Below are 72,089 nucleotides of genomic sequence, written 5' to 3'. Positions count from 1 at the left end.
CCTGCGGAAGGGTCTCGGCCGGAAACATCGACTGTACTTTTTTTTGTAGATGCCACCTGGCCTGCTGAGTTCTCCCAGCATTTTGTGTGTGTTGCTTGGATTTCCAGCAGACTTTCTCTTGTTTGAGTTCCTTCGAAATGACTTTGTGGATCATTGTTTGCAACAAAGAACTCCAACACAACGTGGCAGTGTTGAAAGGAATGAACACTGAAAATTCTTTATGAAGAATCAAGGGCAACCACGGGATACTGAGTTAGTAAGTTCTTTTATTCCCCAGGATCTAATCAAAATATTTCTGGTGTTCTTTGTCTGATTATTTCACACTTACCCACGTGAACCTAAACATGTATATGCACACACATTCACAACTGCACACACGCAGTCAGTTGGATTGTGGTGACAAGCATGTGGAAGAACTTAGTGCAATGCATGGTTTGTGTGCATGTGCGTGGTCACGTATATGTTTGTGTGTTATATGCATGCACATGTATGCCAGGTATTTATTAGTAGGAGTAGGGCAGCAGTGCAGCAGTGAATGACTTTAATATAGGCTGAACTGCCTCACCACATCCCAAACACCATGATTGCTGCCTCCCCTCCAACAGCCATGATAAATCACGTCCAGGCTGCAAGAAAGAGATCAGAAATCACTTTTAACTTTCATTAAGACCATATTGGCATCCGTTAGTCTTGTGAGACCGTGGACTTGCGCCTTGGAAGGTTTCCAGGGTGCAGGCCTGGGCAAGGTTGTATGGAAGACTGGCAGTTGCCCATGCTGCAAGTCTCCCCTCTCCACGCTACTGATGTTGTCCAAGGGAAGGGCATTAAGACCCATACAGCTTGGCACTGGTGTCGTCGCAGAGCAATGTGTGGTTAAGTGCCTTGCTCAAGGACACAACACGTTGCTTCAGCCAAGGCTCGAACTAGCGACCTTCAGATCACTAGACAAACGCCTTAACTACTTGGCCGCGCGCCAACACGATTAAGACCATAAGATATAGGAGCAAAAATAGGCCATTTGGCCCATTGAGTCTGCTCCACCATTCAATCATGGGCTGATCCAACTCCTCCAGTCATTCCCACTCCCCTGCTTTTTCCCCATACCCTTTGATGCCTTGGCTAATCAAGAACCTGTCTATCTCTGCCTTAAATCCACTCAGTGGCGTGGCCTCCACAGCCGTACGTGGCAACAAATTCCACAGGTTTACCACCCTCTGACGAAAGTAGTTCCTCCACATCTCAGTTCTAAAAGGACGTCCTTCAATTCTGAAGTGGTGCCCTCTTGCCCTGGAATCCCTTACCATGGGAAATAACTTTGCCATATCTAATCTGTTCAGGCCTTTTAACATTTGGAATGTTTCTATGAGATCCCCCCTCATTATCGTGAACTCCAGGGAATACAGCCCAAGAGCTGCCAGACATTCCTCATATGGTAACCCTTTCATTCCTGAAATCATTCTCATGTATCTTCTCTGAACCCTCTCCAATGTCAGTATATCCTTTCTAAAATAAGGAGCCCAAAACTGCACACAATACTCCAAGTGTGGTCTCACGAGTGCCTTGTAGAGCCTCAACATCACATCCATGCTCTTATATTCTATACCTCTAGAAATAAATGCCAACTTTGCATTTGCCTTCTTCACAACCGACTCAACTTGGTGGTTAACCTTTAGGGTATCTTGCACAAGGACTCCCAAGTCTCTTCGCATCTTTGCATTTTGAATCTAACTAACAGCCTACCCGTTTATTTTTTCCACCAAAGTGCATGACCATACACTTTCTAACATTGTGTTCCATTTACCATTTCTTTGCCCATTCCCCTAAACTATCTAAGTCTTTCTGCAGGCTCTTTGTTTCCTCAACACTACCCACTCCTCCACCTATCTTTGTATCATCGGCAAATTTTGCCACAAATTCATTAATACCTAGTCCAAATCATTGACATACATCGTAAAAGCAGCGGTCCCAACACCAACCCCTGTGGAACTCTACTGGTAACTGGCATCCAGCCAGAATAGGATCCCTTTGTCACGGTCCGGTCCATTGACTCCTCATTTCAGTTAATTTCCTTTTCCCTGTGTTCCACTGGGCTCCTTGATGAGGGCACCTGATCCTCATTCGAACTGGCAGCATAAAGACTCTGGCTTACAGCTACTTGCTGCTGGTTCGTCAGCTCAGCAGTGTGGTTATGCTCGTTCCAGGCCGCCGAGAACGAGTGGGTGGAGTCGAGTGCCTGCTGTCCGCAGTTCCTGGGTCGGGTCGAGTCGAGGGCCTGACGTCCGCAGTTCCTGGGCGAAGTCGAGAGCCTGCCGTCCGCAGTTCCTGGGCCAAGTCGAGAGCCTGCCGTCCGCAGTTCCTGGGCCAAGTCGAGAGCCTGCCGTCCGCAGTTCCTGGGCCAAGTCGAGAGCCTGCCGTCCGCAGTTCCTGGGCCAAGTCGAGAGCCTGCCGTCCGCAGTTCCTGGGCCAAGTCGAGAGCCTGCCGTCCGCAGTTCCTGGGCCAAGTCGAGAGCCTGCCGTCCACAGTTCCTGGGTCAGGTCGAGTCGAGGGCCTGCCGTCCGCAGTTCCTGGGCCAAGTCGAGAGCCTGCCGTCCGCAGTTCCTGGGTCAGGTCGAGTCGAGAGCCTGCCGTCCACAGTTCCTGGGTCGGGTTGAGTCGAGGGCCTGCCGTCCGCAGTTCCTGGGCCAAGTCGAGAGCCTGCCGTCCGCAGTTCCTGGGCCAAGTCGAGAGCCTGCCGTCCGCAGTTCCTGGGTCAGGTCGAGTCGAGGGCCTGCCGTCCGCAGTTCCTGGGCCAAGTCGAGAGCCTGCCGTCCGCAGTTCCTGGGTCGGGTCGAGTCGAGGGCCTGCCGTCCGCAGTTCCTGGGCCAAGTCGAGAGCCTGCCGTCCGCAGTTCCTGAGTCGAGTCAGGAACCTGCCGTCCAGTTGAGTTTTACTGGCTGTTTGCTGCTTCATGAGCTACTCCATGTCAAAATTCATATTGTCAGTCATTGGTTGGGTTAGTCGTCTCATTTCCAGCTGAGTAGGTCTGGCCGTTTGCTGCTACACTGAGTTAGGAATTCTGTCTCTTCGTGTCCAGCTGAGTGATTGCTGGCCATTTGCCGCTTCATGAGCTACTCCGTGTCAAGATATGGATTGTATATTGTTGTTTAGTTTGGTGGCCTCATTTCCAGCTGAGTAGATCCAGTTGTTTGCTGCTACTCCGAGTTGGGTAATCTGTCTCTCCATGTCCAAGTCCAAATTCAAGTCCAGGCTGAAGTCCAAGTCCACGTTCAGGCTCCGGTTCCAAGTCCAGGCTCTGTGTCCGAGTCCGAGTCCAAGTCCAAGCTCCTGGGTTCAAGTCAGAATCCAAGTCCAGGCTCCTGGGTTCAAGTCCAAGTCCAGGCTCGATGTCCAGTTCTAGTCCAAGTCCCGGCTCCGAGTCCAGTTCACGTCCAAGTCCAGGTTCCGAGTCCAAGTCCAGGTCAAGTCCAAGACCAGACTCCTCTGGTTTGTTGTCCAATGTTAAGGTCCCCGTCAGCATCTAATCCTCGCTCCCCAGCCTTCCTGGCACCTGTTATAATCGCACCTGTTAATGCTACTTATGTGTCTGTGTCCTGCTCTTGGGTCCGCTTCCCAAACACCGCATTGTAACACCCTTTATTCTCACTCTGTTTTCTGCCGACCAGCCAATTTTCCACCCATGCTAGTAACTTCCCTGTAATTCCATGGGCTCTTACCTTGCTAAGCAGCCTCATGTGCGGCACCGTGTCAAGTGCCTTCTGAAAAATTCAAGTACACCATGTCCACTGCATCTCCTTTGTCTATCCTGCTTGTAATTTCTTCGAAGTCTTGCAGTAGGTTTGTCAGGCAGGATTTTCTTTTCAGGAAACCATGCTGGATGTGGCCTATCTTGTCATGTGCCTCCAAGTACTCCGTAATCTCATCCCTAACAATTGATTCCAACAACTTCCCAACCACTGATGTCAGGGTAACAGGCTAACAGCGGAATATGCAATTTTCCAGTCATCCGGTACAATGCCAGGATCGATCAATTCTTGAAAGATCATCCTTAATGCCTCCGTAATCTCTCCAGCTGCTTCCTTCAGAACCCGAGGGTGCACTCCTCAGGTCCAGGAGATTTATTCACCCTCAGATCATTAAGCTTCCTGAGCACCTTCTCAGTCGTAATTTTCACTGTACATACTTCACTTCCCTGACACTCTTGAATGTCGGGTATACTGCAGATGTCTTCCACAGTGAAGACTGATGCAAAATACGCATTTAGTACCTCTGCCATCTCTGCATCTCTCATTACAACATCTCCAACGTCATTTTCTATTGGTCCTATATCTACCCTTGACTCTCTTTTACCCCTTATATACTTAAAAAAGCTTTTAGTATCTTCTTTGATATTAGTCACCAGCCTCCTTTCATAATTCATCTTTTCCTTCTGAATGACCTTCTTAGTTTCCTTCTGCAAGTTTTTAAAAGCTCCCCAATCCTCTATCTTCCCACTAGCTCAGGGTTCTTGGTATGTCCTCTCTTTTGCTTTTACTTTGGCTCTGACTTCACTTGTCAGCCATGGTAGTGTCCTTCTTCACTTTGAAAATTTCATTCAGCAGATCGTTGTGGTAACAGAAAATCTACACTGGGAATACTGTTGTCTCTCTGTACTCTGTGAGTAAAGTGTACGGAACAGCAATTCTGTATTATCAATGTGTTGGATTTGAATAATATTCTGCTCATCTCATTGAGGGCACCTGCTGGAACAATTTACCAGTTTGTGTCGCGAGCTGGAGTAGGGTGAGTTTCCAATTGGGGAAGTTTTATTCAGATAGAGAAATTGCATTTCAACAGAATTAGGAGTGAAATCTGAATACCAAACAAAGGTTTACAGTTTTTATAGGACCATACAGATGGTTTATGTACTTAATATCAAGTTGAAGTATCATACAGTTGTATGCTATAACCTATAAAATTCTGATAGTAATGCCAGATATATTTCGTTGCATTAAATCTTGTGATTTCTGGGAGGAATGTTAATAAATATGGACTGCAACATTAATGCTCTGAATTTTGCTGTACACAGAACTTCATTTATGATCATTTTCCTTAATTGTCTCTGAAGTATTGTTACTGTGTTTACTGCGACGTGTAAAATTAGAGTCATAGAAAAGTACAGCAGAGTAACAGGCCCTTTGGCCTGTCTAGTCTGTGCTGAACCATTTAAACTGCCTACTTCCGTTAACCTGCACAGGACCATAGCCCTCCATGTATCTACCATCCAAACTTCTATCAAACATTGAAATCGAACTTGCATGCAACATTTGTGATGGCAGCTCCTTCCACACTCTCGCGACCCTCTGAATGAAAAAGTTTCCGCTCACGTTCCCCTTAACTTTTCACCATTCGCCCTTAACTGATAACCTCTAGTTGCCGTCCCACCCAACCCCTCAGTGGAAAAAGCGTGCTTGCATCGACCCTACCTATACCCCAGGAGTTCAAAATTGTGGAATTCAAATGCAGAACTGTGTATTCGCTGAATCTGGTATTTGCGGACACTGTTGATGTGTTGTCATGTCCCATTGCAGGGTGATGACTTTGTAACTGAGAAGCACTGGATTTTTGGAGATTTTCCATGTCACCTCAAGATATTTATGACTTTGTCAAACTTGATTGTCTGACAGCGTCATCGTTCTGACGAATTTAACGTTCGATCACCGTTTTAAGGTGGCCCAAGAACTCTGCAATGTAAGCAAGATGACAGGAAGGCCTCTGAGAATTGCAGAACCGGCATTTGTTCCTAGTCGTTGATAGAATTTGTTTGAGGTAGCATGGTAGGATAGCGGTTAGTGTAGCGCTATTACAGCACCTGCGACCTTGGGTTCAATTCCCACTGCTGTCTGTACCGAGTAAGTACATTCATTCTGTTACCGTGTGTTTCCTCCTGGTGCTCCGCTTTCCTGACACTTTCCAAAAACGATGGATTAGTAGGTTAATTGGCCACGTGGGTAGTAATTGGGCAGGAGCCCGGTGAGCCGGAAGGGCGTGTTACTGTGCTGAATCTCTAAATAAATAAAAATACAGAAACACACACGTCTACCAATGGCGCAATGTGAGCCCATCAAAAAGAGTTATAATTTGGACTGACATAATTTTATATTCCATATGGGTCTCAAAACAGTTTTGATCACTTTGTGCTCCATATCGTGCATCAACTTGAGGAAACAAAAGCATTTAATGATTTTGGGTTATGTTTGAAACTCTAAAATACTAAACTAAGTAAACGTGTGCTTGGTCAAGTATATGTTTGTGTCTTAAGTGCGTGGATGCATACGTATGCCAGGTATTTATTACTCTGAGTAGGGCAGCACTGCAGCAGTGAATAACTTTAATATAGACTGAACTGCCTCACCACATCACAAACACCCTGTTCAATCGTGGCCTGAGGAACTATTACTGCCTCCCTTCCGACAACCATGATAAAGCATGTCCAGTTGAATGACTTTGCGTTGTTTCGTAACTCCAAAACTTTAAACTAATTAAAAGCAAAATAACTGCCGAAAGCTGCGAATCATAAGTTTGTTCCTTTACATTAAGCGAGGCGCGCAGACGTCTGCAATTAACGTATTTTACATAAAAATTAAAATTTATTCAGCCAATATACATGCAAGATTACTCAACTATTACTGAAATATTAAATACACAACACGGTATATGTATTCCAATTTATAGCAAAAAAAAATCCAATTTTTAAAAATTCTCCCACATCCTCTTTGATTCCTCCCATATTCTACCACCAACATAACACTAGGAGCAACTTACAATAGGTCATATATCTACTGACCTGCATGCGTTTGGTGGTTGGGAAGGGTACAGGTGCAATTGTCCTGTTACGGTTAAAAAGAGCTGACAGTTCCTTTTATGGTAAAAGAGGCGAGACTCGCCACAGTCCGATGTGCGTGATAAGCTGCATGTTCATTGTGGTTTATGGCAGCTAACAACTTAAAATTGTTGGGTTTTCGATACACAAATTTTACATTTTTTCCGTAAGGCACGAAGTCACTGTGAGAAACGAGCGATTTGACCCATTATGTTTCTGGTGACCGTCAAGCACCGGTTACCCGAGTATGAAGTTAATGCTACTTTTAAAGAATTTTCCCCATAACCTCTTTGGTTTCTCCCACATTCTACCACCTACGAGGAGTGGATGCGGAGAGGATGTTTCCTATGGTGGGGGAATCTAAGACCAGAGGGCAAAGCCTCAGAATAGAGTGACACCTTTCAGAATGGAGACGAGGAAGAATTTCTTTAGCCAGAGAGAGGTGACTCTGTGCAATTCGTTGCCGCAGGTAGCTGTGGAGGCCAGCGTATTGGATATATTTTAGGCAAACGTTGACAGATTCTTGGTTAGCCGGGGCATGAAGGTATGTGGGGAGAAGGCAGGAGATTGGAGCTGAGAGAGAAAATGGATCAGCCTTGATGAGATGGGAGAGTAGCCTCAATGAGGCAAATAGAGTAATGGTGCACCTATATCTTCTGAAACACTTGGAGCGATTTACAGCAGGCTGGAGGATAGCCATGTAGTCACATGGAGAATGTGCAAACTCCACACCCAGAGGAACCCGGGGTCAGATGTTGAACCCAAGGTGCAGTGAGACAGAGGTTCTGCCATTTGCGCCAATGTGCAGCAAGTGTTGCGTTGAAGACCTGATTGGATCGTGGATGAAGTTCAGTGATCTCTATCGCCTGGTCAAGCATATATTTCTGAAAAACTGTTTGAGTCCATCCATAACCTCACATCAGAAGCAGATCTGAGCTTCTGAATTGGAAGAGCCTGTGTTGCTGCTGATCCTTCTCCCTCCACTCAGTTCATACAGTAACATCTCAGGATTCACGCCGCTGGAGATATATTCAGCAACGATCTGTCCCTAGCTCCTACTTTTTCCATGCGTGACTCGAGTGATGCTTGATTCCAGATCAATCCGAATGTATTTCATTGTCTGCTTCATAATTTAAATGCTGATGCTTCCAGTTTCCCCGGAACTTGCTGATTTGATCGCACAGCCTATTGGTGCTCTTCACTATTTCACTCCGCCTATGTACTCCACCGAGAGGGAAGCAAACTCATTCGAAGAAGATCAGATTGTAAGTTTGTTCGTCTTTGAATGAGTTTCCTCTCCTTTGAAACATCTTGACTGTGTGGCCGCTTTTTCGCACAATGGCGAACTTGAACCCGCAATGTGCTGCTGATGGAGATGTTGACTCGTCCTATAATCCGCCCATAATCATCGTCACATTCATCCTCGGGCTTGCTGGAAATGCGATTGCTTTGTGGATCTCTTGTGTTCACGTGAAGTCCTGGAAACCAAGTATTGTCTATTCACTGAATCTCATGACTGCGGACACTCTGCTGATGTGCTGTCTACCCCTTCGAGCTGATTATTTTCTCCGAGGGAAGGACTGGATTTTTGGTGATGGACTGTGTCGACTGAACATATTCATGATTTTCCTGAACCGGATTGGCAGCGTCTTTTTCCTCATGGTTATAGCGATCGATCGTTACTTTAAGGTGGTCCATCCACTCCACAAGGTAAACAGGATCTCTACAAGGTGTGCGGTGATGATAGCAGGCGGTCTGTGGATTGTAGCGGTGGCTATTTGCTTGCACTTGCTGATAGACAAACATGACTTCGAACAACACAACGTGACAAACTGTGAGCCTTTCAGCACAAACAAGGCTCTGGCTTCCACAGCAGTTTGGACTGACTTTATTTTTATATTTTTTCAGTTTCTTTTGCCAGTTTCAGTTATCCTGTTCTCTACGTCCTCCATCATCTGGAGTTTACGGCAGATGGAAGCTGGAATGCGGGCTAAATATAAGCGAACTGTGAAACTTGTGATAGCCGTGGCTGCAGTTTTTGTCATTTTTTTTTTGCCCACCAGTGTTGCTGTGGTTGCGGTTTTGGTGACTAAACTAAAAAATCCATCCGACTGCAAGTCGTATCGCACAGCAGCGAATATCTTTTACAATACGTTGTTTATAACGTATCTGAACAGTGTGGTCGATCCCATTATTTACTATTTTTGTACTTCACAGTTCAAAGATGGTGTGGAGAAAGCTCTAATTCGTCTTAATTTAAGCTGTCGCAGATCAGCCACTGAACAAGGAACATCCAGGGAGGGGCAGACTGTGGATCAGCAAACGAGCTCATCGACAGCCATCCGATCGCTCCCGGTCCGCGTGAACTAGATGCTCTTTATTGTTATGTGATCAAAGCAAAGCAAAGCTGATAAACGCGTCCGAATGCGGAAATTGATAAAATCTAAAAGTGTTGGTGCGACGTGTCAATCTTAACGAACACTTCCCTTTATGCCGAGAGGAAATTGTAGCTTAACTGCATAAGTAAGTTTATTTCAGACCTTGTTCATTAAGAAACCCTTTCTTTCTTTGAAGCACGGGTTTCCAATCTTGTATATGCCAAGCAGCCTTACTATTGAGGGGTCTGTGAATCCCAGGTTGGGAACCTCAGCTTGAAAGGAAAGGGTTTAAGGATATTTCTCTTTTATGGATTTTCTCTTTCCATGTAAGCAATTACTTCGTCAGATGACTTCAGCCTATGTGTCTCGTTTGTCGGGGGCTTCTGCCCGCTACAGTGAGGCATTCTCAGGTTGACTGACTGTCCATAGGAGTTTGCGATAAAGTATTCACCAAGAACAACCCTATCTGCAGACTTTCAGTCAGGAAGAAAGTGACGTAAGGCATGTACCCAGTGAACTGGAGACTGGAAATGAAGCGCCGGTTCAAAATTGGGGAATCTATTTTCAGTAAATACAATTGAAATCGGGAATGAAGAAGGATGGTCTGGATCTAGAACAGAGATATGGAGGAATTCGTTGCCACAGACGGCCATGGAGCCAAGTCATTGGGTGCATTTAAAGTGGAGGTTGATAGGTTGCTGATTAGTCAGGTTGCGGGGAGTAGGCAGGAGAATGGTTTTGAGAGCAATAATAAAGCCACCATGATGGAATGAAGGAATAGACTCGATGGACCGAATGGCCTAATTCTGTTCCTGTGTTTTATTGGTGTCAACAAAATCCCCAGATTGTTGTAAAAAGCCTCTCTGCTTCAATAATGTTAACATGATTTTGTTTGCCTTGAGGGACCCATCCAGGAATGTGAACAAACTGCAACTTAATTGATCTACTTCCTTGGAAATGACTTCTGTGGATCATTGTTTGCAGCAAAGAACTCCAACGTAAGAGGGCAATGTTGAAAGCAATGAACACTAAAGTTCCTTGTGAAGAATGGCTTTACAACTAAGGACATGTAGGATACTGAGATAGCAGGCTGTTTTATCCCCAGGATCGAATTAAGATATTTCTGGTGACGTTTCTGCCATTATTTCACACTTACCCGCATTAACTTGAACACGTATGTGCACACATGTGCACAATTGCATACATACAGACATTTGCATTGTGGTGTCTAGAATGTGGAACAACCTTGTGTGATGCATGGTTTGTGTGCGTGTGCATGGCCACGTATTATATGTTTGTGTCTGAAGTGCGTGCATGCATACGTATGCCAGGAATTTATTACCATGTGCAGTAGTGAATGACTTAATATAGACTGAACTGCCTCACCACATTACAAACACCATGATAGAGTGTGTAGCGAGGAACTATTGCTGCCTCCCCTCCAACAACCATGATAAATCATGTCCAGGCTGCATGAAGGAGAGTAGAAATCACTTTTAACCTTCATTCAGCAGATCGTTGTGGTAACAGAAAATCTACACTGGGAATACTGTTGTCTCTCTGTACTCTGTGAAATAAGTGCATGGAACAGCAATTCTGTATAATCATTGAGATGGATTTGAATAATATTGTGCTTATCTGATTGAGGGCACCTGGTGGAACAATTTAGCAGTTCGTGACTGGAGCTGGAGTAGGGTGAGTTTCCAATTGGACAATTTTCAATCAGGTAGAGAATTTGCATTTCAACAGAATTAGGAGTGAACTCTGAATAGCAAATAAAGTTCAATGGTTTTGATAGGACCATACAAATGGTTTATGTACTTAATATCGAATTGAAGTATTTTACATTTTTATACTATGACCTACAAATTTTTGATAACAATGCCGGATATATTTCGTTACATTAAATCTAATGCATTCTGTCGGCAATGTTATAAAATTTTGAACTCTGAATTTTAATGCTCTGATCTTTTCTGTATGCAGATATGATTATTTTTGAATAAGCTTTCTTTGAGCAATGGATAAATCGGCCCAGCAATGTGTCTGTAGTGAGGTCGACAGCCCTGCTGACAGCCCACCAGTGGTTATTATAATGTAAGGGATTTCTTCTTTTATGTTACTGTGTATGTGAATCAAAATGGCTTCTTTATTATATTAAATGCTGATAAAGTCTCTAGCTAGCACTTTGCTTGGGTTATAATATAGATAATAGAGTAAATGAACCAATGGGTGTCCATGTTATTCTTTCTTGGGGTGATTTGCTGTCTCATATGGCTGGGAACCAGGGGGTTTTGGCGGGGAGTTGGAGGAGAGACTGTGAGGACGATGGACGTGTGGGGAAAGCTCAGGTTGATCACTCCGGATGGTCCCAAGCTGCGAGTTGAAGGGGTCCGAGTGGTCCCGAAGAGGTCCTGAGCTCCAACGTGTGCACCAAGAAATTGACCGAACTAGTCCGAAAGAAACCATTTAACCTACCTACTCTCATTGACTTTCACCGGGTCCAAAGCCCTCCATGTGCCTACCATCCATGTACCTGTCCAAAATTCACCTGAACGTTGAAATTGAGCTCACACGCACCCCTTGTGCCGGCAGCTTTCTGAGTGAAGAAGTTTCCCATCATGTTCCCCTTATGTTCCCCGTAAACCTTTCACCTTTTACTCTTAGTCTATGAACTCCAGTTGCCGTCGCCCTGAACCTCAGTGGAAAAAGCCTGCTTGCATTTACCGGATCTATACCCCAGAAGATCAAGATCATGGAATTCAGATACAGTACTGTGTATTCGCTGAATCTGGTATTTGTGGACATTGTTAATGTGTTATCCCGAATGCTCCTTCGAGCAGCTCTGGGCGAGGGATTCCCAAAGTCAGATGGTACTTTGCATTTGTTGAATGAGGCAGTCATTTCTGCAGTGAAGGCAGCAAGATTGGAGGAAAGCTAAAGGCTTCAAGTGAAGTAGAAATTGAGATGGCAATGAAGGATTATCTGAGCATTGGGACACAAAGGCTTGAAATCATTTTGTATTTCTCAACACGAGCACCGGGTGTCTTGGCAGGTTAACTCACAGGCTATATGAAGGAACCTGATAGAAGTACAAGCGATGAAGCTTGGTGCTTCTGATCTTCGCCAAGCTAGTGCCACCAGGGGTTAAATAAACTGACTGAAGGGCAGCTCTGAAACTTTGGAATCCAGCATCTTCAGTCTTTATCCAAGTTGAAATCAGCAGAGCTCCTGGCTGTTCTGGTTAGGAGGTACTGTACCTGCTCACAGTGGCCATTATGTATTTTTGCCTAAATCCCAACATACAGTCAGTGGCCACTTTATTAGGTTAACCTGCCCATCTGCTCGTTACTGCAACTATCTAATCAGCCAATCAAGTTCAAAGTTCAAAAGAACAATTTTCAAAGTACAATTTATTGTCAGAGTAGATACATGTCATCAAGTACAACCCGGGGATTCTTTTCCCTGCGGACATACAGTAAATCAATAGATCACAGACTGTGGATCAGCCAACGATTTCTGTAGAGCCATCTGGTTGCTCCCGGTCTGCGTGAACAAAATGCTCATTATTATTGTGTGATCAAAGTAAGGCTGATAAATGCGTCCGAACACAGAAGCTGATCATTTTGAAAATGTTGGCGCGTCCTAAGTCGATCTTAACGAACATACGCTTTATGTAGAGAAGAAATTGCATCTTATCTACATAATTAAGTTTATTTCAGATCTTGTTCATTAAGAAACCCTTCCTTTCTTTAATGCATGGGTTACCAATCTTTTACATTCAATGGAGTCTTACCAGAAAGGGGTCGGTGGACCCCATGTTGGGAACGCCTGCTTTAAAGGAAAGGATTCAATGTGGTTTATGGATATTTAAGATTTCCTTTTTCCATGTAAGCAATTACTTGCTCAGATGACTTCAGTCTATGTGTCTCATACCCATATTCTGAGACTATTGGAATGAACTTACCGGATTCTAAGAAAAAGCCTCTTCCAGTGAACTGGAGAGGGGAAGTGAAGCGCTAGTTCCGAATTGGGGAATCTATTATCAGTAAATAAAATTGAAATCGAGAATGGGGAAGGATTAATAGTATTGAAGAAGGATGGTCAGCATTTAGAACAGAGATGTGGAGGAATTTATTTAAACAGAGAGTGGCGAACCTGTGGAATTCGTTACCACAGACGGCCATGGAGCCATGTGATTGGGTATTTTTAAAGCGGAGTTTGATAGGTTGTTGATTAGTAGGCAGGAGAATGGTGTTGAGAGCGATAATAAAGCATCCATGATGGAATGAAGGAATAGACTCGATGGACCGAATGGCCTAATTCTGATCCTATGTCTTATTGGTGGCAATGAAGATCGCAGAGTATTGTAAAAACCCCTCTGGTTTAATAAAGTTAATATAATTTTGTTTGCCTAGAGGGACCCATCCAGGAATGTCAACCGACTGCAACTTACTTGATCTAATTCCTTGAAATAACTTTTGTGGATCATTGTGTAAGGGGTTTCTTTTTCATGTTAACTGCGAAGGCTAATAAAATGGCTTCTTTGTAATATTAACTGCTGATGTAAGGGGTTCTCTATAGCAGCATATTTGGGTTATAATCATAGATAACTTGACTTTGGAATGCCATTGCTAAGCAACAGAATAGATGTTATTCTTTCTTGTGTGTGAAAGCTATTGTTTTTCGCGGGCTTTGGGGAGATCGCGCCATGGGGATGAAGAGAGAAGACGCACACAAAGAGATGGTGTGAGCTGGCTAGCAGAGCGGACCCCGAGTGGGGTCTCGGCACCTGGCGGAGTCCGGTGGACATCGACTGGAGGAAAGGATACCTGATTTCATGAGCTCCAACGAATTATTTGTGCACAGAACTGATACACTTGGCGCCTTTCTTGTATTTGTTTCTACTAACCCATCACCAAGAAATACTTACGAAGTGTAATTATTTAATCGCATATGGTGTACTGTCTGTTATTTGGCGGGGTGGGGTACATCACACAGCATCCACACAAACTTGATTACCCAGTTTGGCGGGGCCGAAGGCTGCTTCCCCTAGACGAAAGCGAGCTGAGCGAGCCTGAGGTTTACCAGGAGTCTACAATTGTTTGCAGCAAAGAATTCCTACATAAGAGGGCAGTGTTGAAAGGAATGAACACCGAACATTCCTTGTGAAGAATGGCTTTACAACTAAGGGCAGGTAAGATACTGAGATAGTAGGCTCTTTTTTCCCCCCCAGGATCGAATTAAAATATGTCTGGAGATCTTTGTCCCATTATTTCACACTTACTCGCATTAACTTAAACACGTATATGCACACACGTGCACAATTACATTCAGTCAAGCATTTGCATTGTGGTCTCTAGAATGTGGAAGAACTTTGTGCAATCGTGGTTTGTGCGCGTGGGCGTGGTCACGAATATGTTTGTGCCTTAAGTGCGTGCATGAATATGTATGCCAGGTATTTATTATTATCAGTAGGGCAGCAGTGAATGACTTTAATGTAGACTGAACTGCCTCACCACGTAACAAACACCATGATGGGCCGTGGCCCGAGGAACTATTGCTGCCTCCCCTCCTACAACCATGATAAAGCTGCATGAAGGAGAGCAGAAATCATTTTTAACCTTCATTCAGCAGATACTTGTGGAAACAGAAAATCTACACTGGGAAGGCTGTTGTCTCTCTCCAATATGTGAATAAAGTGCATGGAACAGCGATTCTGTGTAATCAATGAGATGGATTTGAATAATATTCTGCTCATCTCATTGAGGGCACCTGCTAGAACAATTTACCATTTAGTGACGGGAGCTGGAGTAGGGCAAGTTTCCAACTGGACAATTTTCATTGAGGTACAGAATTTGCATTTCAACAGAATTAAGAGTGAACGCTGAATAGCAAACAAAATTTTCTGGTTTTGATAGGACCATACAAATGGTTTATGTACTTAATATTGAATTGAAGTATTATACATTTCGATACTATGACCTACACAGTTCTGATACCAAAGCCGGATATATTCCCTTACATTAAATCTTATGCATCCTGCCGGCAATGTTAGAAAATTTTGAACTCTGAATTTTGATGCTCTGAACTTTGCTGTATGCAGATATAATTATCTTTGAATAAGTTTTCTTTGGACAATGGAAAAATCGGCCCAGCACTGTGTCTCTAGTGAGGTCGTCAATCCTGCTCACAGCCCACCAGTAGTTATTATAACAATCATCCTAGGACGAGTCAGAAATACAACTGCTTTGTAGGTATTTTATTTTCATGTAAAATCATAGAGTCATAGAAAAGTACAGCAGAGAAACAGGCCCTTTGGCCGATCCAGTCCGTACTAAACCATTTAAACTGCCTACACTTATTGACCTTCACCGGGTCCATAGCCCTTCATGTGCCTACCATCCATGCACCTGCCCAAACTTCACCTGAATATTGAAATTGAGCTCACATGCACTACTTGTGCCGGCAGCTCATTCTGCACCCTCAGGACCCTCTGACTGAAGAAGTTTTCCATCATGTTTCCCTTAAATTCCCCGTAGACTTTTCAGATTTTACCCTTAATCCATGACCTCCAGTTGCCGTCTCACTGAACCTCAGTGGAAAAAGCCTGCTTGCATTTACCGGATTTATACCCCAGGAGTTCAAAATCATGGAATTCGGATGCAGTACTGTGCATTCGCTGAAACTGGTATTTGTGGACACTGCTAATGTGTTGTCCTGTCCCATTGCAGAGTGATGACTTTGTAACTGAGAAGCACTGGATTTTTGGTGATGTTTCATGATGTTCCACAAGATATTTGTGACTTCGTTAAACTTGATTGACAGCGTCATCCTTCTGACGAACTGAACGTTCGATCACGGTTTTAAGGTGGTCTGTAATGGAATCAGGATGTACGCAATGATGAGGGGGAAGGGGGAAGTGCTCTGAGAATTGTGGAATCGGAATTTGTTTCTACTTGCTAATGCAATTTGTGGCGCACTGTAACGTAGCGGTTAGCGTAGCGCTATTACTGTACGCGCGACCTTGGATTCAGGAGCCATTCCGTTACCTGTTAGCCGGAAGGGCCTGTTACTGTGCTAATTCTCTAAATAAATAAAAACAATCAACCACGTGTCTACAAGCGACGCAATGTGAGCCCATCAAGATGACTTTTAATACTGCAGCAATTTGGATCGACATCATTTTTGATATACATATGGGTTATAAAACAGTTTTGATCACATTGTGCTTCATTTGATGCATCAATATGAAGAAACAAAAGCACGTGAAGGACTCTGGGTTATGTTTTGTAGCTCCAAAACTTTAAACTGACTCAAAAGAAAACACGAGCCGAGAGGTGCGAGTTTTAACTTTGTTCTTTTACTTCAAGCGATGTGCGCTCGTATCATGTGATGACGTGTGCAATTAACGTAATTTACATAGAAATTAAAACTAATTATAACAAGAATCCTTAATTAACCAATGTGTATCCAAGTGTAGTCAACTGTTACAAAATATTAAATGTACGCAAGGTGCAACATGTCCAGCTGTTCAGATAAGGAATTTTATCCACTCCTACAACAGGAATTCTGCAGATGCTGGAACTTCAAGCAACACACATCAAAGTTGCTGGTGAACGCAGCAGGCCAGGCAGCATCTCTAGGAAGAAGTACAGTCAATGTTTCAGGCCGAGACCCTTCGTTAGGACTAACCCTAACGTCGACTGCATCTCTTCCTAGAGATGCTGCCTGGCCTGCTGCGTTCACCAGCAACTTTGATGTGTGTTGCTTTATCCACTCCTGTCTGTTCCTATAGGTGTATATTTTTCCATTCTGAGGTAATCAGTCATCTCAATATGAGGAACCACAAACCCTGATAATGTAGACATGCAGAAGATGTTTCCATTAGTGGGAGAGGATCCAAGGATCCAAAGGTCTAGGATCCGAGGGCACAGCCCCAGAATAAAGGGTCATCTCTTATGAACTGAGATTAGAAATTTGCTCAGCCTGAGTGTGGGGAGTGTGGGGAGTCTGTGGCATTCATTGTCGTATAGGGCGTTTGGGGCCAAATCATTGAGGGTATTTATGACAAGATTTATAGGTTCTTGATTGTTAAGGGGGGGGGTGCTAAGGGTTATAGGATGAAGTTGGGAGACTGGAGTTGGAAACAGAAACTCAGCCATGATTAAGTAGTGGAGCAGACTCGCTGGTCTGATTAGCCTAGTTCTGATCCAATACTTTTTGATGGTTTTATGGTTCTCCACAGATGGGCAGATTCTTCCTGAGAGGGTGTGGAGTGGGTGTAGGTGAGGTGGTCTGCCCCTCCTACTAATTACGCAGCTCTTTCCTGCGTTTCTGAAGTATGGGCATGGGCTTCTCAGTTCCATCCCGAATGCCCCTTCCGTACTTCGAGCAGCTGTGGGCGTGGGGATTCACAAAGTCAGATGGCACCTTGCATTTGTTGAAGGAGGCAGTCATGCCCACAGTGACAGCAGCAAGATTGGAGGAAGGCTAAAGGCTTTACGTGAAGTAGAAATTAAGATGGCAATGAAGGTCTGAGCATTGGGACACAATAGTGCTTACAGCCCACCAGTAGTTATTATAACTATCATCCTAGGACTGGTCAGAAATACAACTGCTTTGTAAATATTTTATTTTCATGTAAACTCATAGAGCCATAGAAAAGTACAGCACAGATACAGGCCCTTTGGCTGATCCAGTCCGTACTAAAGCATTTAAAATGCCTACTCTCATTGACCTTCACCGGGTCCATCACTCTCCATACGCCTACCATTCATGTACCTGTCCAAACTGCACCTGAACATTGAAATTGAGCTCACATGAAGGATTATCTGAGCATTGGGACGCAAAGGCTTGAAATAATTTTGTATATCTCAGCACTAGCACTGGGTGTCTTGGCAGGTTAACTCACAGGCAATATGAAGGAACCTGATAGAAGTCCAAGTGATGAAGCTTGGTGCTTCTGATCTTCGCCAAGCTAGTGCCACCAGGGGTTAAGTAAACTGACTGAAGGGCAGCTCTGAAACTTTGGAATCCAGCATCTTCAGTCTCTATCCAAGTTAAAATCAGCAGAGCTCCTGGGTATTCTGGTTAGGAGGTACTGTACCTGCTCACAGTGGCCATTATGTATTTTTGCCTAAATCCCAATATACAGTCAGTGGCCACTTTATTAGGTTAACCTGCCCATCTGCTCATTACTGCAACTATCTAATCAGCCAATGAAGTTCAAAGTTCAAAAGATCAATTTTCAAAGTACAATTTATTGTCAGAGTAGATACATGTCACCAAGTACAACCCGGGGATTCTTTTCCCTGCGGACATACAGTAAATCTATAGATCACTAGCTATAGATCACAGACTGTGGATCAGCAAACAATCTCTGTGCAGTTGTCTGATTGCTCCCCGTCTGCGTGAACTAAATGCTCATTATTATTATGTGATCAAAGTAAAGCTAATAAATGCGTCTGAACGCAAAAATTGATCAATTCTGAAAATTTTGGCGCGTCCTGTCGATCTTAACGAACAGGTTCTGAAATACACTTCCCTTTATGTAGAGAAGAAATTGCATCTTATTTGCACAAGTTTATCTCAGACTTTGTTCATTAAGAAACCCTTCCTTTCTATAAAGCATGGGTTGCCAATCTTTTACTTGTCATGGAGCCTTACCAGTGAGAGGTCCGTGGACTCCATGTTGGGAACGCCTGCTTTAAAGGAAAGGGTTTAATGCGGTTTATGGATATTTAAGATTCCTTTTTCCATATGAGCAATTACTTCCTCAGATGACTTCAGCCTATGTATCTCGTTTGTAGCTAGCTGCTACCCGTTATAGTGGGCCATTCTCAGGTTGACTGACTGTCCATAGGAATCTGCGGTAATCTGTTCAACCAAGAACAACACTGCTTGCAGACTTTCAGTCAGGTGGAAAGTGATGTAAAGGGTTACTGCGATCATGCCAAACTACATGTACCCATATCCTGACAGTACTGGAATTAGTTTACCCGATTCTTTAAAAAAAGCCTCTTCTAGTGAACTGGAGACAGGAAGTGAGACGCTGGTTCAGAATTGAGGAAGCTATTATCAGTAAATAAAATTGAAATCAAAAATGAGGAAGAATTATTATTATTGAAGGGGAATGGTTAGCAGTTAGAACAGAGATATGGAGGAATTTATTTAAACAGAGAGTGGCGAACCTGTGGAATTCGTTGCCACAGACAGCCATGGAGCCAAGTCATTGGCTATGGGAAGTAGACAGGAAAATGGTGTTGAGAGCGATAATAAAGCAACCATGATAGAATGATGGAATAGACTCGATGGACCAAATGGCCTAATTCTGATCCTATGTCTTATTGGTAGCATTGAAAATCTCAGAGTATTGTAAAAACCACTCTGTTTTAATAAAGTTACTATAATTTTGCTTACCTGGAGTGACCCATCTAGGAATGTCAACCAACAGCAACTTACTTGATCTAATTACGTGGAAATAACTTTTGTGGATCATTGTTTGCAGCAAAGAATTCCAATATAATTGGGCAGTGTTGAAAGGAGTGAACACCGAGCATTCCTTTGTGAAGAATGTCTTCACAACTAAGGGCATGTAGGATACTGAGATACCAGGCTCTTTTTACCCCAGGATCAAATTAAAATATTTCTGGTGACCTTTGTCCCATTAATTCACACTTAACCGCATTAACTTAAACGCGTATGTACACACACGTGCACAATTGCATACATACAGACATTTTTGCATTATGATGACTAGAACGTGGATGTGTGATGCATGGTTTGTGTGCGTGTGCGTGGTCACGCATACGTTTGTGCCTTAAGTGCGTGCGTGCATATTTATGCCAGGTGTTTATTCCTATAAGTAGGGCAATAGTGCAGCAGTGAATGATTTTAATATGGACTGACCTGCCTCATCACATTACAAACACCATGATGGAGTGTGTCGCGTGGAACTATTGCTACCTCCCCTCCAACAACCATAATAAATCATGTCCAAGCTACATGAAGGAGAGCAGAAATCACTTTTAAGCTTCATTCAGCAGATCTTTGTGGTAACAGAAAATCTACTCTGGGGATACTGTTGTCTCTCTGTCCTCTGTCACGTAAAGGGCATGGAAAAACAATGCTGTATAATCAGTGAGATGTATTTGAATAATATTCTGCTCATCTCATTGAGGTCACCTGCTGGACCAATTTAGCAGTTTGTGACGGGAGCTCGAGCAGGGTGAGTTTCCAATTGGACAATTTTCATTCATGTAGAGAATTTGCATTTCAACAGAATTAGGAGTGAACTCTGAATAGCAAGCAAAGGTTTATCGTTTTGGTAGGATCATACAAATGGGTTATGTACTTAATATCTAACTGAAGTATTATACATTTCTATGTTACGACGTACAAAGTACCGATAACAAAGCCGGACATATTTCCTTACATTAAATGTTATGCATTTTGGCGGCAATATTAGGAAATTTTGAATTCTGAATTTTGATGTTCTGAGCTTTGCTGTATGCAGATATGATTATGTTTGAATAAGTTTTCTTTGGACAATGGAGAAATCGGCCCAGCAATGTGTCTCTAGTGAGGTCGTCAATCCTGCTCACAGTCCACCAGTAGTTATTATAACAATCATCCTAGGACGAGTCAGAAATACAACTGCTTTGTAGATATTTTATTTTCATGCAAAATCAGTGTCAAGAAAAAGTACAGCACAGAAACAGGCCCTTTGGCCGATCTGGTCCGTAAAAAATTATTTATACTGCCTACTCTCATTGACCTTCACCGGGTCCATAGCCCTCCATTTGCCTACCATTCATATACCTGCCCAAAATTCACCTGAACTTTGAAATTGAGCTAACAGGTATTTAATATTCTGAGTAGGGCAGCAGCGCATCAGTGAATGACTTTAAGATAGACTGAACTGCCTCACCACATTACAAGCACTATGATCAAGCGTGGCCCAAGGACCCTGGGTTATGTTTTGTAGCTCCAAAACTTTAAACTGACTCAAAAGAAAACAAGAGCCAAGGGATGCGAATTTTAATTTTGTTCTTTTACTTCAAGCGATGCATGTCCTTATCATGTGATGACATGTCCAAATAACGTAATTTACATAGAAATTTAAACTAATTATAACAAGAATGCTGAATTAAGCAATCTATATACAAACAGAGTACTCAACTATTACAAAATATTAAATGCACGCAGGATGCAATATGTCCAGCTGTTCAGATAAGGAACTTTATCCACTCCTGTCTGATCTTACAGATGCTTTTTTTTCCCATTCTGAGGTAATTAATCATCTCAATATAAGGAACCACAAACCCTGATAATGTAGACATGCAGAGGATGTTTCCATTAGTGGGAGAGGATCCAAGGATCCAGAGGTCTAGGATTCGAGGGCACAGCCCCGGAATAAAGCGTCATCTGTTTAGAACTGAGATGAGAAATTTCCTCAGCCTGTGTGTGGGGAGTCTGTGGAATTCATTGTCATATAGGGCGTTTGGGGCCAAATCATGGAGTGCATTTAAGACAAGATTTATAGTTTCTTCGTTGTTAAGGGAGTTTTAAGGGTTATAGGATGAAGTTGGGAGACCGGAGTTGGAAACAGAAACTCAGCCATGATTAAGTAGTGGAGCAGACCCGCTGGTCCGATTAGCCTAATTCTGATCCAATAACTTTTGATGGTCTTATGGTTCTCCACAGATGAGCAGATTCTTCCTGACAGGGTGTGGAATGGGTGTAGCTGAGGTGGTCTGCTCCTCCTACTAATAACGCAGCTCTTTGTAGCGTTTCTGAAGTATGGGCATGAGCTTCTCAGTTCCATCCCGAATGCTTCTTCTGTACTTTGAGTAGCCGTTGGCCAGGGTTTCCCAAAGTCGGCGGGGGAATTCATATTTGTTGAATGAGGCAGACGTGTCCGCAGTGACGGCAGCAAGATTGGAGGAAGGCTGAAGGATTGAAGTGAAGTAGAAATTGAGGTGGCAATGAAGGATTGTCTGAGCATTGGGACACAAAGGCTTGAATTAATTTTGTATTTCTCTGCATGAGCACTGGGAGTCTCGGCAGAATAACTCACATGCTATAGGAGGGAACCTGATAGAAGTCCAAGTGATAAAGCTTGGTGCCTCTGACCTTCACCAGGCTAGTGCCTCCAGTGGTTAAATTATCTGACAGCAGGTCTGCTCTGATACCCTGGGAGACCCTTTGGAATCCATCATCTTCAGTCTTTATCTAAGTTGATATCAACAGAACTCCCAGGAATTCTGGTCAGCAGGTACTGTACCTGCAGTAGCCTTCCATTCACAGTGGCCAGTGGCCATTACGGACTTTTAGCTGAATCCCAACAGTGGCCATTTTATGAAGCACACTTGCCCACCAGCTCGATAATTATTCAATCTGGCAATCATGTTCAAAGTTCAAGAGTTCAAATTTCAAAGTAAAATTGATTGTTAGAGTACAGACACGCCGCCATGTACAACCCTGAGACTCTTTTTCCTGTGGGCATGCAGTAAATCTATAGATCAGTAACTGTAAGCAGGATCAACGAACGGTGCAAATGCAAATCTAAATAACGAGCAGTAATTAAGACGGACATGAAAAAAGAAGGTAAAGCGTGGTTAAAGTGAGATGCAACACACACAAAATGCTGGTGGAACACAGCAGGCCAGGCAGCATCTATAGGAAGAAGTACAGTCAACCTTTTTGAGCCCCTTCGTCAGGACGGTGTGGGAGACAATGGCCTGGTGCTCCTTAGTGGGGTCATGTTCGAGGGGTAAATAAGAGGAGGTATCAGCGAGTTGTTGCTGTGCCTTGGCAAGGTAGAGGTCACTACGCCAGGCTACTACAGCGCCCCCCTTATCAGCAGGTTTTATGGTAAGGTTAGGATTGGTGCGGAGGGAATGGAGAACAGAGCGTTCGGAAGGAGTGAGGTTGGAATTGGAACAAGGTGTGGTGAAGTCGAGACGGTTGATGTTCCGTTGGCAGTTAGCAATAAAAAGATCCAGAGCAGGCAGAAGACCAGAGCGGAGTGTCCATGAAGAGGAGGAGGGTTGAAGACGGGTGAAGGGGTCATCAGAGTCCTTGCCGAAGAAGTAAGCTTGGAGACGGAGCCCGCAGAAGAAGAGTTCAGTTTGATGGCGCACGCGGAACTCGCTGAGGTGTGGGCGCAGGGAGACAAAGGTGAAGCCCTTACTGAGGACAGAGCGCTCTGCCTCAGAGAGTGGAAGGTCGAAGGGGATGGTGAAGACCCGAGCCAGATGAAAGCTGGGATCAGTGGGGGGAGGGAGGTCGGTAGCGTCAGTGGAGAGGGGAGGGTTGAAGTGAGTGGTAGATGGAGCCTCTAAGGTCCCAGGAGCTGATGATAGGATCTGAAGGAGACGGGGTTGCAAAGTGGTGGTGGAGAATGGGGAGACGGGAGTTCCAATAGCAGCACGTGAAGACCCGGCTTGGAGTTCAAGGCTGGAGTCGCAGTTGGAGGCTGCGCAATCGCTTTGAAGGTGTCCATGGTTGTTGGAACCCGCATGGATGGTGGTGGAGCCCGGGTTCCGAATTTGCTCTGGGTCGGTAGAGCCGCCGGGATTGACGGTGAGAGCCGGGGTCCGAGGTTCACGCCTGCTAGTGTTGGAAACGGCAGGCTCTGGGGTCTTGCAGGACGTGACAAAGTCGAAGAAATGGTGATTGCAAGCATGGATCCGATGAAGGATAAAATAACGGGCAGGTCCATTACAAATGGCGAAGAAAGTGTCTCGGAGGTGTGGAAGGGACTGGGATAGGGACGACAGGTACCTCCTCATGACGGAGAGTGTCACCCTCAGAGCTCAACGGGAGAAGCACCGGGAAGCAGAGTCAATCAAATGTGAGTACCTAGGGTCCTCAGAAAATCCAAATTGGGAGGCTCAAAAAGAAATCGTGAAGCCAACTCAGTAAGTTTGCGGCAGAGACACGTCCCTAGGAAGGATATATGGCTATAATAGCGGGCCTGGGTGAGCGTGTGGTCGAAAAGGGCCGAAGAAATTACAGATGGGGAACAGTGAGAGAGAATTTCAGTAAACTCCCGTCGAAGAGAAGATTTAAACTTCTTCGGTGTAGGCATCCCTGGAAGAGGCTTCGCAGTAGTGAATTTAAAAACGCAAAAACGAGAAAATCTGCAGATACTGGAAACTCAAGCAACACACACAAAATGCTGGTGGAACGCAGCAGGCCAGGCAGCATCTATAGGAAGAAGTACAGTCAATGTTTCGGGTCGAGACCCTTGGTCAGAAGGAAGTGAGATCATTTGATTGTGGGAACAGCAGAAACAGAATCGGTGTAGTTGTCCTCTTTTGTTCAAGAGTCTGATGGTTGGAGGGTAGTAACTGTTCTGGAACCTCATGGTTCATGTGTCAGAAACTCAGTGCATGAAAACATGCAGTCATAGTTATGGGGTTCAGTTGTTGTTTACACTAAACATCAAATTACAGAAGAAATGTGACAATCAGATATATTTCATTGTCTGCTCCTTAATCTGAATGCTTGTGCCTCTAGATTTCCTGGAAGTTGGTGATTTCATCGGACATCTCTGACTAATTTACTCCGCCCATATACTGCACCCACAGGAGAACAAACTTATTCAAAGAAGATCAGCTTGTAAGGTTGTTTCTCTCCAAATGAGTTTTCTGCCCTCTGAAACATCTTGACTGTGTGACCGCCTTTTCGCACAATGGCGAACTGGACCCCGCAATGTGCTCCTGGTGAAGATGTTAACTCGTCCTACAATCCGCCCGTAACTATCGTCACAGTCATCCTTGGGCTTGCTGGAAATATGATTGCTTTGTGGATCCTTTGTGTTCATGTGAAGTCGCGGAAACCAAGTATTGTGTATTCACTGAATCTCATGATTGCGGACACTCTGTTAATGCGCTGTCTACCTTTTCTTTTTCCAATATTTTTATTAATTAATTTACATATAAGAATAGAGTACAGGAAAAAAAATAACAATACATTATACTAAATCGCATATGAAGACTCCTTACCCTATATTCATACAAGTTAATTAATTCGTAACATTAAAATATAGTATTTTATTATATAAAAAAGATCTAATGCACTACCAAGATCGAAGCTGATTAGTAATGAAAAAAAGGAAAAAAAATATCAGTCATCGTCTGTGCTTTAGCAGCAAATCAAAGGTTTTGAAAATAATTCAGAAAAGGTTCCCATAACGATGGAAAGTATTGACTGGATTCTAAGATTGATTGGCACCTGATTAGTTCCAAGGGTTTAGATGGGGCAGAGTTTGTTAAGTGTGTCCAGGACGGATTCCTGTCACAGTATGTGGACAGGCCGACCATGGGGAATGCCATACTAGATCTAGTGCTAGGTAATGAACCGGGTCAGGTCACAGATCTCTCAGTGGGTGAGCATCTGGGGGACAGTGACCACCACTCCCTGGCCTTCAGCATTATCATGGAAAAGGATAGAATCAGAGAGGACAGGAAAATTTTTAATTGGGTAAGGGCAAATTATGAGGCTATAAGGCTAGAACTTGCGGGTGCGAATTGGGATGTTGTTTTTGCGGGGAAATGTACTATGGACATGTGGTCGATGTTTAGACATCCCTTGCGGGGTGTTAGGGATAAATTTGTCCCGGTGAGGAAGATAAAGAATGGTAGGGTGAAGGAACCATGGGTGACAAGTGAGGTGGAAAATCTAGTCAGGTGGAAGAAGGCAGCATACATGAGGTTTAGGAAGCAAGGATCAGATGGGTCTATTGAGGAATATAGGGAAGTAAGAAAGGAGCTTAAGAAGGGGCTGAGAAGAGCAAGAAGGAGGCATGAGAAGGCCTTGGCGAGTAGGGTAAAGGAAAACCCCAAGGCATTCTTAAATTATGTGAAGAAAAAAAGGATGACAGGAGTGAAGGTAGGACTGATGAGAGATAAAGGTGGGAAGATGTGCCTGGAGGCTGTGGAAGTGAGCAAGGTCCTCAATGAATACTTCTCTTCGGTATTCACCAATGAGAGGGAACTTGATGATGGTGAGGACAATATGAGTGAGGTTGATGTTCTGGAGCATGTTGATATTAAGGGAGAGGAGGTGTTGGGGTTGTTAAGATACATTAGGACAGATATGTCCCCGGGGCCTGATGGAATATTCTCCAGGCTGCTCCACGAGGCGAGAGAAGAGATTGCTGAGCCTCTGGCTAGGATCTTTATGTCCTCGTTGTCCATGGGAATGGTACCAGAGGATTGGAGGGAGGCGAATGTTGTCCCTTTGTTCAAAAAAGGTAGTAGGGATAGTCCGGGTAATTATAGACCAGTGAGCCTTACGTCTGTGGTGGGAAAGCTGTTGGAAAAGATTTTTAGAGATAGGATCTCTGGGCATTTAGAGAATCATGGTCTGATCAGGGACAGTCAGCATGGCTTTGTGAAGGGCAGATCATGTCTAACAAGCCTGATAGAGTTCTTTGAGGAAGTGACCAGGCATATAGATGAGGATAGTGCAGTGGATGTGATCTATATGGATTTTAGTAAGGCATTTGACAAGGTTCCACACGGGAGGCTTGTTCAGAAAGTTAGAAGGCATGGGATCCAGGGAAGTTTGGCCAGGTGGATTCAGAATTGGCTTGCCTGCAGAAGGCAGGGGGTGGTGGTGGAGGGAGTACATTCAGATTGGAGGATTGTGACTAGTGGTGTCCCACAAGGATCTGTTCTGGGACCTCTACTTTTTGTGATTTTTATTAATGACCTGGATGTGGGGGTAGAAGGGTGGGTTGGCAAGTTTGCAGACGACACAAAGGTTGGTGGTGTTGTAGATAGTGTAGAGGATTGTCAAAGATTGCAGAGGGACATTGATAGGATGCAGAAGTGGGCTGAGAAGTGGCAGTTGGAGTTCAACCTGGAGAAGTGTGAGGTGGTACACTTTGGAAGGACAAACTCCAAGGCAGAGTACAAAGTAAATGGCAGGATACTTGGTAGCATGGAGGAGCAGAGGGATCTCGGGGTACATGTCCACAGATCCCTGAAAGTTGTCTCACAGGTGGATAGGGTAGTTAAGAAAGCTTATGGGGTGTTAGCTTTCATAAGTCAAGGGATAGAGTTTAAGAGTCACGATGTAATGATGCAGCTCTATAAAACTCTGGTTAGGCCTCACTTGGAGTACTCTGTCCAGTTCTGGTCACCTCACTATAGGAAGGATGTGGAAGCATTGGAAAGGGTACAGAGGAGATTTACCAGGATGCTGCCTGGTTTAGAAAATATGCATTATGATCAGAGATTAAGGGAGCTAGGGCTTTACTCTTTGGAAAGAAGGAGGATGAGAGGAGACATGATAGAGGTGTACAAGATAATAAGGGGAATAGATAGAGTGGATAGCCAGCACCTCTTCACCAGGGCACCACTGCTCAATACAAGAGGACACGGCTTTAAGGTAAGGGGTGGGAAGTTCAAGGGGGATATTAGAGGAAGGTTTTTCACTCAGAGAGTGGTTGGTGCATGGAATGCACTGCCTGAGTCAGTGGTGGAGGCAGATACACTAGTGAAGTTTAAGAGACTACTAGACAGGTATATGGAGGAATTTAAGGTGGGGACTTATATTGGAGGCAGGGTTTGAGGGTCGGCACAACATTGTGGGCCAAAGGGCCTGTACTGTGCTGTACTATTCTATGTTCTATGATTCTGAGATTGAACATCGAATCTTCTCCAAATTTAAAGATGACATTACATCACATAACCATTATGCATGAATAGGAGGGGACGCATCTTTCCATTTAAGTAAAAGCGTCCTTCTGGCCATAAGAGACACAAAAGCCAAAATGTGCAAGTCAGCTGACTGCAAAATAATATCCTTTCCTCCAAAAATATCAAATAAAGCAGTTAAAGGATTAGGCTTAAAGTTTACTTTAAAAAGTATCGAGAAAGTTTGAAACACTTCTTTCCAAATTTTCCAAGACCCGGGCATGTCCAAAACATATGAATGATTGAAGCTTCTCCATTATTACATTTATCACAATACGGAGGGATATCCAAGTGGAAACGAGACAACTTATCCTTAGTCACATGGGCCCTATGGACCACTTTAAATTGTAGGAGAGAGTGGCGAGTACATAATGTTGAAGTGTTAACCAATTTAAAAATTTGATTCCAAGTTTCCTCAGAAACTGAAGTCTATATATCTTGTTCCAAAGACTCTTAATTTTATCTAAAGGAATACTTCTCATTCCCAGCAGCATATTGTAAATATTAGATATAGATCCATTATAAAAAAGTTTCAAATTAAAGATTACATCTAGTAGATTCTTATCAGGACTTTTAGGAAATGTACTTATTTGAGATCGTAAAAAATCTCTTATTTGTAGGTATCGAAAAAAATGAGTTTTGTGTAAACTATATTCAATTGACAGTTGTTCAAACGAAAAAAGACTCTTTCTACAAACAAGTCATGAAAGCATTTGATACCTAATCTATCCCATTCTTTAAAAGCCACATCAATCATTGAAGATTTAAAAAAATAATTAGAAAAAATGGGACTCGAAAGGGAAAATCTCAATAAGCCAAAGTATTTTTGGAATTGTATCCAAATTCTCATAATGTGTTTAACTACCAGATTATCAGTTAATTTACTCAGAGACAAAGGGAGTGAGGATCCAAGAAGAGAAATAATAGAGAATTTATTAGCAGAGATAGCTTCTAACAAAATCCACATCGGGCAATCCTCATGGTTTATGTAATATAACCAGAATGTAAGATTTCTTATATTAACTGCCCAATAATAAAATCTAAAGTTTGGTAAGGCTAATCCTCCATTCTTTTTATCTTTGTGAAGATGAATTTTGTTTAATCTGGAAATGAAATGAAATGAAATTTCTTTATTGTCATTGCATAGTACAATTTGTCATGCACCAATGTAGCGAAAATGAGTTTGCAACTTTCGTACTCAATGCTAAAAGTAACAAATAAAATAATAAACAATAATTAAAGTCAAGTAACCAGCCAGTAGAAGCAGTGCCCAGCAGTCCAAAAGCACAATTCAGATACCTGACAGCCATAAAACCAGTATTAAAGTAGCAATATAACAAATTTATGTATGATGCTTGATCGATTGGTTCAGAGCAATTATAGCTCTGGGGAAAAAGCTATTTTTCAGTCTAGAAGTGCAGGCATAGAAAATCTTATAACGTCTGCCAGATGCAAGAAGATCAAGCAGATGATTGCATGGTTGCGTATTGTCCTTACAGATGCTTGTAGCTTTCCTTAGGCAGCGTGAGCTGTAGGTGTCCTCCAGGGCTGGGAGCTGTGTCCCGATGATCTTCTGTGCGCTAGAGACGACCCACTGAAGTGATTTCCTATCGGCTGCTGTACAACTGAGATACCACACGGAGATGCAGTATGTTAAGATGCTCTCTATGGTGCAGTGGTAAAAGGTCACCAGCGTCTGTTCAGGTAGACCAGCTTTCTTCAGCGTCCTGAGGAAAAACAAGCATTGCTGTGCTTTCTTAACTATTGTTGTGGTGTTAGTGGGCCATGTAAGGTCTTCTGAGATGTGTATTCCCAGAACCCTGAAACTGAAACTGAACTAGGATGCTTATTCTTCCAGATATAAGAAGATATAATAGTGTCAAAGGAATCAAAAAAGGATTTAGGAATAAAAACTGGCAAAGCCTGAAAAAGATATATACATTTAGGTAATATATTCATTTTGATAGAGTTGATTCGACCAATCAGCGATAACGAAAGAGGCGACCAATTTGATAGTATCCGTTTTACATGATTCAATAGGGTAAGAAAATTTTCTTTAAATAGACACTTAGAGTTTTTAGTAATTGTTACACCTAAGTAGGTAATTTGATTTCTAACAATTTTAAAAGGAAGGTTAGAATTTGTTGGTATCAAATTGTTCAAAGGAAAAAGTTCACTTTTATATAAGTTTAATTTATAGCCTGAGAACTGGCTAAAAAAGGAGAGTAAAGAAAGCAAATGGGGTAATGCGGTCTCAGCATTAGAAATAAATAGAGAGTCGGAGAAGGTGGCAGCGTGACGCAGCTCGCAGCGGCCACTCCGGTGGTGATGTCTGTTATTTGGCAAGTAGGGTGCTGTGCACAATCCTGATTTGATGGAGACGGACGTTAGGTCATGAAGGAACATCCGGTGAAAGTTATGAAATGCCTGCTTCGCTGCTGCTGCTGCTGTGTGGTCCAGAACCTCCGGAGGGGAAGGCCCTGAGTTCTTGGCTTTGCTTGTTGGTCTGCGGCAGGGGCAGGACTGAAGCGCTTGGCAGAGGATGGTGCTCGAGAGGCTGTGTCGGAGGGCTGGTTGGAGGCTCGAAGTTTTCGGATGGATTCTGAGTCTGCTGCGGTCGGGTGCTTCCAATGGTGCTGCATCGGCAAGTTTGCGGTGCTTGGAGGTTCATGGCAGGGAGAGTTTCTCCCTTCTACCGTCTGTGTAAGATGATGAGGCTATCGGGACTTTGAGACTTTTTTTTACCATGCCCATGGTCTGCTCTTTATCAAATTATGATATTGCTTTGCACTGTAGTAACTATATGTTATAATTATGTAATTTTGTCAGTTTTAGTCTTGGTTTGTCCTGTGTTTCTTGTGAGATCATTCTGGAGGAAGATTGTATCATTTTTTAATGCATGCATTTCTAAATGACAATAAACGAGGACTGAGTGTTCTCATAATCTAAAAAAAATAGCAGCAGATCTTCAGCATACAGCGAGACTTTATGAATAGTGTCTGTCCTTAAAATACCGGTGATATCATTGGATTCGCAAAAGGGCAATGGCTAAAGGTTCTAAGGCCAGATCAAAAAGCAAAGGGCTCAATGGACAGCCTTGTCTAGTGCCATGTTGAAGCTTAAATGCTTTGGAATTATGAGAATTAGTGATAACCCTAGCGGAAGGAGCTAAATAAAGTAATTTAATCCATTGAATGAAAACGGGTCCAAAATTGAAATTTTCTAAAGTTTTAAATAAATAATTCCATTCAACCCTGTCAAAAGCTTTCTCAGCATCTAGGGATACCCCAGATTCTGATATTGTATTAGAAGGAGAATAAATAACATTTAATAACTGACTAATATTAAAATGAGAATATCGATTTTTGATAAATCCAGTTTGGTTATCAGAAATGACAGATAGTAAAATATTTTCAATCCTATAGGCCAAAGCTTTAGATAGGATCTTAGTATCAACATTAAGTAAAGAGATTGGTCTATAGGAAGAGCATTCAGTTGGATCCTTATTCTTCTTAAGAACAAGAGAAATGGAAGCCACATAAAAAGATTGAGGGAGACTGCCCAACTTAAGTGAATTCAAAAAAACAATGTAAATGAGGTAAATGAGGAAAAGGTCTTGTAAAATACTCCAGAAAATCCATCTGGACCCGGAGCTTTCCTCAAACGTAATGAACACGCATTCTCGACTATTTCCTCAAAAAAAAAGGTTGTTCCAACAACTTTTTGTTGTCGGCAGAAATTGTAGGAATGTTTAGTTGATCTAAAAAATTGTTCATTACAGTGTTATCCTTAGAAGATTCAGAACTATAAAGTTTAGAGTAAAATTCTCTAAAAGTATCATTTATTCCTAAATAATTAGTTGTCCTATCACCATTAGCTTTGCATATTTCTTTAATCTGTTGTTTAGCTATAAAAATTTTAATTGGATCAGCCAATAATTTACCTATTTTATCTCTATGAATATAAAATTGACTTTTAGCTTTTAGGAGTTGTGTTTCAATTGGATAAGTTAAAAGGAGATGATATTTAGCTTTAATTTCAACACATCTCTTATATAAGGCAGGTTCTGGAGCCAAGGCATACTCTTGGTCTAACTGCTTCAGCTGATTAGCTAAATCAATTAATTGATTAGCTAAATCAGTTAATCTAATCTAATCTAAAATCACTTCTCTGTTTATTAGCTTTTTTCTTAATACTTGCAGTATAAGAAATAATTTGTCCTCTAATATACGCCTTAAAGGCATCCCATCTGTTAAGATTAGAAGTCTGCTGTAACGTATTCACTTAAAAAAAAGTAATTTGTCTCCGTAAACTTTAAAAAATCTTCATCAGATAATAAAGTTAGATTAAATTGCCAAAATCTATTTGTTTGAAGAAGACCAGGGAGATTTAAAGATAGAAACACAGGAGCGTGATCTGAAACAGCAATCTCTTTATATACACAAGATCGAACTAATGGAATCATTTGGATATCAATAAAAAAAATCCTGAAATATGTATGATGGACATGAGAGGAAAACGAATATTCCTTGTCTACTGGATAAAAAAACACCAAGTATCAATAATACCACATTTCATTAAAAAAGATATAATAAACACAGCTGATTTATTTGGTATCATTGGTTTTGAACAGGGCCCCCCTGCCTTTTTTGCAATGTGGACTGGTTTATTATTGACAATATTCTTGTGGACCGGACGACCCGGGGGGGGAGGGGTTGGGGTAGGGTTGGCAAGGAGTAGCAGTCAAATACATTGTGTTTACCCCGAGAAAGACTACAATGACCATGAAGCCTTGCGTGGGCACCAGTGGGCATGCGTGCACGTGCCAATTTTTTTCTACAAATTGTTTTTGGCGATTCTGTTCGGGGGGGAGGTTGTTAATTATGACCGGAATATAGGTGATAAGTGGCTAATACACTCAATTTCATTTCTAAAAGGGTTTATCTAACAAATTTAATATTAAACACACAGTGCATATTTTCCTCGCATGAATATAGTGATAAGTCAATTATCAGGGGAGGACAGGGGAGCTTAAAGTAAGTGTTGAATGAACTTCCAGTATAAGTGGTAGAGGCAGGTTCGATATTATCATTTAAAGAAAAATTGGATAGGTATATCGACAGGAAAGGAATGGAGGGTTATGGGCTGAGTGCAGGTAGGTGAGAGTAACGTTCGGCACAGACTAGAAGGGCAGAGATGGCCTGTTTCCGTGCTGTAATTGTTATATGGTTATATAAGTCACTCTTAAGTCAATAGCATCATAACATTTTAAGTAACGTTTGGATATTAAACACACCAATATCGCTGAATCAGTGGGAGCCCTGGGCTGAATACTTGTTCCCTGCAACATCGAGGGGTGATAGGAGACAGCGATATTTGAAGGGGGTTCCTTATGTCCAGTCTATTCTGCAATTTAGTTTTCGTTGCATTCATTGCAGAGATATGTTGGAAATGGAAGCAATGTTTTCAGTGCTTTCGTGGCTATCTCAGGATATTCAGCCTTGACTTTGATCCAGAATGCCAGCAGAGATGTTATGTCAAACATACTTTTCAGCCAACCGTCATCTGCAAGCTTGAGGAGTTGATCTCCTTCCTGCGCTGATATGGATGATGCACGGGTAATGACCTCGTGTGCGTTCAAGTTCAACAGCGGGCGTGACAGGGAATGAGGAAAGGTGCAGCTGACTCATATCACCAAATCATATCATTTCCTCGCGGCCTGGTAGTTGGAGACTGCTGGTTTAGAAGTTGAATCATCTAAAACTGGATCTAAGCTACAATTAACGTCTCCACCCATCACCAATGAGTACAGACTTAGATCTGGCAAAAATGGAAAAAAACGCTGAGAGAAACCTGGGTCATCTATATTCGAGCATATACATTGGCAAATACCATTAATTTGTTAATTAGTTTTCCTGATACTATAACAAAATGCCCATTAGTATCAGAAATTACTTTATGTTGAAAAAAAAGAACTTTATTATCAATAAAGATCGAAACACCTCTAGCTTTGGCCTGAAATGAGGATGAAAATGAGTTCCCCTGCATCGATTAAAAAGGTGTGAATTGTCACACTTATGTATATGGATTTTTTTAGATTATGAAGACATGCAGTCCTCTTTTATTGTTATTTAGTAATGCATGCATTAAGAAATTATACAATATTTCCTCCGGTGTGATACCACAAAACACAGGACAGACCAAGACTGAAAAAACTAACAAAACCACATAATTATAACATATAGATACAACAGTGCAACAATACCATAACTTGATGAAGAAGTCCATGAGCACAGTAAAAGTTCAAAGTCTCTCAAATGTCCCACATCTCACGCAGACAGGAGAAGGAAGAAAAACCTCTCCCTGCCATACCCAACCATGGCCCAACTCTGAGTCATCCGAAAACTTCGAGCTCTGATCAGCTCCCCGACACCAAGTACTGAGCACCATCACTATCCGAGCGATTCAACCTCCATCTCGGTCGCCAACAGCAGGCAAAGCCGGGGATTTTGAGGCCTTCCCTCTGATAGATTCCCGACCACGCAGTAATGACAGCAGCGAACGAGTGTTTCAGAAATTTTTCCAGATGTTCCTCTGTGCTTTCATGTCCATCTCCATCAAATCAGAATTGTCCACGGCCCCTATTTAACAGATACAATATCATTTTTCACCGGAGGGCTGTGCACATGCGGCGCGCTGCTTTCTCTCCTTCCAACCGATTTTCTTGAAGAAAAACAATTGGTACCTTAAGTTTTTTTAATATTGGCAAAATCTTATTTGTTTTCATGGGGTGATTTAGTGCTTTCACATTAAAACTAAGTAAATTAATACTTTGATCCATTTTTAAACTATTTATAAGAAAGGTTAAAGTAGCAATCAGAAAAATATAAATTAAACCCAAATAATAAACCTTGAGATATATTAGGTGAGCAACAGAATTGACTAGATTCCCAAATCAACTTCAAGAAAAAAGAACTTCCTATCCCCCTCACTCCTTCCAAAGAGAGAAACTTGGTCAAAAAACAACCGCTATCTACTTCCCCTAAACACATACCCTTTCGAGCTGATTATTTTCTCCGAGGGAAAGACTGGAGTTTTGGCAATGGACTGTGTAGACCAAACATATTCATGATTTCCCTGAACTGGATTGGCAGCGTCTTTTTCCTAATGGTTATTGCGATCGATCGTTACTTTAAGGTGTTCCGTCCACTGCACAAAGTAAACAAGATCCTTACAAGGTGTGTGGTGATGATAGCCGGTGGTCTGTGGATTATAGCGGCGGCTATTCGTTTGCACTTGCAGATCGACAAAGGTGTCTTCAAATAACATAACATGACAAACTGTGAGCCTTTCAGCATAAACAGGCCTCTGAGTCCCACAGCAGTTTGGAATGACTTTATTTTTTGATTCTTTAAGTTTCTTTTGCCAGTTTCAGTTATCCTATTCTCTACGTCCTCCGTCATCTGGAGGTTACGGCAGATGGAAGCTGGAATGCGGGCTAAATATAAGCGAACTGTGAAACTTGTGATAGCCGTGGCTGCAGTTTTTGTCATTTGCTTCTTGCCCACCAGTGTTGCTGTGGTCACGGTTTTGGTCACTAAACTAAGTCCATCCCACTGCAAGTTGTATCACATAGCAGTGAATATCTTTTTCAATACGTTGTTTATAACGTATCTGAAGAGTGTGATCGATCCCATTATTTACTATTTCTCAACCTCGCAGTTTCAATATGCTTTGCTGAAAGCTTTTGGTCTTAATTTAAGATGTTGCAGATCAGCCACTGTATAAGGAACATCCAAAGAGCGCCAGAGTTTGGATCAGCAAACGAGCTCTGTAACCACTTTCTGATGGCTCCCGCTCTGCGTGAACCAGATGCCCTCAAAGCAAGGCTGATTAATGCGCCCGAAAGGAGAAAGTGATCAAATGGTAATATTTTTGTGAGGGATAAGTCGATCTTAACGAACAAGTTCCGTCATACACTTCCCTTTATGCAGAGAAGAAATTGCGTCTTATCTCTACAAAACGAAGTTCATTTCAGAGCTTATTCGTTAAGATACTTTACTTTCAAGCAGTTTTCCCAATCTTTTGTATGCCATGGGGCCTTACAATTAAATGAAGGGTGGTGGACCACATGTTGGAAACCCTGGTTTAAAGGCAAGTGTTCTGTGTTGTGTATGGGTATTTAAGATATCCTCCTTCCATATAAGCAACCGCTTCCACAGATGAATTCAGCCTCCGTGTCTCTTTTGTAGCTAGCTTCTACTCGTTATAGTGGTAGAAGGTTGCTGGACTGTCCATCAGAATCAGCAGCAATCTATTCATCCAAGAACAACCCTACCAGTGGACTTTCAGTCAGGAGGAAAGTGATGCAAGGGGCCGCTGTGCTGGTGCCAAGCTGCATGTACCCATATCGTGACAGTACTGGAACTAGGTACTGAATTGGAAAAGAAAAGCCTCTCCTAGTGAACTGGAACTGGAGACAGGAGGTTAGCTCCGGTTCAAAATCGGGGAATTTATTTTCAGGAAATAAAATTGAAATCTGTAATGAAGAAGGATGGTCAGCATTCAGAACAGAGATGTGGAGGAATAAATCGGCCCATCGATGTGTCTCTAGTGAGGTCGACAACCCTGCTCACAGCCCACCAGTAGTTATTATAACAATCATCCTATGACTAGTCAGAAATATAACTACTTTGTAGGTATTTTATTTTCATGTAAAACCATAGAGTGCAGCACAGAAACAGGCCTTTGGGCCTCTCTAGTCCATTCCAAACCATTTAAGCTGCCTACTCTCAATGACCTCCACCGGGACCATAGCCTTCCAAATGCCTACCATCTATGTACGGCTGCAAACTTCTGTTAACACATTGACATCGAATTCACATGCACTACTGTGCTGGAAGCTCGTTCCGCACTCTCACTATCCTCTGGGTAATCAAGATTCCCCTCATGTTCCCCTTAAACCTTTCACCTTTAACCCTTAACCCATGACTTCTAATTGCCATCCCACCGAGCCCCAGTGGAAAAAGCCTGCTTGTATTTACCCTCTCTATACAGCTGGAGATGAAATCATGGAATTCAGATACAGTATTGTTTATACATGAATTGTAGACATTGTGAATCTGGTATTTGTGGACATTGTTCATGTGCTGTCATGTCCCATTGCAGGGTGATGACTTTGTAACTGAGAAGCACTGGATATTTTGTGATGTTCATTGACCCCTCCAGATATTTATGACTTTTTAAAAACTTGATTGACAGTGTCATCATTCTAACGAACTTAATTATCACAGTTTTAAGATGGCGCAAGCAGTCTGTTATGTAAACAGGATGTACAGAATGATGACGGGTGGGGCTCTGTGAATTGTGGAAACGCCATTGTTCTCTACTTGCTGATTTGTTTCTACCTGCTGTCTGTAAGGAGTATGTACATTCTATGTTTGACCTCATGGGTTCCTCCTGGTGCTCGGCTTTCCTGCCACATTCCAAACACGTTTGGATTAGGAGGTTAATTGGTCAGATGGGTGTAAGAGCTGAAAGATGCGACTCTTAATGTTGTTCTTTCACTTCAAATGAGGCGCACCCTTATCATGTGATGACGTAGGCAATTAACGTAATTTACATAGAAATTAATGTTAATTATCAGAAGAATCCTTAAACAAAAAAATATATACAATATTACTCAAATATTGCAGAATATTAAATATACAACAGGTTTGCAATATGTCCACCTTTTCAGATAAGGAACATTATCCACTCCTATCCATTCCTATAGATAGTTTCTCCCCATTCTGATGTAGTTAGTCACAGATGTTTCTATTAGTAGGGGAGGATCCAATGATCCAAGTTCCAAGATCCAAGGATCCAAGGGCACAGCCACAAAATAAAGGGAGGTCTCTTTGGAACTGAGATGAGCAATTTCCACAGACAGAGTGTGGGGAATCTGTGGAATTCATTGTCTTATAGGGCGGAGGAGGCCAGATCATTGAGTGTATTTAAGACAATGATTTATAGGTTCTTGATCGTGAAGGGGTTTAAGGGTTGTAGGGTGAAGTTTGGAGACTGGAGTTGAAGACAGAAACTGAGGCATAATTAAATAGAGGATCAGACTCGATGGTCCCAATAGCCTAATTCTGATCCAATATCTTACAATGGTTTTATGGTCCTCCACAGATGAATAGTTGCTTCCTGACAGGGTGTCAGGTGGGTGCAGGTGAGGTGGTCTGCTCCACCTACTAATTACGCAGCTCTTTGTAGCGTTTCTGAAGTATGGGCATGAACTTCTTAGTTCCATTCCAAATGCTCCTTCTCTACTTTGAACAGCTGTAGGTCACGGGTTCCCAAAGTCAGGTGGCACCTTGCATTTGTTGAGTGAGGCAGTCATGTCCCCAGCGATGGCACCATGACTGGAGGAAAGCCAAAGGCCTTCCGTGAAGTAGAATTGCTGATGGAAATGAAGGATTGTCTGGAGGTTTGGGACTCAAAGGCAGGAGTTCATATTGTATATCTCAGCATGGGCACTGGCATGCCTGGCTGTCACGGTCCAGTCTGTTGACTCCTCATTCCAGTTACTTCCTTTTCCCCGTGGTCCATTGGGTGTCTTGATTAAGGCACCTGTTTCCCATCCGTGCCGGCAGTGTAAAAACTCCAGCTAACAGCTACTCGGTGCTCGACCGTCACCTGAGCAAGTGCAGTTGTACCCAATTCGGGTTCCCGTTCATTGTGGACTCTGTGGCTCCGGTGCCCGGGTTTGCTTCGTGGATTCGGTCGTTTTCATGTCCAGCTGAGTTGCCGGCTATTTGACGCCACTCCGAGCCAAAGGTAGGAATTCTGCCGTTTCCATGGCCAGCTGAGATTTGCTGGCGGGTGGCCACTTCACCGAGTCGAGATTCGAATGGACTGTCGTGGTTTGGATTTCGTTGTCTCGTATCCGGCTGAGTAGGTAGTCCGTTTGCCACTACTCAAATGGCCTGTTGTTTAGTCATCTCGTATCCAGTTCAGTAGTCAGGCCGTTTGGTGCTACTCGAATGGACTGTCATTATTTTTTCATCTCGTATCCAGCTCAGTAGGCAGACCGTTTGCCGCTACCCGAATGGACTGTCATTATTTTGTCATTCCGAGTCCTATCCACATCCAAGTCTAAGGCCAGGTTCTGTGTCCGAGCCCAAGTTCAAGTCCAGACTCCAAGCCCATGTCCAGGTTCCGAGTCGAAGCCCAAGCCCTGGTCAAAGTCTAAGTCCTGGCTCTGTGTCCGAGCCCAAGTTCAGTTTTGAAGTCGAAGTCTAAGTCCTGGCTCCGAGTCCAAGCCCAGGTCCAGGTTCCGGGTCGAAGTCCAAATTCAAGTCCTGGCTCTGTGTCCGAGTCCAAGTTCATGTCCAGGCTCTGATGCCGAGCTCAAGTTCAAGTTCAGGGTCTAAGTCCAGGTTCTGTGTCCAAGTCCAAGTCTGAGTCCCGGCTCCTTGACCGAGTCCAAGTCTGAGTCCAGGCTCCATGTCCAAGCTGAAGTCCAAGTCCAGGTTCCAAGTCCAGGCTTTGTGTCTGATTCCGAGTCAAAGTCTAGGCTCCGTGTCTGAACCGAAGTCCAAGTCCATATTTTACTAGTTTGTTATCCAACATTCATGTCCTTGTTGGCTTTTTATCCTCAATCCCTGGCCTTCTTAGTAGCTAGCAATAAATACATTTCTGTTTAATCTGTCTCCGTGCCTGTGTCCTGTACTTGGGTCCTGCCTCCGGTCACTCCAGCTGCCTCTGTGTAACACTGGCAGGATAACACGCAGGCAATATGAGGGAACCTGATAGAAGTTCAAATGATGAGGATTCGCGCCTTTGATCTTCAGCAGGCTGGTTCCTCCATTGTTTCAATAACTTCACCACAGGGCTGCTCTGATACTCCGGGAGACTGTTTGGAATCTGTCATCACACGTCTTTATCCAGGTTGAAAACAGGTTCCTGGGCATTCTGGTCGGGAGATACTGTACTGGCAGTATCCTTCCACTCACAGTGGCTGTTATGGCCCAAATCCCAAAATTGGTGGCTTTGATGAGAACGTAAGGGCACACTTGATCTCTGAGTAACTCATCCTTCTTTTAGATTAGCACCATGTTTCCTTGGTGGGAAGGGATTGAGTCAATCTGAGTGAAGGAATGGATTGAGGAATTGTTCCTAATATGGTTAATGAGCTGTCGGTGAATGAAGCTGAGTAATTGAGAGTGAGGCTTTCCACCGTTCCATGTGCGTGACAAGCTGCATGTTCCGTGTGGTTTATGGCAACTAGCAACTTAAAACTTCTGGGTTTGAATACAGATATCCTTAATTCTATAAGTCACGGGGAGAAATTAACAAGTTACGCCTTTATGTTTCTGGTGACTGTCAAGCATCCATTTACCCAAATACTAAATTAACCCAAATACTAAATTAACCCAAATATTAAATTAATCCAATATTTTAAAATTTCTCCCCACATATTGCTTGGTTTCTCCCACACTCTACCACCTACCAAGAGAGGATGTGGAGAAGATGTTTGCTATAGTTCAGGTGTCTAAGACCAGAGGATACAGCCTTATAATACAGGGATGTCCTTTTAGAATGGAAATCAGGAGGAATTTCTTTAGCCAGAGTGTGGTGACTCTGTGTAATTCGACGCCACAGGTCGCTATGAAAGCCAGGATATTGGGTATATTTAAGGCAGAGGTTTATAGATTCTTAATTAGTCAAGAAGGGACAGGTGGAGAAGACAGGAGGTTGGGGCTGAGATGGGAAATGTGTCAGCGACGAGAAAGCAAAGTCAATGGGCGAAATACCCTAATTGTGCACCTATATCTTATGCCCCAATGGCCTAATATTTGTAGTGATTTACAGCAGGACATTCATCTGCTGAGATGCATTTGTTTGCAAGGTGGCAGGGGTACTGAAGCACCCAGAGGAAGCCCATGTAGTCCAGGGTGAATGTGCAAACTCCAGACCCAAAGGAATCCAGGGTTATTTGTTGAACCCAGAGTTCTGATGCAGTGAGGCAGAGGTTCTGCCATTTGTGCCAATGTGTAGCAAGTGTTGAGGTGATGATCTGAGTGAATTCTGGGTGAAGTTCAGGGATTCCTATGGCCTGGTCCTGCATTCATTTCTGGTGTACTGTTTCGAGTGTATCGATAACCGCACAGCCAAAGTAGATCCAAACTTCTGCCTGTTGGATGACTTGGAAGAGCCTGTGTTGCTGCTTATCCCTCTCCGTCACACTCTCCCTCCACTCAGCTCGTATAGTAACATTCTCAGCATCCACACTGCTGGAGATATATTCAGCAACAGTCAATCCCCAGGTCCTGCTTTTCCCATGTGTGACTTGAGTGATGCTTGATTCCAGACCTACTTGAGAAGAGGTTCAAAAGCTAGAGTCCCCATGATCAGGTGTACTCAACACTTACGATCCCCATTTCCAGAATCCTTTACAAATCCTGGTCACTCTTGAAAGCCCTTTCCTTCTCCTGATCCATTCATCACTCTCTGCCAACTCAGAACTAAATATTTCAATTTGCTCCCTCCACTGAACCTGCATTTGCAAGACTCTCTTCAATAAGAATGACTTCTGGAATGACTCGTCAAGTCTGCTGACAAGGACAGTGTGAGAGTGCTTGTGCATATTACTCTGTCCTGAACATCAGCTCCTGGACACTTTCTCGTATTTCCAATGGGAACACGACCCACCACTGAGTATCAGGCTTTAATCTCCCTTAGGAATCCCTGACGTATTTCCCCAGAAGACTCTATTTACCCTCCAGCGTCAGTTTCATAACTTACAGTTTCTACCACCTCCCCGCAGGCTAATGGTTCACAGATACCTGTGATACCTATGAAGCCCTCTGCTGCTTTGATTGTTTCCTCTTTCCTGACCCATAATGTCTCTCTATCATGGTCCTGTCCGTGACGTTAGCATTCCGGTTCACGGTCCATTCCATGGACTCAGGACTCCGGGTATTCCAGCTGTCCTTTGTTTTGGTTGGGTTAATTATAAGCACCTGATTCCCATCTTGGGGATTGGAATATAAGTGGCCTTGGGGTTGAGTGTAAGCTGCTGGTTTGTCTTGTCAAGATTCCCTGGGAGCAACCTGCCGGTGGAAGGCTGGAGCGGCCACTTGCCATCTTTAGGCTGTGTTGGTGAAGCATCGCCTCATGGAGCCTTGCTGTCAGTAGTTGGAGCTGTCTTTGTGTATGGATTTGGCCATTTCCCGGGCCAGCTGAGTGGCCGTCAGCCACTCCGAGCTAGGTAGGGATCCGGCTGTTTCCGTAGCCAGCCGAGGTTGCTGACCGTAACTGCAACTCGGAGCAACCCCGATGCGGAGATGGAACTGTCTGTCATTCTTCAGTGTTTGTCTCTTCTTGTCCTCGCCTCTGTGGGGTAAGTCAGGCTGATTTGCCATTGCCCTGCGGGGGTAATCTGTTTTGTTTTGTTCTCACCTCCGTGGGGTAAGTCAGGCCGTTCTGCTGTTGCCCTCCAGGTGGGGGGTGGCTCTGTCTTGTCTTGTCCTTACCTCCGTGGGGAAGTCATGCCATTCTCCCATTGCCCTGCAGGGGGACCTGTCTTGTCTTTGCCTCTGTTGGGTTAGTCCGGCTGTTCTGCTGTTACTTGACGGATGGACCTGTCCCACCTTGGTGTGGAGATAAAGATGAGTCTTGGCTTTTCGAAGGATAAGTCCTTGCGCTCTGTTGATGTTCAGTTTCCAGTCTGTCTGAGCTCCAGCCTCCAAGTCATCAGCCTCTGCATTCCAAGACCCCAGCTCCCAGCCTGCAGCCTCAAGACTCAAGACCCCAGCCTCAAGCCTGAAGACCCCAGTCACGTCCTGTCCTGTAACTATGTCATGTCCTTGCCTAGTTCTGGGGTCCGAGCCTGAGACAAGACCCAGGTTCTGGGTCCTTGTCCAGTCTCTGGCTCTGAGTCCAAGCCCAGGCTCCTAGTTCATGGTTCTTTGTCTGGGTTCCCTGTTTCTTGTCCATGTCTGAGCCCAGGTCCTGCATCCCAGTCCTGTTCCTAGTACTTCAGTGTCTGTGTCTTGCATTTGAGCCTGCACCAACGCCCCAATCTGTGACACTCTCAGCATCCCCATTGCACACCAGGATAGATCTTGTTCCACTCAGATATTGTGAAACCATTCTGTTCAGTAGCCATGTCACTCAAGCTGAATCACTTCCCCAAACCAGAGGAAGTAGATGCACTTCTATATTACAAATGCTTAACATAAAAATTTGTTTAAATACAGCACCTTCACTGGTACCAGATGATGATCAGGGAGTCGTCTCCATCTCAAAAGATAATCAAGAACTGTTGAAATCCAAAAAAAATGAAAGACCTACATACTGAAGCATAAACTGGCAACGAAAGCTAAATATATTTCATTGTTTGCTGCTTAATTTAAACGCTGATGCTTCTAGTTTTCCTGGAATTGATGATTTGATCGCACAATTTATTGGTGCTCTGACTATTTCACTCCGCCCATATACTCCACCCACAGGGGAACAAACTCATTCGAAGATCAACTTTACAGATTGTTCGACTCTGATCGAGTTTGCTCTCCCTGGACACAACTTGACTTTTTCGCACAATGGCGAACTCGACCCCGCAATGTGTTCCTGCTGAAGATGTTAACTCATCCTACAACCCGCCCATAATTATCATCACATTCATCCTCGGGCTTGCTGGAAATACGATTGCTTTGTGGATCTTTTGTGTTCATGTGAAGTCGCGGAAACCAAGTATTATATATTCACTGAATCTCATGATTGCAGACACTCTGTTACTATGCTGTCTACCTTTTCGAGCTGTTTATTTTATCCGAGGGAAGGACTGGAGTTTTGGTGATGGACTGTGTCGACTGAACACATTCATGATTTCCCTGAACCGAACTGGCGGCGTCTTTTTCCTCATGGTTATAGCGATCGATCGTTACTTTAAGGTGGTCCATCCACTCCACAAGGTAAACAAGATCTCTACAAGGTGTGCGGTGAAGATAGCAGGCAGTCTGTGGATTGTAGCGGTGGCTATTTGCTTGCACTTGCTGACAGACAAACATCACTTCGAACAACACAACGTGACAAACTGTGAGCCTTTCAGCATAACGAAGGATCTGAGTCTCAGAGCAGCTTGGACTGGCTTTATTTTTATGTTCTTTAAGTTTCTTTTGCCAGTTTCAGTTATCCTATTCTCTACGTCCTCCATCATCTGGAGGTTACGGCAGATGGAAGCTGAAATGCGGGCTAAATATAAGCGAATTGTGAAACTTGTGATAGCCGTGGCTGCAGTTTTTGTCATTTTTTTCTTGCCCAGCAGTGTTGCTGCGGTCGCGGTTTTGGTGACTAAACTGAGAAGGTCAATTGACTGCAAGTCGTATCACATAGCAGCGAATATCTTTTACAATACGTTGTTTATAACGTATCTGAACAGTGTGGTCGATCCCATTATTTACTATTTTTCTACTTCGCAGTTTAGAGATGGTTTGGAGAAAGCTCTGCTTCCTCTTAATTTAAGCTGTCGCAGATCAGCCACTGAACAAGGAACATCTATAGAGGAGCAGACTGTGGATCAGCAAACGAGCTCTGCATCAGCCATCCCATGTTCCCGGTCCGCGTGAACTAGATGCTCTTTTTTGTTATGTGATCAAAGTAAAGCTGATAAATGCGACCGGACGCAAAAATTGATCAATTCTGAAAATGTTGGTGCGAGATAAGTTGATTTTAAGTAACAAGTTCTGAAATACACTTTCTTTTATATGTAGAGAAGTTACTGCATGTTTCTACATAAACAACCTCTGAAATAAACTTACTTTATGAAGAAACCCTGTCTTTAAAGCATAAGTTCCCTATTTTATTTTGGCAGGAGGGCACGCGGATTCCGGATGACGTGCTGCTCTGAGGGAACTACGCTCCTTTTACCGGGAACTGTGGAGGGTACGGGGCCTGGCCTCATCCAGGCTGGGTGCTTCTGGATGCTGGGGGGTTCTGGTCCCGATTCAATTAGGGTGGGTGTCGGGAGGGCGCGGGGACGTGAGGAGGATCTGCTGGCGGGCTTTGTCCTGGGTCTGGCCAAGATGGCCATTCACAGGCATGGCGGAGGAAAGTGGAGGGCGGGCGCTGCGCGGGCTGACTGCCTGCCCCTTTTCTGAGGATACGTTCGTGCCCGACTGTACCTGGAGAGGGAGCACGCGGTTGCGACGGGCCCATTGTGGGGACATCCGTGAGCTGTCGCCCTCCTCCCCCCCCCCCCCACGAGGTATTGATTGTCTTATAGACGGTACTAACCATTTTTTAATTTGAGTATACTTACTGTCTTGTAAATGTTGACTGTCTGTACCTTGTGCATATGTGATGTAAATAAACCTTCATAGTTTTGTTAAGAAAACAGTAAGGGTTCTGTGAATCCCAGGTTGGGAACCCCTGCTTTGAAAGAAAGGGTTTATGGATATTTTAAGATTTTCTCTTTCCATATAAGCAATTACTTCCTCAGATGACTTCAGCCTCTGTGTCTCGCTTGTAGATAGCTTCTACCCGTTATAGTGGGCCATTCTCAGGTTGATTGACTGTCCAGAGGAATCTGCAGTAATACTATTCAACCAAGTTCAATCCTACCTGCAGACTTTCAGTCAGTAGCGAAGTGTTGTAAGCGGTTGCTGGAATGGTGCCAGAGAAAAGCCTTTTCTGGTGAACTGGAGAGAGGAAGTGAAGCGCCGGTTCAAAACTGGGGAATTTATTTTCCGTAAATAAAATTGAAATCTGGAATGAAGAAAGATTATCAGTACTGAAGAAGGATGGTCATCATTAATTAAAGATAATCAGTATTTAGGACGGAGATATGGAGGGATTTCTTTTACAAGAAGATGTTCAGTCTGTGGAATTCACTGCCAGAGGTGGTTGTGGAGGACAAGTCATTGGGTATATTTAAAGCAGAGGTTGATAGGTTCTTGATTGCTGACTCCTGGCCAGAAGGCATGAGAATGGGTTCAGAGCGATAGTAAAGCTACCAAGATGGAATGGTGGAACAGAGTCGATGGGCTGAATGGACTAATTTTTCTCCTGTGTGTTATGGGTGTCAATGAAGTTACCAGGATATTATAAAATCCGCTCTGATTTACCAATATTAAAATAATTTTGCTTACCTGTTGAGACCCATCTAGGAATGTCAAAAAACAGAAATTTATTTGATCTTGAAAGTCCTGCCGAAGGGTCTCGGCCAGAAACGTTGACTGTACTTTTTTGCATAGATGCTGCCTGGCCTGCTGAGTTCCTCCAGCATTTTGTGTATGTTGCTTGGATTTCCAGCAGACTTTCTGTTTGAGTTCCTTGGAAGTGACTTTTGTGGATTATTGTTTGCAGCAAAGAACTCCAACACAAGGTGGCAGTGTGGAAAGAAATGAACACTGAATATTCCTTATGAAGAATCAAGGGCAACCAAAGGCATGTGGTATTCTGAGTTAGTAACTTTTATTCCCCAGGATTTAATCAATATATGTCTGGTGTCTCTGTCTGATTATTTCACACTTACCCACATGAGCTAAAGCACCATGATAGAGTGTGTCGCGAGGAACTATTGCTGCCTCCCCTCCTACAACCATGAGAAAGCATGTCCAGGCTGCATGAAGGAGAGCAGAAATCACTTTTAAGCTTCATTCAGCAGATCTTTGTGGTAACGAAAATCTTCTCTGGGAATACTGTTGTCTCTCTGTCCTCTGTCACGTAAAGTGCATGGAAAAGCAATGCTGTATAATCAGTGAGATGGTGTGATGTGGTCCTGGATCCTCCTCCACCTCCTCCACAAGATTTTTTGACAATGGATAAATAATCCCAGCAATGTGTCTCTAGTGAGGTCGTCAATCCTGCTCACAGCCCACCAGTAGTTATGATAACAATCATCCTAGGCCTAGTCAGAAATACAACTGCTTTGTAGATATTTTATTTTCATGTAAAATCTTAGCATCAAGGAAAAGTACAGCACAGAAACAGGCCCTTTGGCCGATCTAGTCCATACCAAACCATTTAAGCTGCCTACTCTCATTGACCTTCACCGGGTCCATAGCCCTCCATTTGCCTACCATGCATATACCTGCCCAAAATTCACCTGAACTTTGAAATTGAGCTCACAGGTATTTATTATTCTGAGTAGGGCAGCAGTGAATGACTTTAAGATAGATTGAACTGCCTCACCACATTACAAGCACCATGATGGAGCGTGACCCGGGGACACTGGGTTATGTTTTGTGGCTCCAAAACTTTAAACTGACTCAAAAGGAAACCAGAGCCGAGAGATGTGAGTTTTAACTTTGTTCTTTTACTTCAAGCGATGCGTGTCCGTATCATGTGATGACATGTCCAAATAATGTAATTTACATAGAAATTTAAACTAATTTTAACAAGAATCCTTAATTAATCTATATACAAGAGTACTCAACTATTACAAAATATTAAATGCATGCAGGGTGCATTATGTCCAGCTGTTCAGATACGGAACATTATCTACTCCTGTCTGTTCCCAGAGATGCTTTTATTTTCCATTCTGAGGTAATCAGTCATCCCAATATGAGAAACCACAAACCCTGATAATGTAGATGTGCAGAGGATGTTTCCATTAGTGGGAGAGGATCCAAGGATAGAAAGGTCTAGGATCCGCGGGCACAGCCCCAGAATAAAGGGTCATCTCTTTGAACTGAGCTGAGAATTTTCTGCAGCCTGAGTGGGGGGAGTCTGTGGAATTCATTGTTATATAGGGTGTTTGGGGCCAAATCATTGAGTGTATTTAAGACAAGATTTATAGGTTCTTGATTGTTAAGGGGGTTTTAAGGGTTATAGGATGAAGTTGGGAGACTGGAGTTGGAAACAGAAACTCAGCCATGATTAAGTAGTGGAGCAGACTCGCTGGTCCGTTTAGCCTAGTTCTGATCCAATACCTTTTGATGGTTTTATGGTCCTCCACAGATGAGCAGATTCTTCCTGACAGGGTGTGGAGTGGGTGTAGGTGAGGTGGTCTGCTCCTACTAATTACGCAGCTCTTTCCCGCGTTTCTGAAGTATGGGCATAGGCTTCTCAGTTCCATCCCCAATGTGCCTTCTGTACTTTGAGTAGCCGTTGGCCAGGGTTTCCCAAAGTCGGCGTGGTTATTCATATTTGTTGAATGAGGCAGACGTGTCCGCAGTGACGGCAGCAAGATTGGAGGAAGGCTGAAGGATTGAAGTGAAGTAGAAATTGAGGTGGCAATGAAGGATTGTCTGAGCATTAGGACACAAAGGCTTGAATTAATTTTGTATTTCTCTGCATGAGCACTGGGAGGCTCGGCAGAATAACTCACCTGCTATAGGGGGAACCTGATAGAAGTAGCAGTCGTAGTAGTCACACTTTATTGATCCGGGGGAAATTGGTTTTTGTTATAGTTGCACCATAAATAATAAATAGTAATAGAACCATAAATAGTTAAATAGTAATATGTAAATTATGCCAGTAAATTATGAAATAAGTCCAAGTGATAAAGCTTGGTGCCTCTGACCTTCACCAGGCTAGTGCCTCCAGTGGTTAAATTATCTGACTGCAGGTGTGCTCTGATAGCCTGGGAGACCCTTTGGAATCCATCATCTTCAGTCTTTATCTAAGATGATATCAACAGAACTCCCAGGAATTCTGGTCAGCAGGTACTGTACCTGCAGTAGCCTTCCATTCACAGTGGCCAGTGGCCATTACGGACTTTGACCTGAATCCCAATAGTGACCATTTTATGAAGCACACCTGCCCACCAGCTTGATAATTATTGATAATTATCCAATCAGGCAATCATGTTCCAAGTTCAAAAGTTCAAATTTCAAACTAAAATTGATTGTTAGAGTACAGACAGGACACCATGTAGAACCCTGAGACTCTTTTCCCTGTGGGCATGCAGTAAATCTGTAGATCAGTAACTGTAATTATAGACCGGTAAGCCTGACATCGGTGGTGGGGAAAATGCTTGCGTCAGTTATCAAAGATGTGATAACAACACATTTGGAAAGCTGTGAAATCATCAGACGAAGTCAGCATGGATTTGCGATTGGAAAATCATGTCTGACCAATCTCGTAGAATCTTTTGAGGATGTAACTAGTAGTGTGGATAGGGGAGAACCAGTGGATGTGGTATATTTGGATTTTCAAAATGCTTATGACAAGGTCCCACACAGGAGATTAGTGTGCAAACTTAAAGCACACGGTATTAGGGGTATAGTATTGATGTGGGTAGAGAGTTGGTTGGCAGACAGGAAGCAAAGAGTGGGAATAAACGGGACCTTTTCAGAATGGCAGGCAGTGATGAGTGGGGTACTGCAAGGCTCAGTGCTGGGACCCCAGTTGTTTACAATATATATTAATGACTTAGACAAGGGAATTAAGTGCAGCATCTCCAAGTTTGCGGATGACACGAAGCTGGGCGGCAGTGTTAGCTGTGAGGAGGATGCTAAGAGGATGCAGGGTGATTGGGTAGGTTAGGTGAGTGGGCAAATTCATGGCAGATGCAATTTAACGTGGTTAAATGTGAGGTTATCCACTTTGGTGGCAAGAACAGGAAAACAGAAGAAACAGATTATCTGAATGGTGGCTGATTAGGAAAAGGGGAGGTGCAACGAGACCTGGGTGTCATTGTACACCAGTCATTGAAAGTGGGCATGCAGGTACAGCAGGCGGTGAAAAAGGTGAATGGTATGCTGGCATTAATAGCAAGAGGATTTGAGTACAGGAGCAGGGAGGTACTACTGCAGTTGTACAAGGCTTTGGTGAGACGACAATTAGAGTATTGTGTGCACTTTTGGTCCCCTAATCTGAGGAAAGACGTTCTCACCAGATTGATTCCTGGGATGGCTGGACTTTCATATGATGAAAGACTGGATCGGCAAGGCTTATACTCCCTGGAATTTAGAACATTGAGGGGGGATCTTACTGAAACGTATAAAATTCTAAAGGGATTGGACACGCTAGATGTAGGAAGATTGTTCCTGATGTTGGGGAAGTCCAGAACGAGGGGTCACAGTTTGAGGATAAAGGGGAAGCCTTTTAGGACCGAGATGAGGAAAAACTTCTTCATGCAGAGAATGGTGAATCTGTGGAATTCTCTGCCACAGGAATCAGTTGAGGCCTGTTCATTGGCTATACTTAAGAGGGAGTTAGATATGGCCCTTGTGGCTAAAGGGATCGGGGGTATGGAGAGAAGGCAGGTACAGGGTTTTGAGTTGGATGATCAGCCATGATCATACTGAATGGCGGTGCAGGTTCGAAGGGCCAAATGGCCTACTCCACCTATTTTCTATGTTTCTATGTAAGCAGGATCAACGAACAACAAAAGGTGCAAATGCAGATCTAAATAACGAGCAGTAAATAAGACGGACATGAAATAACAAAGTAAAGTGTGCTTAAAGTGAGAACTTTTGATTGTAAGAACAGCAGAAACAGAATGGGTGTAGTTGTCCTCAAGAGCTTGATGGTTGGAGGGTAGTAACTGTTCTTGAACCTCGTGGTTCATGTGTCAGAGACTCAATGCATGAAAACATGCAGTCATGGTCAAGGGGTTCAGTTGTTGTTTAAACAAAACATCAGACTGCGGAAGAAATGTGACAATCAGATATATTTAATTGTCTGCTCCTTAATCTGAATGCTTGTGCCTCTAGATTTCCTGGAAGTTGATGATTTCATCGGGCATCTCTGACTAATTCAGTCCGCCCATATACTGCACCCACAGGAGAACAAACTCATTCGAAGAAGATCAGCTTGTAAGGCTGATTCCCTCCGAATGAGTTTGCTCCCCTCTGAACATCTTGACTGTGTGACCGCCTTTTTCACGATGGCGAACTCGACCCCGCAATGTGCACTGGTGAAGATGTTAACTCATCCTACAATCCGCTGGTAATTATCGTCACATTCATCCTCGGGCTTGCTGGAAATACGATTGCTTTATGGATCTTTTGTGTTCATGTGAAGTCGCAGAAACCAAGTATTGTGTATTCACTGAATCTCATGATTGTGGACACTCTGTTAATGTGCTGTCTACGTTTTCCTTTTCCAATATTTTAATTAATTTACATATAAGAATAGAGTACAGGAAAAAAATATCAAAACATTATACTAAATCGCATGTAAAGACTCTTACCCTATATTCATACAAGTTAATTAATTTGTAACATTGAAAAATAATAATTTTATTATATTAAAAAAATCTAACCCACTACCAAGACCGAAGCTGATTCATAAAGAAAAAAAGGAAAAATAATTATCAGTCATCATCTGTGCTTTAACAGCAAATCAAAGGTTTTGAAAATAATTCAGAAAAGATCCCCACAATGTTTGAAAGTCCTGAGTAGATTCAGAGATTGAACATCAAATCTTCTCTAAATTTAAACATGACATCACATCACCTAACCATAGGGCGTGAATAGGAGGGGCCGCATCTTTCCATTTAAGCAAAAACATCCTTCTGTCCATAGGGACCTAAAAGCCAAGACGTGCAAGTCAGATGACTCCAAAATAATATCCTTTCCTCCAACAGTACCAAATAAAGCAGTCAAAGGATTAGGCTTAAAGTTTACTTTAAATGTATTGAGAAAGTTTGAAATGCTTCTTTCCAAATTTTCCAAGACACGGGCAGGTCTAAAACATATAAATGAGTGAAGCTTCCCCATTATTACATTTATCACAATACGGAGATATATCCAAATAAAGACGACAACTTATCCTTAGTCAAATGGGCCCTATGGACCACTTTAAATTGTAGGAGAGAGGGCCGAGCACATAACGATGAAGTGTTAAGCAATTAAAAAATTTGATTCCAAGTTATCTGAGAAATTGAAGTCTGTAAATCTTGTTTCCCAAGATGTTTAATTTCATCTAAAGGAACCCTTTTCATTCCCAGCAGCATATTATAAATATTAGATATAGATCCATTGTAAAAAGGTTTCAAATTAAAGATTACATCTAGTAGATTCTTATCAGGACTTTTAGGAAATGTACATGCTTGAGACCGTAAAAAATCTCTTATTTGTAGGTATCGAAAAAGTGAGTTTTGGGTAAACTATATTTAGTTGACAGTTGTTCAAACGAAAAAAGGCCTCCCTCTACAAACAAGCCCTGAAAGCATTTAATACCTAATCTATCTCATTCTTTAAAAGCCACATCAATTATAGAGAGTTTAAAAAAATAATTGGAAAAAATAGGACTCGAAAAAGAAAATCTCAATAAGCCAAAATATTTTTGAGATTGTATCCAAATTCTCTTGGTGTGTTTATCTACCAGATTATCAGTTGACTTACTCAGAGACAAAGGGAGTGAGGATCCAAGAAGAGAAATAATAGAGAATTTATTAGCAGAGATAGCTTCTAAAAAATCCACATCGGGCAATCCTCATGGTTTATGTAATATAACCAGAATGTAAGATTTCTTATATTAACTGCCCAATAATAAAATCTAAAGTTTGGTAAGGCTAATCCTCCATTCTTTTTATCTTTGTGAAGATGAATTTGGTTTAATCTAGAAATGAAATGAAATAAAATATCTTTATTGTCATTGCATAGTACAATTTGCCATGCACCAATGCAGCGAAAATAAGTTTGCAACTTTCATACTCAATGCTAAAAAGCAACAAATAAAATAAATAAACAACAACTAAAGTCAAGTAACCAGCCAGTAGAAGCAGTGCCCAGCAGTACAAAAGCACAACTCAGATACCTGACAATCATAAAACCAGTATTAAAAGTAGCAATAGAACAAATTTAAGGATGATGCTTGATCGATTGGTTCAGAGCAAGTATAGCTCTGGGGGAAAAAGCTATTTTTCAGTCTGGAAGTGCGGGAATAGAAAATCTTATAATGTCTGCCAGATAGAAGAAGTTCAAACAGATGATTGCATGGTTGTGTATTGTCCTTACAGATGCTTGTAGCTTTCTTTCGGCAGCGTGAGCTGTAGGTGTCCTCCAGGGCCGGGAGTTGTGCCTCAATGATCTTCTGTGCGCTAGAGACGGCTCACTGAAGTGATTTCTTATCGGCTGCTGTACAACTGAGATACTACACAGAGATGCAGTATGTTAAGATGCTCTCTATGGTGCAGTGGTAAAAGGTCACCAGCATCTGTTCAGGTAGACCAGCTTTCTTCAGCGTCCTGAGGAAAAACAAGCATTGCTGTGCTTTCTTGACTACTGTTGTGGTGTTAGTGGGCCATGTAAGGTCTTCTGAGATGTGTATTCTCAGAACCCTGAAACTGAAACTGAACTAGAACGCTTATTCTTCCAGATATAAGAAGATATAATAGAGTCAAGGGAATCAAAAAAGGATTTAGGAATAAAAACTGGCAATGCCCGAAAAAGATATATAAATTTAGGTAATATATTCAGTTTGATAGAGTTGATTTGACCAATCAGTGAGAACAGAAGAGGCGACCAATTTGATAGTGTCCTTTTTATGGGATTCAATAGGATAAGAAAACTTTCTTTAAAGAGACACTTACAGTTTTTAGTGATTGTTACACCTAGGTAGGTAAGTTGGTTTCTTATATTTTTAAAAGGAAGGTTAGAATTTGTTGGTTTCAAATTGTTGAAAGGAAAAAATTCACTTTAATATAGGTTTAATTTATAACCTGAGAACTGGCTAAAAAAGGAAAGGAAAGAAAGCAGATGGGGTAATGAAGTCTCAACATTAGAAATAAATAGCAGCAAATCTTCAGCATACAGCGAGACTTTATGAATAGTGTCTCTGCTTAAAATACCAGTGAAATCATTAGATTCTCGAAAGGCAGTGGCTAAGGGTTCTAAGGCCAGATCAAAAAGCAAAGGGCTCAATGGACAGCCTTGCCTAGTGCCACGTTGAAGCTTAGATGGTTTGGAATTATGAGGATTAGTGATAACCCTAGCGAAAGGAGCTAAATAAAGTAATTTAATCCATTGAATGAAAATGGGTCCAAAATTGAATTTTTCTACTGTTTTAAATAAGTAATTCCATTCAACCCTGTGGAAAGCTTTCTCAGCATCTAGCGATACCCCACATTCTGATATCATATTAGAAGGAGAATAATTAACATGTAATAACTGATGAATATTAAAGTGAGAATATCAATTTTTGATAAATCCAGTTTGGTTATCAGAAATGACAGATGGTAAAATATTTACAATCCTATGGGCCAAAACTTTAGATAGGATCTTAGAATCAATGTTAACTAAAGAGATTGGTTTATAAGAAGAGCATTCAGTTGAATCCTATTTCTTCTTAAGAATAAGAGAAATGGAAGCCTCATAAAAAGATTGAGGAAGTCTGCCCAATTTAAATGAATTCAAAAAAACTGAACATAAATGAGGTTTAAGCAGTGAGGAAAAGGTCTTGCAAAATTCTCCAGAAAATCCATCTGGACCCAGAGCTTTCCTCAAACGTGATGAGAGCACAGCCTCGACAATTTCCTAAAAAAAAAATAGGTTGTTCCAACAACTTTCTGTTGTCAGCAGAAATTGCAGGAATGTTGAGTTGATCTAAAAAATTGTTCATTACAGTGTTATCCTTAGAAGATTCAGAAGTATAAAGTTTAGGGTAAATTTCTCTGGAAGTATCATTTATTACTTAATAATCAGTCGTCCTATCACCATTAGCTTTGCATATTTCTTTAATCTGTTGTTTAGCTATAATGGTTTTAATTTGATCTGCCAATAATTTACCTGTTTTATCTCCATGAATATAAAATTGACTTTTATCTTTTAGGAGTTGCGTTTCAATTGGATAAGTTAAAAGGAGATCATATTTAGTTTTAATTTCAACACATCTTTTATATAAGGCAGGTTCTAGAGCCAAGGCATACTCTTGGTCTAACTGTTTCAGCTGATTAGCTAAATCACTTCTCCCTTTATTAGCTTTTTTCTTAATACTTGCAGTATAAGAAATAATTTGTCCTCTAATATATGTCTTAAAGTCATCCCATCTGTGAGACTAGAGGTCTCCTCTAACGTATTCTCTTCAAAAAAATGTAGTTTGCCTCTCCCTAAACTTAAAAAAAAATCTTTATCAGATAACAAAGTTAGATTAAATCACCAAAATCTATTTGTTTGAAGAAGACCAGGGAGATTTAAAGATAGAAATACATGAGCGTGATCTGAAACAGCAATCTCTTTGTATACACAGGATCAAACTAATGGAATCATCTGGCTATCAATAAAAACAAAATCAATCCTGGAATATGGATGATGGTCATGAGAGAAAAATGAATATTCCTTGTCCACTGGATGGGGAAAAAAAAACACCAAGCATCAATAATACCACATTTCATTTAAAAAGATTTAATAAACAGTGCTGATTTATTTGGTATCATTAGTTTAGAGGATGAATGATCCAAAACTGGAGCTAAGCAACAATTAACGTCTCCACCCATCACCAATGAGTATAGACTTAGATCTGGCAAAAATGGAGGTTACGGCAGATGGAAGTTGGAATGCGGGCTAAATATAAGCGAACTGTGAAACTTGTGATAGCCGTGGCTGCGGTTTTTGTCATTTGCTTCTTGCCCACCAGTGTTGCTGTGGTCGCGGTTTTGGTGACTAAACTAAGAAATCCATTCGACTGCAAGTCATAGCACATAACAGTGAATATCTTTTGCAATACGTTGTTTATAACGTATCTGAACAGTGTGGTCGATCCCATTATTTACTATTTTCCAACTTAACAACTTAAAGATTGTTTGGAGAAAATTCTACTTCATCTTAATTTTAAGCTCTCGCAGATCAGCCACTTAGCAAGGAATATTCAAGGAGGAGCAGACTGTGGATCAGAAAACGAGCTCTGTAACAGCCATCCAATTGCTCCCGGTCCATGTGAACTAGATGCTCTTTATTGTTATATGATCAAAGCAAAGCTGAGAAATGCGTCCGAACGCAGAAATTGATCAATTCTGAAAATATTCGTGTGACAAAACTTGGGTCTTAACGAGCAAGTTCTCAAATACGCTGCCCTTTATGTGGAGATGAAATTGTATTTTAACTGCATAAGTACGCATATTCAGAGCGTGCTCGTTAAGAAACCCTTCCTGTCTTCAAGTCGTAGTTTCCCAATCTTTTATATGCCATGGAGGCTTCCCAGTGAGTGGACCCCAGGTTGAGAACCCCTGCTTTAAAGGAAAGGGTTTATGGATAGTTAAAATTTCTTTTTTCCCCCAGAGGACTTCAGCTTATGTGTCTTGTTTGTAGCTAGCTTCTACACGTGATAGTGTGCCATTGTCAGGTTGACTGACTGCCCACTGGAATCAGCAGTAATCTATTCATCCAAGAACAACCCTATCAGTGGACTTTCAGTCAGGAGGAAAGTGATGCAAGGGGCCGCTGTGCTGGTGCCAAGCTGCATGTACCCATATCGTGACAGTACTGGAACTAGGTACTGAATTGGAAAAGAAAAGCCTCTCCTAGTGAACTGGAACTGGAGACAGGAGGTTAACTCCGGTTCAAAATCGGGGAATTTATTTTCAGGAAATAAAATTGAAATCTGTCATGAAGAAGGATGGTCAGCATTTAGAACAGAGATGTGGAGGAATTTCTTTAACCATAGGTTGGGGAATCTGTGGAAGGGTTTGCCAGAGATGGTTATTGAGCCAAGCATAATTAAAGTGGAGTTTGATAGATTGTTGATTAGTAAGGTTATGGGGAGTAGGCAGGAGAATGGTGTTGACAGCGATAATAAAGCAACCGTGATGGAATGATGGAATAGACTCGATGGGCTGAATGGGCCAATTCTACTCCAATGGGTTATATAGCAAATTATTTGATCTTTAATTTTTTGGAAATAAAAGACTTGTGTGAGTCATTGTTTGCAGCAAAGAACTCTGACATTAGAGGGCAGTGTCAAATGAAATAAACACTGAACATACCTTTTGAAGAATGTCTTTACAACCAAGGACATATATGATACGGAGATGGTAAGTTCTTTTTTCCGTGGGATCTAATCAAAATATTTCTTGTCTTTTGTCCTAGTATTTCACACTGACCTGCATGAACCTAAACACGTATCTGCACATACATGCACAATGACACATATGCAGACATTTGCACTGTGGTAACTAGAATGTTTAAGAACTATGTGATGCATGGTTTTGTGTGTGTGTACGTGCTTACATACACGTTTGTGCCTGAAGTGCGTGCATGCATATGTATGCTAGGAATTTATTGCTATGAATAGGGCAGCAGTGCAGCAGTGAATGACTTTAATATAGACTGAACTGCCTCACTACATTACAAACGCCATGATGGAGTGTGGCCTGAGGAACTATTGCTGCCTCCCCTCCAACAACCATGATAAGTCATGTCCAGGCTGCATGAGGGAGAGTAGAAATCACTTTTAACCTTCATTCAGCAGATCGTTGTGGAAACAGAAAATCTACACTGGGAGTCTTGTTGTGTCTCTGTACTCTGTGAGTGAAGTGTATGGAACAGCAATTCTGTGTAACCAATGAAGTGGATTTGATTAATATTTTGCTAATCTCATTCGGGGCACCTGCTGGAACAATTTACTAGTTTGTGACGGGAGCTGGGATAGGATGAGCTTCCAACTGGACAATTTTTACTTAGAGAATTTGCATTTCAGCAGAATATGGAGTGAACTCTGAATCCCAAAGGAAGTTTTATAGTTTTGATAGGACCATAGAAATGGTTTAAGTACTTAATATCAAATGGAAATATGTTATGACTTATCAAATTCTGATTAACAATGCCGTTTGTATTTCATCGCATTAAATCTTATGCTTTCTAGCAGCAATGTTACTAAATTTTGAACTCTGAATTATGGTGCTCTGAATTTTGCTGTATGCAAACATGATAATCTTTGAATAAGTTTTCTTCGGACAATGGATAAATCGGCCCATCGATGTGTCTCTAGTGAGGTCGACAACCCTGCTCACAGCCCACCAGTAGTTATTATAACAATCATCCTATGACTAGTCAGAAATATAACTACTTTGTAGGTATTTTATTTTCATGTAAAACCATGGAGTACAGCACAGAAACAGGCCGTTGGGCCTCTCTAGTCCATCCCAAACCATTTAAGCTGCCTACTCTCAATGACTTCCACCGGGACCATAGCCTTCCAAATGCCTACCATCTGTGTACGGCTGCAAACTTCTGTTAACACATTGACATCGAATTCACATGCACTACTGTGCTGGAAGCTCGTTCTGCACTCTCACTATCCTCTGGGTAATCAAGATTCCCCTCATGTTCCCCTTAAACCTTTCACCTTTAACCCTTAACCCATGACTTCTAATTGCCATCCCACCGAGCCCCAGTGGAAAAAGCCTGCTTGTATTTACCCTCTCTATACAGCTGGAGATGAAATCATGGAATTCAGATACAGTATTGTTTATACATGAATTGTAGACATTGTGAATCTGGTATTTGTGGACATTGTTCATGTGCTGTCATGTCCCATTGCAGGGTGATGACTTTGTAACTGCGAAGCACTGGATATTTTGTGATGTTCATTGACCCCTCCAGATATTTATGACTTTTTTAAAAACTTGATTGACAGTGTCATCATTCTAACGAACTTAACTGTCACAGTTTTAAGATGGCGCAAGCAGTCTGTTATGTAAACAGGATGGACAGAATGATGACGGGTGGGGCTCTGTGAATTGTGGAAATGCCATTGTTCTCTACTTGCTGATTTGTTTCTACCTGCTGTCTGTAAGGAGTATGTACATTCTATGTTTGACCTCATGGGTTCCTCCTGGTGCTCGGCTTTCCTGCCACATTCCAAACATGTTTGGATTAGGAGGTTAATTGGTCAGATGGGTGTAAGAGCTGAAAGGTGCGACTCTTAATGTTGTTCTTTCACTTCAAATGAGGCGCACCCTTATCATGTGATGACGTAGGCAATTAACGTAATTTACATAGAAATTAATGTTAATTATCAGAAGAATCCTTAAACAAAAAAATATACAATATTACTCAAATATTGCAGAATATTAAATATACAACAGGTTTGCAATATGTCCACCTCTTCAGATAAGGAACATTATCCACTCCTATCCATTCCTATAGATAGTTTCTCCCCATTCTGATGTAGTTAGTCACGGATGTTTCTATTAGTAGGGGAGGATCCAATGATCCAAGTTCCAAGATCCAAGGATCCAAGGGCACAGCCACAAAATAAAGGGAGGTCTCTTTGGAACTGAGATGAGCAATTTCCACAGACAGAGTGTGGGGAATCTGTGGAATTCATTGTCTTATAGGGCGGAGGAGGCCAGATCATTGAGTGTATTTAATAAAAAGATTTATAGGTTCTTGATCGTGAAGGGGTTTAAGGGTTGTAGGGTGAAGTTTGGAGACTGGAGTTGAAGACAGAAACTGAGGCATAATTAAATAGAGGATCAGACTCGATGGTCCCAATAGCCTAATTCTGATCCAATATCTTACGATGGTTTTATGGTCCTCCACAGATGAATAGTTGCTTCCTGACAGGGTGTCAGGTGGGTGCAGGTGAGGTGGTCTGCTCCACCTACTAATTACGCAGCTCTTTGTAGCGTTTCTGAAGTATGGGCATGAACTTCTTAGTTCCATTCCAAATGCTCCTTCTCTACTTTGAACAGCTGTACGCCAGGGGTTCCCAAAGTCAGGTGGCACCTTGCATTTGTTGAGTGAGGCAGTCATGTCCCCAGCGATGGCACCATGACTGGAGGAAAGCCAAAGGCCTTCCGTGAAGTAGAATTGCTGATGGAAATGAAGGAGTGTCTGGAGGTTTGGGACTCAAAGGCAGGAGTTCATATTGTATATCTCAGCATGGGCACTGGCATGCCTGGCTGTCACGGTCCAGTCTGTTGACTCCTCATTCCAGTTACTTCCTTTTCCCCGTGGTCCATTGGGTGTCTTGATTAAGGCACCTGTTTCCCATCAGAGCCGGCAGTGTAAAAACTCCAGCTAACAGCTACTCGGTGCTCGACCGTCACCTGAGCAAGTGCAGTTGTACCCAATTCGGGTTCCCGTTCATTGTGGACTCTGTGGCTCCGGTGCCTGGGTTTGCTTCGTGGATTCGGTCGTTTTCGTGTCCAGCTGAGTTGCCGGCTATTTGACGCCACTCCGAGCCAAAGGTAGGAATTCTGCCGTTTCCATGGCCAGCTGAGATTTGCTGGCGGGTGGCCACTTCACCGAGTCGAGATTCGAATGGACTGTCGTGGTTTGGATTTCGTTGTCTCGTATCCGGCTGAGTAGGTAGTCTGTTTGCCACTACTCGAATGGCCTGTTGTTTAGTCATCTCGTATCCAGTTCAGTAGTCAGGCCGTTTGGTGCTACTCGAATGGACTGTCATTTTTTCATCTCGTATCCAGTTCAGTAGGCAGACTGTTTGCTGCTACTGGAATGGACTGTCATTATTTTTTCATCTCGTATCCAGCTCAGTAGGCAGACCGTTTGCCGCTACCCGAATGGACTGTCATTGTTTTGTCGTTCCGAGTCCTATCCACATCCAAGTCTAAGGCCAGGTTCTGTGTCCGAGCCCAAGTTCAAGTTCAGAGTCCAAGCCCATGTCCAGGTTCCGAGTCGAAGCCCAAGCCCTGGTCAAAGTCAGTCCTGGCTCTGTGTCTGAGCCCAAGTTCAGTTTTGAAGTCGAAGTCTAAGTCCTGGCTCTGAGTCCAAGTCCAGGTCCAGGTTCCGGGTCGAAGTCCAAATTCTAGTCCAGGCTCTGTGTCCGAGCCCAAGTTCAAGTTCAGGGTCTAAGTCCAGGTTCTGTGTCCAAGTCCAAGTCTCAGTCCCGGCTCCTTGACCGAGTCCAAGTCTGAGTCCAATTCCAAGTCCAGGTTCTAAGTCCAAGTCCATGTCCAGGCTTTATGTCAGAGTCCGAGTCCAAGTCCAGGCTCCATGTCCAAGCTGAAGTCCAAGTCCAGGTTCCAAGTCCAGGCTTTGTGTCTGATTCCGAGTCAAAGTCTAGGCTCCGTGTCTGAGCCGAAGTCCAAGTCCATATTTTACTAGTTTGTTATCCAACATTCATGTCCTTGTTGGCTTTTTATTCTCAATCCCTGGCCTTCTTAGTAGCTAGCAATAAATACATTTCTGTTTAATCTGTCTCTGTGCCTGTGTCCTGTACTTGGGTCCTGCCTCCGGTCACTCCAGTTGCCTCCGTGTAACACTGGCAGGATAACACGCAGGCAATATGAGGGAACCTGATAGAAGTTCAAATGATGAGGATTCGCGCCTTTGATCTTCAGCAGGCTGGTTCCTCCATTGTTTCAATAACTTCACCACAGGGCTGCTCTGATACTCCGGGAGACTGTTTGGAATCTGTCATCACACGTCTTTATCCAGGTTGAAAACAGGTTCCTGGGCATTCTGGTCGGGAGATACTGTACTGGCAGTATCCTTCCACTCACAGTGGCTGTTATGGCCCAAATCCCAAAATTGGTGGCTTTGATGAGAACGTAAGGGTACACTTGATCTCTGAGTAACTCATCTTTCTTTTAGATTAGCACCATGTTTCCTTGGTGGGAAGGGATTGAGTCAATCTGAGTGAAGGAATGGATTGAGGAATTGTTCCTAATATGGTTAATGAGCTGTCGGTGAATGAAGCTGAGTAATTGAGAGTGAGGCTTTCCACCGTTCCATGTGCGTGACAAGCTGCATGTTCCGTGTGGTTTATGGCAACTAGCAACTTAAAACTTCTGGGTTTGAATACAGATATCCTTAATTCTATAAGTCACGGGGAGAAATTAACAAGTTACGCCTTTATGTTTCTGGTGACTGTCAAGCATCCATTTACCCAAATACTAAATTAACCCAAATACTAAATTAACCCAAATATTAAATTAATCCAATATTTTAAAATTTCTCCCCACATATTGCTTGGTTTCTCCCACACTCTACCACCTACCAAGAGAGGATGTGGAGAAGATGTTTGCTATAGTTCAGGTGTCTAAGACCAGAGGATACAGCCTTATAATACAGGGATGTCCTTTTAGAATGGAAATCAGGAGGAATTTCTTTAGCCAGAGTGTGGTGACTCTGTGTAATTCGACGCCACAGGTCGCTGTGGAAGCCAGGGTATTGGGTATATTTAAGGCAGAGGTTTATAGATTCTTAATTAGTCAAGAAGGGACAGGTGGAGAAGACAGGAGGTTGGGGCTGAGATGGGAAATGTGTCAGCGACGAGAAAGCAAAGTCAATGGGCCAAATACCCTAATTGTGCACCTATATCTTATGCCCCAATGGCCTAATATTTGTAGTGATTTACAGCAGGACATTCATCTGCTGAGATGCATTTGTTTGCAAGGTGGCAGGGGTACTGAAGCACCCAGAGGAAGCCCATGTAGTCCAGGGTGAATGTGCAAACTCCAGACCCAAAGGAATCCAGGGTTATTTGTTGAACCCAGAGTTCTGATGCAGTGAGGCAGAGGTTCTGCCATTTGTGCCAATGTGTAGCAAGTGTTGAGGTGATGATCTGAGTGAATTCTGGGTGAAGTTCAGGGATCCCTATGGCCTGGTCCTGCATTCATTTCTGGTGTACTGTTTCGAGTGTATCGATAACCGCACAGCCAAAGTAGATCCAAACTTCTGCCTGTTGGATGACTTGGAAGAGCCTGTGTTGCTGCTTATCCCTCTCCGTCACACTCTCCCTCCACTCAGCTCGTATAGTAACATTCTCAGCATCCACACTGCTGGAGATATATTCAGCAACAGTCAATCCCCAGGTCCTGCTTTTCCCATGTGTGACTTGAGTGATGCTTGATTCCAGACCTACTTGAGAAGAGGTTCAAAAGCTAGAGTCCCCATGATCAGGTGTACTCAACACTTACGATCCCCATTTCCAGAATCCTTTACAAATCCTGGTCACTCTTGAAAGCCCTTTCCTTCTCCTGATCCATTCATCACTCTCTGCCAACTCAGAACTAAATATTTCAATTTGCTCCCTCTACTGAACCTGCATTTGCAAGACTCTCTTCAATAAGAATGACTTCTGGAATGACTCGTCAAGTCTGCTGACAAGGACAGTGTGAGAGTGCTTGTGCATATTACTCTGTCCTGAACATCAGCTCCTGGACACTTTCTCGTATTTCCAATGGGAACACGACCCACCACTGAGTATCAGGCTTTAATCTCCCTTAGGAATCCCTGACGTATTTCCCCAGAAGACTCTATTTACCCTCCAGCGTCAGTTTCATAACTTACAGTTTCTACCACCTCCCCGCAGGCTAATGGTTCACAGATACCTGTGATACCTATGAAGCCCTCTGCTGCTTTGATTGTTTCCTCTTTCCTGACCCATAATGTCTCTCTATCATGGTCCTGTCCGTGACGTTAGCATTCCGGTTCACGGTCCATTCCATGGACTCAGGACTCCGGGTATTCCAGCTGTCCTTTGTTTTGGTTGGGTTAATTATAAGCACCTGATTCCCATCTTGGGGATTGGAATATAACTGGCCTTGGGGTTGAGTGTAAGCTGCTGGTTTGTCTTGTCAAGATTCCCTGGGAGCAACCTGCCGGTGGAAGGCTGGAACGGCCACTTGCCATCTTTAGGCTGTGTTGATGAAGCATCGCCTCATGGAGCCTTGCTGTCAGTAGTTGGAGCTGTCTTTGTGTATGGATTTGGCCATTTCCCGGGCCAGCTGAGTGGCCGTCAGCCACTCCGAGCTAGGTAGGGATCCGGCTGTTTCCGTAGCCAGCCGAGGTTGCTGACCGTAACTGCAACTCGGAGCAACCCCGATGCGGAGATGGAACTGTCTGTCATTCTTCAGTGTTTGTCTCTTCTTGTCCTCGCCTCTGTGGGGTAAGTCAGGCTGATTTGCCATTGCCCTGCGGGGGTAATCTGTTTTGTTTTGTTCTCACCTCCGTGGGGTAAGTCAGGCCGTTCTGCTGTTGCCCTCCAGGTGGGGGGTGGCTCTGTCTTGTCTTGTCCTTACCTCCGTGGGGAAGTCATGCCATTCTCCCATTGCCCTGCAGGGGGACCTGTCTTGTCTTTGCCTCTGTTGGGTAAGTCCGGCTGTTCTGCTGTTACTTGACGGATGGACCTGTCCCACCTTGGTGTGGAGATAAAGATGAGTCTTGGCTTTTCGAAGGATAAGTCCTTGCGCTCTGTTGATGTTCAGTTCCCAGTCTGTCTGAGCTCCAGCCTCCAAGTCATCAGCCTCTGCATTCCAAGACCCCAGCTCCCAGCCTGCAGCCTCAAGACTCAAGACCCCAGCCTCAAGCCTGAAGACCCCAGTCACGTCCTGTCCTGTAACTATGTCATGTCCTTGCCTAGTTCTGGGGTCCGAGCCTGAGACAAGACCCAGGTTCTGGGTCCTTGTCCAGTCTCTGGCTCTGAGTCCAAGCCCAGGCTCCTAGTTCATGGTTCTTTGTCTGGGTTCCCTGTTTCTTGTCCATGTCTGAGCCCAGGTCCTGCATCCCAGTCCTGTTCCTAGTACTTCAGTGTCTGTGTCTTGCATTTGAGCCTGCACCAACGCCCCAATCTGTGACACTCTCAGCATCCCCATTGCACACCAGGATAGATCTTGTTCCACTCAGATATTGTGAAACCATTCTGTTCAGTAGCCATGTCACTCAAGCTGAATCACTTCCCCAAACCAGAGGAAGTAGATGCACTTCTATATTACAAATGCTTAAAATAAAAATTTGTTTAAATACAGCACCTTCACTGGTACCAGATGATGTTCAGGGAGTCGTCTCCATCTCAAAAGATAATCAAGAACTGTTGAAATCCAAAAAAAATGAAAGACCTACATACTGAAGCATAAACTGGCAACGAAAGCTAAATATATTTCATTGTTTGCTGCTTAATTTAAACGCTGATGCTTCTAGTTTTCCTGGAATTGATGATTTGATCGCACAATTTATTGGTGCTCTGACTATTTCACTCCGCCCATATACTCCACCCACAGGGGAACAAACTCATTCGAAGATCAACTTTACAGATTGTTCGACTCTGATCGAGTTTGCTCTCCCTGGACACAACTTGACTTTTTCGCACAATGGCGAACTCGACCCCGCAATGTGTTCCTGCTGAAGATGTTAACTCATCCTACAACCCGCCCATAATTATCATCACATTCATCCTCGGGCTTGCTGGAAATACGATTGCTTTGTGGATCTTTTGTGTTCATGTGAAGTCGCGGAAACCAAGTATTATATATTCACTGAATCTCATGATTGCAGACACTCTGTTACTATGCTGTCTACCTTTTCGAGCTGTTTATTTTATCCGAGGGAAGGACTGGAGTTTTGGTGATGGACTGTGTTGACTGAACACATTCATGATTTCCCTGAACCGAACTGGCGGCGTCTTTTTCCTCATGGTTATAGCGATCGATCGTTACTTTAAGGTGGTCCATCCACTCCACAAGGTAAACAAGATCTCTACAAGGTGTGCGGTGAAGATAGCAGGCAGTCTGTGGATTGTAGCGGTGGCTATTTGCTTGCACTTGCTGACAGACAAACATCACTTCGAACAACACAACGTGACAAACTGTGAGCCTTTCAGCATAACGAAGGATCTGAGTCTCAGAGCAGCTTGGACTGGCTTTATTTTTATGTTCTTTAAGTTTCTTTTGCCAGTTTCAGTTATCCTATTCTCTACGTCCTCCATCATCTGGAGGTTACGGCAGATGGAAGCTGAAATGCGGGCTAAATATAAGCGAATTGTGAAACTTGTGATAGCCGTGGCTGCAGTTTTTGTCATTTTTTTCTTGCCCAGCAGTGTTGCTGCGGTCGCGGTTTTGGTGACTAAACTGAGAAGGTCAATTGACTGCAAGTCGTATCACATAGCAGCGAATATCTTTTACAATACGTTGTTTATAACGTATCTGAACAGTGTGGTCGATCCCATTATTTACTATTTTTCTACTTCGCAGTTTAGAGATGGTTTGGAGAAAGCTCTGCTTCCTCTTAGTTTAAGCTGTCGCAGATCAGCCACTGAACAAGGAACATCTATAGAGGAGCAGACTGTGGATCAGCAAACGAGCTCTGCATCAGCCATCCCATGTTCCCGGTCCGCGTGAACTAGATGCTCTTTTTTGTTATGTGATCAAAGTAAAGCTGATAAATGCGACCGGACGCAAAAATTGATCAATTCTGAAAATGTTGGTGCGAGATAAGTTGATTTTAAGTAACAAGTTCTGAAATACACTTTCTTTTATATGTAGAGAAGTTACTGCATGTTTCTACATAAACAACCTCTGAAATAAACTTACTTTATGAAGAAACCCTGTCTTTAAAGCATAAGTTCCCTATTTTATTTTGGCAGGAGGGCACGCGGATTCCGGATGACGTGCTGCTCTGAGGGAACTACGCTCCTTTTACCGGGAACTGTGGAGGGTACGGGGCCTGGCCTCATCCAGGCTGGGTGCTTCTGGATGCTGGGGGGTTCTGGTCCCGATTCAATTAGGGTGGGTGTCGGGAGGGCGCGGGGACGTGAGGAGGATCTGCTGGCGGGCTTTGTCCTGGGTCTGGCCAAGATGGCCATTCACAGGCATGGCGGAGGAAAGTGGAGGGCGGGCGCTGCGCGGGCTGACTGCCTGCCCCTTTTCTGAGGATACGTTCGTGCCCGACTGTACCTGGAGAGGGAGCACACGGTTGCGACGGGCCCATTGTGGGGACATCCGTGAGCTGTCGCCCTCCTCCCCCCCCCCCCCACGAGGTATTGATTGTCTTATAGACGGTACTAACCATTTTTTAATTTGAGTATACTTACTGTCTTGTAAATGTTGACTGTCTGTACCTTGTGCATATGTGATGTAAATAAACCTTCATAGTTTTGTTAAGAAAACAGTAAGGGTTCTGTGAATCCCAGGTTGGGAACCCCTGCTTTGAAAGAAAGGGTTTATGGATATTTTAAGATTTTCTCTTTCCATATAAGCAATTACTTCCTCAGATGACTTCAGCCTCTGTGTCTCGCTTGTAGATAGCTTCTACCCGTTATAGTGGGCCATTCTCAGGTTGATTGACTGTCCAGAGGAATCTGCAGTAATACTATTCAACCAAGTTCAATCCTACCTGCAGACTTTCAGTCAGTAGCGAAGTGTTGTAAGCGGTTGCTGGAATGGTGCCAGAGAAAAGCCTTTTCTGGTGAACTGGAGAGAGGAAGTGAAGCGCCGGTTCAAAACTGGGGAATTTATTTTCCGTAAATAAAATTGAAATCTGGAATGAAGAAAGATTATCAGTACTGAAGAAGGATGGTCATCATTAATTAAAGATAATCAGTATTTAGGACGGAGATATGGAGGGATTTCTTTTACAAGAAGATGTTCAGTCTGTGGAATTCACTGCCAGAGGTGGTTGTGGAGGACAAGTCATTGGGTATATTTAAAGCAGAGGTTGATAGGTTCTTGATTGCTGACTCCTGGCCAGAAGGCATGAGAATGGGTTCAGAGCGATAGTAAAGCTACCAAGATGGAATGGTGGAACAGAGTCGATGGGCTGAATGGACTAATTTTTCTCCTGTGTGTTATGGGTGTCAATGAAGTTACCAGGATATTATAAAATCCGCTCTGATTTACCAATATTAAAATAATTTTGCTTACCTGTTGAGACCCATCTAGGAATGTCAAAAAACAGAAATTTATTTGATCTTGAAAGTCCTGCCGAAGGGTCTCGGCCAGAAACGTTGACTGTACTTTTTTGCATAGATGCTGCCTGGCCTGCTGAGTTCCTCCAGCATTTTGTGTATGTTGCTTGGATTTCCAGCAGACTTTCTGTTTGAGTTCCTTGGAAGTGACTTTTGTGGATTATTGTTTGCAGCAAAGAACTCCAACACAAGGTGGCAGTGTGGAAAGAAATGAACACTGAATATTCCTTATGAAGAATCAAGGGCAACCAAAGGCATGTGGTATTCTGAGTTAGTAACTTTTATTCCCCAGGATTTAATCAATATATGTCTGGTGTCTCTGTCTGATTATTTCACACTTACCCACATGAGCTAAAGCACCATGATAGAGTGTGTCGCGAGGAACTATTGCTGCCTCCCCTCCTACAACCATGAGAAAGCATGTCCAGGCTGCATGAAGGAGAGCAGAAATCACTTTTAACCTTCATTCAGCAGATCTTTGTGGTAACGAAAATCTTCTCTGGGAATACTGTTGTCTCTCTGTCCTCTGTCACGTAAAGTGCATGGAAAAGCAATGCTGTATAATCAGTGAGATGGTGTGATGTGGTCCTGGATCCTCCTCCACCTCCTCCACAAGATTTTTTGACAATGGATAAATAATCCCAGCAATGTGTCTCTAGTGAGGTCGTCAATCCTGCTCACAGCCCACCAGTAGTTATGATAACAATCATCCTAGGCCTAGTCAGAAATACAACTGCTTTGTAGATATTTTATTTTCATGTAAAATCTTAGCATCAAGGAAAAGTACAGCACAGAAACAGGCCCTTTGGCCGATCTAGTCCATACCAAACCATTTAAGCTGCCTACTCTCATTGACCTTCACCGGGTCCATAGCCCTCCATTTGCCTACCATGCATATACCTGCCCAAAATTCACCTGAACTTTGAAATTGAGCTCACAGGTATTTATTATTCTGAGTAGGGCAGCAGTGAATGACTTTAAGATAGATTGAACTGCCTCACCACATTACAAGCACCATGATGGAGCGTGACCCGGGGACACTGGGTTATGTTTTGTGGCTCCAAAACTTTAAACTGACTCAAAAGGAAACCAGAGCCGAGAGATGTGAGTTTTAACTTTGTTCTTTTACTTCAAGCGATGCGTGTCCGTATCATGTGATGACATGTCCAAATAATGTAATTTACATAGAAATTTAAACTAATTTTAACAAGAATCCTTAATTAATCTATATACAAGAGTACTCAACTATTACAAAATATTAAATGCATGCAGGGTGCATTATGTCCAGCTGTTCAGATACGGAACATTATCTACTCCTGTCTGTTCCCAGAGATGCTTTTATTTTCCATTCTGAGGTAATCAGTCATCCCAATATGAGAAACCACAAACCCTGATAATGTAGATGTGCAGAGGATGTTTCCATTAGTGGGAGAGGATCCAAGGATAGAAAGGTCTAGGATCCGCGGGCACAGCCCCAGAATAAAGGGTCATCTCTTTGAACTGAGCTGAGAATTTTCTGCAGCCTGAGTGGGGGGAGTCTGTGGAATTCATTGTTATATAGGGTGTTTGGGGCCAAATCATTGAGTGTATTTAAGACAAGATTTATAGGTTCTTGATTGTTAAGGGGGTTTTAAGGGTTATAGGATGAAGTTGGGAGACTGGAGTTGGAAACAGAAACTCAGCCATGATTAAGTAGTGGAGCAGACTCGCTGGTCCGTTTAGCCTAGTTCTGATCCAATACCTTTTGATGGTTTTATGGTCCTCCACAGATGAGCAGATTCTTCCTGACAGGGTGTGGAGTGGGTGTAGGTGAGGTGGTCTGCTCCTACTAATTACGCAGCTCTTTCCCGCGTTTCTGAAGTATGGGCATAGGCTTCTCAGTTCCATCCCCAATGTGCCTTCTGTACTTTGAGTAGCCGTTGGCCAGGGTTTCCCAAAGTCGGCGTGGTTATTCATATTTGTTGAATGAGGCAGACGTGTCCGCAGTGACGGCAGCAAGATTGGAGGAAGGCTGAAGGATTGAAGTGAAGTAGAAATTGAGGTGGCAATGAAGGATTGTCTGAGCATTAGGACACAAAGGCTTGAATTAATTTTGTATTTCTCTGCATGAGCACTGGGAGGCTCGGCAGAATAACTCACCTGCTATAGGGGGAACCTGATAGAAGTAGCAGTCGTAGTAGTCACACTTTATTGATCCGGGGGAAATTGGTTTTTGTTATAGTTGCACCATAAATAATAAATAGTAATAGAACCATAAATAGTTAAATAGTAATATGTAAATTATGCCAGTAAATTATGAAATAAGTCCAAGTGATAAAGCTTGGTGCCTCTGACCTTCACCAGGCTAGTGCCTCCAGTGGTTAAATTATCTGACTGCAGGTGTGCTCTGATAGCCTGGGAGACCCTTTGGAATCCATCATCTTCAGTCTTTATCTAAGATGATATCAACAGAACTCCCAGGAATTCTGGTCAGCAGGTACTGTACCTGCAGTAGCCTTCCATTCACAGTGGCCAGTGGCCATTACGGACTTTGACCTGAATCCCAATAGTGACCATTTTATGAAGCACACCTGCCCACCAGCTTGATAATTATTGATAATTATCCAATCAGGCAATCATGTTCCAAGTTCAAAAGTTCAAATTTCAAACTAAAATTGATTGTTAGAGTACAGACAGGACACCATGTAGAACCCTGAGACTCTTTTCCCTGCGGGCATGCAGTAAATCTGTAGATCAGTAACTGTAATTATAGACCGGTAAGCCTGACATCGGTGGTGGGGAAAATGCTTGCGTCAGTTATCAAAGATGTGATAACAACACATTTGGAAAGCTGTGAAATCATCAGACGAAGTCAGCATGGATTTGCGATTGGAAAATCATGTCTGACCAATCTCGTAGAATCTTTTGAGGATGTAACTAGTAGTGTGGATAGGGGAGAACCAGTGGATGTGGTATATTTGGATTTTCAAAATGCTTATGACAAGGTCCCACACAGGAGATTAGTGTGCAAACTTAAAGCACACGGTATTAGGGGTATAGTATTGATGTGGGTAGAGAGTTGGTTGGCAGACAGGAAGCAAAGAGTGGGAATAAACGGGACCTTTTCAGAATGGCAGGCAGTGACTAGTGGGGTACCGCAAGGCTCAGTGCTGGGACCCCAGTTGTTTACAATATATATTAATGACTTAGACAAGGGAATTAAGTGCAGCATCTCCAAGTTTGCGGATGACACGAAGCTGGGCGGCAGTGTTAGCTGTGAGGAGGATGCTAAGAGGATGCAGGGTGATTGGGTAGGTTAGGTGAGTGGGCAAATTCATGGCAGATGCAATTTAACGTGGTTAAATGTGAGGTTATCCACTTTGGTGGCAAGAACAGGAAAACAGAAGAAACAGATTATCTGAATGGTGGCCGATTAGGAAAAGGGGAGGTGCAACGAGACCTGGGTGTCATTGTACACCAGTCATTGAAAGTGGGCATGCAGGTACAGCAGGCGGTGAAAAAGGTGAATGGTATGCTGGCATTAATAGCAAGCGGAGTTGAGTACAGGAGCAGGGAGGTACTACTGCAGTTGTACAAGGCCTTGGTGAGACGACAATTAGAGTATTGTGTGCAGTTTTGGTCCCCTAATCTGAGGAAAGACATTCTCACCAGATTGATTCCTGGGATGGCTGGACTTTCATATGATGAAAGACTGGATCGGCAAGGCTTATACTCTCTGGAATTTAGAAGATTGAGGGGGGATCTTATTGAAACATATAAAATTCTAAAGGGATTGGACACGCTGGATGTAGGAAGATTGTTCCCGATGTTGGGGAAGTCCAGAACGAGGGGTCACAGTTTGAGGATAAAGGGGTGGGGAAGTCCAGAACGAGGGGTCACAGTTTGAGGATAAAGGGGAAGCCTTTTAGGACCGAGATGAGGAAAAACTTCTTCATGCAGAGAATGGTGAATCTGTGGAATTCTCTGCCACAGGAATCAGTTGAGGCCTGTTCATTGGCTATACTTAAGAGGGAGTTAGATATGGCCCTTGTGGCTAAAGGGATCGGGGGTATGGAGAGAAGGCAGGTACAGGGTTTTGAGTTGGATGATCAGCCATGATCATACTGAATGGTGGTGCAGGTTCGAAGGGCCAAATGGCCTACTCCACCTATTTTCTATGTTTCTCTGTAAGCAGGATCAACGAACAACAAAAGGTGCAAATGCAGATCTAAATAACGAGCAGTAAATAAGACGGACATGAAATAACAAAGTAAAGTGTGCTTAAAGTGAGAACTTTTGATTGTAAGAACAGCAGAAACAGAATGGGTGTAGTTGTCCTCAAGAGCTTGATGGTTGGAGGGTAGTAACTGTTCTTGAACCTCGTGGTTCATGTGTCAGAGACTCAATGCATGAAAACATGCAGTCATGGTCAAGGGGTTCAGTTGTTGTTTAAACAAAACATCAGACTGCGGAAGAAATGTGACAATCAGATATATTTAATTGTCTGCTCCTTAATCTGAATGCTTGTGCCTCTAGATTTCCTGGAAGTTGATGATTTCATCGGGCATCTCTGACTAATTCAGTCCGCCCATATACTGCACCCACAGGAGAACAAACTCATTCGAAGA

The 72,089-nt window shown here is 43.0% G+C and overlaps 2 protein-coding genes and 2 pseudogenes across 2 annotated transcripts; all 4 read left to right on the top strand.

The window, feature by feature from the left end:
• Positions 1–8,198: 8,198 nt before the first annotated feature.
• Positions 8,199–9,230, top strand: LOC140190719 (hydroxycarboxylic acid receptor 2-like). Its single transcript, XM_072247534.1, has one exon. It carries the CDS (start codon positions 8,199–8,201, stop codon positions 9,228–9,230), a length of 1,032 nt encoding a protein of 343 aa, XP_072103635.1.
• Positions 9,231–24,938: 15,708 nt separating this feature from the next.
• LOC140190718 (hydroxycarboxylic acid receptor 2-like) lies at positions 24,939–35,799 on the top strand (annotated as a pseudogene).
• Positions 35,800–43,485: 7,686 nt separating this feature from the next.
• On the top strand, positions 43,486–44,866 carry LOC140190830 (hydroxycarboxylic acid receptor 2-like). The gene has a single exon (XM_072247700.1). The coding sequence runs from the start codon at positions 43,542–43,544 to the stop codon at positions 44,565–44,567; it is 1,026 nt and encodes a 341-aa protein (XP_072103801.1). The 5' UTR covers positions 43,486–43,541; the 3' UTR covers positions 44,568–44,866.
• A 19,969-nt stretch (positions 44,867–64,835) lies between these two features.
• Positions 64,836–66,153, top strand: LOC140190825 (hydroxycarboxylic acid receptor 2-like; annotated as a pseudogene).
• Positions 66,154–72,089: the final 5,936 nt, after the last annotated feature.

This window comes from Mobula birostris, chromosome 31 (assembly GCF_030028105.1).
Source record: "Mobula birostris isolate sMobBir1 chromosome 31, sMobBir1.hap1, whole genome shotgun sequence".
Taxonomy (NCBI): domain Eukaryota; kingdom Metazoa; phylum Chordata; class Chondrichthyes; order Myliobatiformes; family Myliobatidae; genus Mobula; species Mobula birostris.
This window is presented reverse-complemented; position numbering and strand designations above follow the sequence as displayed.

Excerpts from the sequence above, each read along its gene's own strand:
- LOC140190719 (XM_072247534.1), top strand. The coding sequence starts at position 8,199 with ATGGCGAACTTGAACCCGCAATGTGCTGCTGATGGAGATGTTGACTCG.
- LOC140190830 (XM_072247700.1), top strand. The coding sequence starts at position 43,542 with ATGGCGAACTCGACCCCGCAATGTGTTCCTGCTGAAGATGTTAACTCA.